A 66,395-nucleotide genomic window follows, 5' to 3' on the forward strand; every position below is an offset into this window, starting at 1 on the left:
AAATAGTCGTTTCCTGGTCTGTCCCAGACTGCGGCTTATCACCGATAAGGACCGCGTCTTCTACTACCGTGGATTTGGTCCGGAGCCTGATGGTCTCCCGCAAGTAAGTGCTTCGTTGGAGCTCTATATAATCTACTGATATATTGCCAGGGCATATTTCAAAGCTTTATTGTCTCGTATACCTTCGCTGCCCACATCTCGGCCACAACAATCGACAACACCTTGGGGCCTGTCGCCTTCAATGCAGATGATGCGTCAACCTATCCGATCGGAGCACTGACAATGTGCATTCAGGCGGTATGTTTATATCTAGACACGGAAACCTATTAACTGTGTCTAGCTCAAACGTGCTTTGAATCTCCACTCAACTGGGGTCTATGTCGCTGTTGCAGGTGGCCCGGGGAACTTTTCGAAAACCAATTATGGGCAGGGCCATCGCCTGATCAACGGTGTCAACAAGCTCGTCCGCCCATATGCGAAGATCGAGCAGCTGATCAAAAAGCTGAAGATGCACCATTGGTATCGGATTATCCAAAGGCTGCTACAACGCGCAACGAGGCGGTGTCCACCCCCATCGAGGTTTCCTCTGATGATGAGAGTGACTTTGATGTTGTAGACTACGACGCTGTTTCGGACTATTTTGAGTAGTTTATGAGTAGTTTTTTGTTTTCTTTATGCCAATTATGATTTATGCAGACAAAACAGAGATGGATTCAACTACCTTTAAGGTAACTTGGCTAGAACTTGAGAGTGAACTTACAGAAGCTTTACTAGCTTTATTACCTTAAAAAAGAAAGGAACATAACTTTCAAAAGATGCAAAAGAGCTTTTAAACTTTGCAGCTCTTTTTTGGCTTTTATGACTTTGAAAAGCTCAAAAAGTACAAAAAGCTTCAGTTGTCATTTTCCTGATGCTGACCGTACTCAAGCGGCAAATATGGATGATCTGCGAGGATCAATTAGCCCTTGGCCTTGAAATTTGGGCAGCTTTATGTATAGTGCAGCGACTGGTTTGTCTTTCCTCAAGTCCGTGATACGGTGCTCACTGGTGCTTCAGGTCATTGTCGTCCCCGTCGTCGCTTTTTACTGGTGGTGGCTCGTTGTGAGTCCAGGGTTCTGCTATGATGTCAAGTCTTATGTTTTGCACCAGGCACCGTTTTTGCGCGAAATCTGCGTGCTGGTTTCCAGTCGACGCCGTCGTCGAGAATGTATGAACGCTTGACATCCGTAATGCGCAACCGCTTATGAGTCTATAGACCTCGATAAATTCGTCGCCCTGCTCCGACATATCGATTAGCTGTTGAGGAGACACATTTTTCTACCACGGTTTGCACAAGCGACACGATGAAAATCGTCGGGAACGCCTGGGACACGAACGGGTTCAGAGCGAGGATCAGAAGTTATGTGCGTCTACGACTATACGCCAATCGAGAATCGGATACCGACCGTTAGAGGACGACACCAGTTTTTTTGGAGCGAGAATCGTGGATGACAGATTTGACCCTCGAAACCGAGCACCCAATCATCTCGGCAGTCCCACAATCGAGAATCGGGCCATCGATCGTTGGAGGAGTTCAAAGCCAAGCGTGAAGCAAGCGAGAATCGGCACACCGACCCTTGGGACGCGCGACAGCAGCAGCAAGTTTCGATTGAGAATCGACACGGCGACGAACGAAGGCGTATTCAAGCTACAAGCCCCGCGATCAGCTAACTCGACCGTCGACACTTGCGATGTACGAACTCCCCGATTGAGAATCGGTGGACCGACCGTTGTGGAAAAAGAGAAGAGTGGTCAAGTCGGATAGAAGAGCGACCGGAATTGGCTCGGGAAGAGACCCATTATTGAGAGTCGTAGAGTTACCAATGGTGATCTGCGACTGCGAAGATGTTTGTTGTTCGCTTGTGGTAGTATTAGTGCCCTCTTTCGCAATATACTTGTTTCAAATCACAACTTCGAGTCTTGGAATCAGTTGACAAACCAGCAAAAGCGTGTTCTCTTTCCCCAGCAAAAGAAGATCGTTTATATCACAACGCGGTTACAATGATGGGCTAACTGTAAGTTTGAGAGAGAGAGAGAGGTATGTCCATAATTAGAAAGGTTGGAGGGTTACTGAGCCATCATCCGACCGTATGACCTCCCAATGCTGCCAATAGACCGCCACATTGTCGCCGAGCTCCCGATACATCGACACCCGCTGCAAAGTCGGACACAAAGAGACGATTTCGATGACGAGGGCCGCAAGATGTTCAACATGAGCCTCGAGTTCAGGGTCGTCGAGACGGTAGAAAGGGCGGCGTCGAAATCGCTCTGGATGGTCAACATTGAGTGACAAGTGCTTAAGGTGACGTAACCTCGACAAGAGTCGACGGAACCGGGGCTGTCAGAAAGATTAGCGAAAAAGTGGGGGGCTTCGGAGCGGCGTGCATACGGCGGGGTCCCAACGATCTTTCAAGGCGAGTGACGTGTGGTGCCAGAGCCTGTTAACAACGAGGTTCTCGAGCAGCGGGAATTTCCGTGGTATGCTCTCGAGTAATGAATCCTCCGAGTAAAGATCGTCTTCCGTCGGGATCACATACCACACTGAGAAAGCTCGAAGCGATGGAAAGTCCGCTTCTGCCAGTAGCGCGTTTAGTTGAGAGCAAGAAACTATTGGTTGGTAAACGTCTCGACTCTGATTACTAAGCGGGTAACGCCTCAGCGAAAGAGACTCCAACCCGCTAGGAAGAAAGGAGAGCAGCTTTTCATTTGCCACCAATGAGGAGAATTCGAAGTGCTCGAGGTGGCGTAAGAATGGGCAGGGTCTGCCGGAGCTGGACTGTGCGGCGCCACGACGTAAGTAACGCCTCTTGGTCCCTGTTCTCGCAGGGACATATTCAACCGCACGGAGCGTAAGTTGGGCAATGCTTCTAGCAAATGAAGCAGTCGGGTTTGTGGCAGCAGCAAAGGGGGGTGGATAAAGACGCAATAATCTTGTGGCCAGAAACCTTGGAGTACAAGTTCTCGAAGGTGACTCCAGTCCAACGCCACGTCAATCGCCAGAATAAAAAGCTCCCCTGGGATCGTCAAATGCTCCAAGGTCGTATGGCATGCAGAAGTCAACCGCCTCAAGTTGGCGCCCTCTGTTTCGAGGACGATACGGGTTCGTCGAGACAAGGAAGCGTAGTTTCGTATCCCTGTGACGCAAGTGGGGAAGGGGTAGTTGATGGTTCGGAACGGTGGGGAGACGAAATTGTCGTCCAGGAGGTATGGAGGCAGTGTAGTCTTGCGCATTTCCCAACGAGAGAGAAAGTCGAGTGTGGTAATCATTGGTGCTGCAGATAGAGCATCCACCAATTCCGTCCAGAGGCCACCATACATATATTTGCCGAGGATGAAGGTGTGGAGGACAACGAAAGTAGGCAGTTGTTGGCGGAGAATCTCAACAATCCCGGGGTAATCCAACGGAAGGTGAGGCGCAAGAGCAATAGCATCCCCACATAAAGTGAAAACTCTGACACTAATAAGCAAAAGAAGAAAAAGTCGAGCAAACACGCACTGGATGAAGGGAATCAAGGAATCCGGTATAAATTCCAGCTGGCCTGGAAATGGTTGCCAACGCACGCGTCGGAAGAGGATAGGCCTCAAAACCTTGCGCGTCCGTCGGGAGACCATGGAAAAGTCAGCCCGATTTGGCGGGAAGGGCAGCAGAGCATTAATCTGGACCAAAATTTCATGGTCGAGGTCATTGAAACTAGTTCTCCGTCTCAATCTTGTTGAAAGACTCCCTAGAGTGGGGCGTAGGAGGTTGAATGCGAACCACGCGGCCAAACTAAATGGGATAAGCCAGGAATACATGCGGGTGAAGGGAAGGACCCACGTCTGTCATAGGTTGTGGGCGTGGATGTTTACAAACATGACCACTGGTCGAACGGTATATTCCAATAGCGGGTGCGGCCATCTTGGTCCTGAGAGTCGTTGGCGGTAAACAAGTGGGGATGAAGGGAGAGGAAGAGAATCGTGGAAAGCTTTGATTGCCGGTCAGCGAGTTACATTCAAGTTTTTACTTTTTGACTCTCAAGTCGTGGCAAGATGGTCTTCTCTCAAAAGCTTCGTTACAGCAAGAATACAAGCAAGCACATATCCTACGAGCCCTCCACAAGCCCAACATCCAACAAAGTCGAATGGCGGTGGCTCAAAGCTGACCGTGCCACGCATGACCGCATACAACACCTCCATCGATCCTCTCGTTCGTTGGCGTCTTCAGAGCAGTCGAGAGTTCGGTGTGGCTGAGCCATAACCCATCATTCTCCACACACTCTTCTGCCCGGGGAGCTTTTGTCTTGTCGCAGTCGCCCAGTCGTTTGGTAGCCAGTATCAACTCTGCTTGCCGGGACTCCGCCAACGGAGGCTTCCCGTAGCGCGGCCTCACCAGTACCGTACTTCCGTCTCTGCTCTCCCGCGGTGAATCGAAAGCGATTTTGGCGCTGGGGGTTAACAACACGCTGCTGGCCAGTTATCGCCGAATGTCGAGGGAGACCAAGTTCAGAGAGTCATTAACATAATCTGGGGAAAAGACTCGTAGAAGTTGAGTGCTAAAAAAAGACACACTAGCAAGCATAAGCCGTAGGAATCGTGCCACTGAGAGCAATCGTAGACATGACTAAAAAAGCCAGTGCCTAGCAGAAATATTGTGAGGTTGATCCGGGGTCGAAGAGACGTACATCATATACGAGAACAATCTGGATCGTCGCCGTCACTGCCAATAGTGACAAGATTATCGTTCTTGTTGAAGTTATCGTCAGTGGTACCGCAAAAGAGTATCCAGAGGAAGATAAAAAAGTAGGGTGCAGATGGCTGAGGTAGCTATACCAGAGGGCTTGGAGGGAAAATCCATCGACAGTAGAGGTCGATGGGGTTTGAGGTCAAGAAGTAGATGGAGTGTCACACCTCCATCACGCCTTCCTTAGCCACCGTGATCTGAGTCGTCGATTGCAGTCTGTGGATATCAATTTCGCTCAGATGAAAGCTTGCGAAAGGAAATGGCTTCTATTCCACATTCAGTAGCCTTGAAAAAGGTGTAATTATGGTCCCAAACTCGACAAACACCATGAAAAGCACCATCATTCACCTCTTTTGATCCCCTTTGTGTAAAAAATCAAAACAAGCCTTGCCAGGCTCCACCCCTAAAATTCCCTGCACCTCCACCAGCGTCATGTCACACAGAGCCCGTACACTCTGGATCTTACTGGCCACATACGCGACATTCTTTGCTGTGACTCCAGGCAGAGCCCGCAACAGCTCTTCTGCCGCTGCATTTACCCCCGCGCCGACATCCGGGTCGGCTTCTGCCCCGATCGCGATGGCCTCGTGTGGACTGGGTTCCGCGTTATTCGCTTTGAGGTCGGCGAAGATTTCAGCCGAGCTATGGGGTGACGAGGCCCAGATGATTCGCAAGCGCGGGAAGGAGAGTAAGAGCAGAACCAGTTTCGATTGGAGAAGCGGCTGAGCGTTGTCTTTATCCTTCGACCCACCCGCTTTGGGTGGGTATTTCCCAGTCGGCTTCGCATAGGATTTCATGTCTGAGACAACCTAGGCCAGTCAGCCATGAAAGTAAAGTCAATGAACCCAAGTACCTCCAACGAAAACGCCTTGTCCTCCTCGAATTCAATCAAGAGCACGGGGTGCTTGTAGTGTACCGACATCAGCTCACATTGGGTATACCTGTAGTAAGATAAGCCTTGTCCAAATGGAAAAGAAGAAGATGACATACAACCGCCCACTGTTGAAGCTGGACACCAAATCCGGTATACTCTTGCGTTCGACACAAATATCGGGCGTCAAGATATAGTCGCCGACTGTCAATGTCGCCGGGATGACCAACATACTCGCTGCATGTAAAAGTGACGGCAACGACGAGCGAAACTCTCGCATGTCGACGATGACTTGAGCAGGCTCTGCTCGAACCTCACGTCTCCCTCCCGCAATTCGCGTGCTAATGGTCTTGATCAACGCGTCGCTTCTCGCGTCCGCCTTGTCCTCGAATATCGGTAAGAGCATGGTCCCGCGCTCCTTGATCAGGCGCTGGAAGGCATCCTTCTCTTTACGCACACCGGCTAGATACCGATGTTCTTCGCTCGAGTTGCCATAGATCATGTGGTATACCCGGACGTTGAGGCCGGGACTGGAGCTACGGTAAACCTAAGGCTATTAGCTTTGTTACCGGAGGAGACAGAAAGTACCTCGATTCGTCGAACAAAGTCCATATTGGGTTCATACATCACGATAAACCTGGGCTGGAGCTCAGCTAGCATGCGGTCATCCGCGTCGCCTCCATAAGCTCGAACGACAACAGTCTGCTGCGGCGCCAACAGGCCATAATGCGTGTCGAACTCTTGCTCCAGTTCAGTAACATCGAATTGAAGCAGCTCGATGTTGACTTCGGGTTGTTCCACAGACTCGCCGTGGTTTTGCCAACTGTCAGCAGTCAATCATCATTCCTCAGCAAGAATGAAACCATACAAAGCAGCAATGTCGTCCGCTTCAGTGTTCATAGTCCCAATGGCTGCATCAGCACTGTCGCCTGGCAAATCTCGAGTGGTCGCAGAAGGAGTAGGTGCCCCACCACGCACTCTTCGCCTACGAGCATTGCGGTCAGCCATTTCCCGGTCTTTTTTCTTCAACGCTTCGCTTATTTGAGTGCCAACCCCACGCTCTTCAGTCGGATACCCCTGCTTGAACCCGCTTTCGCCAGGTATGATATCCGGCATCCCAAACCCAGGTTTTCCATCCGCTTTCCTCCGCGCCAATGTTGTCTTCCACCATAAGTAAACCCTCAGTCGCTTCATTAGCATCGCCCGGCCTTGGGCACCTCTTGGTAAGGAATCGTCTTTGGTGGACAGGAACTCGGAGATAACGCGACACGTTCGCGTTGAAGACGTCATGATCAAAACGACGTTTGAGCCGGGGAGGGGCGGCCCTTTGCGCGTCATGTCGGCAGTTTCGATGCGCAATATATCCCCCTCAATCTCCTGCAACGCTTCGGCCAATAAACCCCACTTAGGGAGTTCTTCGAGTACAGGTTCCAAGCCGTAGGGAAGCCATTGTGGTCTGACATCCGCTTTGGCTTGCACTTCGATACCGTCCAATTCATCCAGCGCTGCCCAACCATCGTCGTCATCGTTCTGCGCTGGGGGCGGTTTGGGTTTGAAATTTCCCAGGTAACATCTTCGTCTTGCCCCGTCAAAAATGAGATGGGCAACGTCGCTGATCATCCACGGACTCCTGTTTTCCTTCACACCCATGACGGTTACTGACCCCGTTGCCAGAAGGGTTTCGAGATATGCGTGGAATTGTAGAGGGTCGTAAGTGAGAAGATAGGTTAGCAGTCGCCGGAGGACGCCCAAGTCTGACACAAGTTGCTTCGTTTTTGGTCCCGTTTTGTGCCAGACGGAGTCGAGCTGCCGCCGGACGATGACATCAAAAGAGCGAAAATATGCGTTTTCGACTGTTAGCTCGTCAAGGTCGAGAGTCGAGTATGACCGCTTTAACTCGGCGAGCGTAGAGTTCATGCATTCGATTATTGCGTGGTGAATCCCAGCCATTGTCTCTGTCATGTGCTGCGAAAGCTCGACAACATCTGCTCGACGCCGTTCCAATGACTTTTTGATGTCTTCTTGGAATCTATGCAGGTAAGCAGGTCGGTGTGGTGAGAAAAATGGTCTCACCGCGGATAGATATGAACATTTCGGAGCTGCAGCTCTTTCATGATGTTCTTGAGGGGAGATATGCCGCTGCTGATGTGCTCTGCCTGGTCGGTGAAGCCCTTCAAGAACCCCGTCTTGTTCTTCTCGCGATACAGCCGGATGATAAACGCCTCTAGAGCGAGAGGAGTAACTCTACCATCGTTTAGTGCAATTAGTTTGTTTCAAACGACCTGACCTTTCCGCGTGGAGGACAAGCATCCCAGTGACCTTAGCGGTTGGTAAGTCCCCCTGCAACATATCGACCACGAGAATCCGCGAAGTGACTGAGAACAGGCCGCCAGAGAGGTAGAGAGCTTGCCTTTCGAGATTTCAGCTAGCATTGCAAAGCTCGAACAAACACATACCGGTCCTTGTTCTGCGTCTCGTAGCCAATTACACGCAGTCCTGGATTTCGACAGCCCATTATTCCCAGTTCCTCACCAATCTCCAGCTCCTCCTCTGGTGTAGCATTGACGAGGAGCACTGTGCTTCCAGGGGTGTCGTAAATTTTTAGAAGCGTGCAGATGATGCGCCGTAGGCCAAGCCCACGGGCAAGAACTAAGAGGTCGTTGTTCGTAGGGTCATGAATGCGCTCTAGTATGGTCTTATGAAAGGGCAGGAGGGTGGACATCTGGGGTATTGTTCATAGTTTGGAGTGAAATGAGTCGCGAGGTGTCACGTCACGCGATCAAAAAAACTTCACTTTGCACTCGTGTCCAAGGCCACCGATTCACAAGAGGCATATGCTCTTGGTAGATACTGTAGTCGCTAATGGACATGAATAGGTAAGTTTTCCTGATCACCAGCATGATAAAGAAGTATGAACATTATTTTTTCATCTACACCGTCATGCGCGACATGTCGGTACGAATACGGTTGTAATCTAAGAGACCGTCGATGTTTCCAATAGCAGCCATGGCAATCTAAGAAAACCGAAGTCAGTAAGAGTAAGAGACGACAAAGCGAAAAAAAGCACATCTTTGTCCCACAAGTATTTTTTGGCAACGCGGATGATGTCGTCAACGGTGACCGCATCCACAGCCTGTTCGGTTTGTTGGGGCGACATACGACGACCAGTAGTCACAATCTGGCGGCCAATATCTTCCGCAATTGCAGTCGTACCATCCAACCCAAGAAGCAGACCGGCCTTAAGCTGGCTCTTGGCGCGCTCAACCTCGACACTGGTGGGTGATATGCTCATCCGTGCCCATTCGCGGAGGGTGAAGTGGGAAAGATCGTCAAGGTTCATCAGGTTCTCACTGACAAGGTAGATTCCCCACAAGCCTGTGTCGGAGTAACTCGTGCTGAAGCTCATGAATGAGTTAGCGAGGTTGTTTGAAGAAATTATGCTTGAAAGTCGGGAAGAGAGATGAGGAGCAGAACCAAGAGAGCGATCCCAGTTGCCGAAGATGCTTTGGAGGACCATCATAGGGAAGTAGTCGGGTGATGACCAGCCCACACCCTCCACAGCAATGGCAATATGGGCAAGACCCAGCTCGTCATCTCGAAGACGGACTTCGGAACCAACAAATGACGGTTTTGGTTGCGAAGAAGTGCCGAGACGAATGGGAGTGGGGGAGGTAGGGAGTCCAGAAAAGTGCTTTTCAGCGAGCTTGACAAGTTCGCCATGGTCAACACCACCAGCGCCAACGAGAACCATGCGGTCGGCTGCGTAGTTGGTCTTGATGTAGGCATCCAGGTCGTCGCGTTTGATGGAAAGGATGTTAGCTGCAGTGTTCTAGTCAGCGCAGGAGCAGATTATTATCATTGCTGGACACACCTTTTGGCCCAAGAATAGTACGTCCAAGCGGTTGACCTATTCGAGGAATGAGTAAAAAAAGTCATCGACTGAGAATTACTACGAACGTTGGAAAGCAACGGAATGTAAATGATCGAAAACGACCTCTTCCATTTGTTTGTCGACCTCCTGTTGCTCCCGCAAGATGACATCCCGCTCGCGCTCAATAGCACCCGCCTCGAGCTTCGAGTTTTGGAGAATGTCGCTGATGATGTCGACAGCGACAGGTACGTCTTTGCGGAAGCTTTTGGCGTAGTAAACGGTCTGTTCGCGGGAGGTGTAGGCATTCAGGTGAGCGCCAATGTTCTCTACTTCGAGCTCGAGACCATGCTGTGTCCGTTTGCCGGTGCCCTTGAATGCCATGTGCTCCAAGAAGTGGGCGGTACCGTTGGTAGCGTCAGTCTCTGCCCGAGAGCCTGCATCTATCCAGACGCCAACGGTAGCTGTCTGGGCGTGAGGATGTGATTCGGTCGCAACCGTCAGGCCATTCGAAAGCCGCGAAATTTCAGTAAAAGGGCCAGGGTTGTGAACAGTCGCAAGGCCACGCAATGACTGAAAAGAGTGAGGAGACAAGACGAAAAGGCGTCTGAAGCGCACCGTGGGACGAGCAGACCGGAGGGCACGGTTGAGAATGGCCCGCGACACCACCATCGTCAGCGAGCGGAAGGGAAAGGAAATTGTCGGGAGGTGTGTCACAAGTCACGTTGTGTGACACATCAACTTGTTCCCGACTACGCCCAGGGTAAAAGCGAACCGCGTCGTTAGTCCCAGGTGTCATGGCTAGGTCTGCATTTAGCTTTATCTTGCTGGAGTTGACGCGTTTTCAGTACGCGTGTACAATATGATTCCGACGACGATACACTGCTTGTCAAATACTTGGCCAAGTATAATCCTGGCGTTCAAGGCCGTAAAGGCAACAAAGTCTATCAGACGCTGACTCTGAATGTACGCTGCTATTTCTCTCAGCTTTCCCATCCTCACAGAAGATTTCGATCTCCAGGCAGACAAGAAGTGGGCTTGGGCTAGTCGTCATCCATGGGGCGGTTGGCGCGAACGCTATATGAAGCACCAAGCCGAGTTTGACCAACGCATCAAGAAATATCAGATCCGCAAGAATCTCCCAACAGCGAATCCAGGGCATGTCAATGGGACGAAAAAGACTGTTGACTCTGAAATCGAAAGCGACACCAATGCAGGTCGCAAGCGGAAATATGTTCCGTCTACCATACCGAGGAAGAAAGCTAAAGCTGAGCAACGGGAGGAAGAAGAGGAGGATGAGCCCGCGCCAGAGATTCTTGAGGCAGTCGAAAGTTCGAGCGAGTCAAGGTGTGTTTCAAGCCCCTGTCAGATGCTTGGATTCTTATGAACAAATTCAGCGAGGCATCCCAAATTGTGCCCAATATTAATATATATCCGAGCCTCGATTCGGTTGCGAAACCCCATCCAGCTAAACCGAGACCCCTTATTCCTCGATCAACCATTGTCGACAACGATTTCGTCTCTTTGCCACCAACACCCGCAGACACCGTCTCCCGGCCTCCGACAACAGCATCTAATAAGAGCGAAGAAAGCTCATCCGAAGAGGATGATCCGCGGCCGCCAATGCCCCGCAGACTTGCTCGGATTGACGAGGGGCCTTTCCGTAGCAAGCTGGCTGTGGGGAAGCCCCATCGAAAGCTATTGGCGGAAGGCGACAGTGACAGTGACGACCAAGCGGGCCCATGGCCTCCGATTCGCAGCTCGCAACAAGCAGCGAAAGGAGCCCAGCTTTTGCCTGCCAAAGCCCATACGATCGTCAAGAAGCCCTTTCGAAAGTTATTACTGGATAGCGATAGCGATGACGACGCAACCCCAAATCGTAGCCAGCCGCCAAAACCATCACCTGCTAAACTCACACCATCCGCTAATAGAAAGCCGCGATCCCCCCGTCCAGGCCAGCCTGTTTTCCCGAAAGAACAAAAGCCTGCCCAAGTAGTGGTCGAAAAACGCAAGGTGGCCACCGGTCACATACCACAAGTCAATGCCATTGCATCTTCATCCAAAGTACACCTTACTCCCGCCAAACCCCCTCCGTTGGGAGTTCCTAATCCGCCGAAAGGACGAAAGGGTTTGCAACCCGTGGTCGGAATAACCAAGGTTGACACCAGTCGTATACAACGAGTCAATGCTGTTGCATCTTCGTCCAAAGTACAACTTACTCCCGCAAAACCTTTTCCGTTGGGAGTCTCTGCTTCGCCGAAAGAACGAAATGCGGCTCAAGCCGTCATCGAAAAACCCGATGTTGCCACCAGTCGCATACCCCAAGTCAATGCAATTACATCTTCTTCCAAAGTCACTCCTGCACAACCTCACCGCTCAACCAGCCCTCTTGACTGGGGATCACCGATTGGTGGCCATTCCCCCACGCCTCGCACTCCCACAAGCCCTTTCGATTTGACCACTTTGCTCACTCCTGAAGACGAAATCAGCTCGCATGACGCTGCCCCTGCCAAAAGACATCCTCTTCGCAATCTAGCCCAACCTAATCAACCACCACAGAAGCTGTTCTTCGCTGGCCGACGGTCACGCAACGAGGCGCCTCGCTCTGTCATCAGCGAGCATGAATCAACACGCCGTTCCCGTGCACCAAGTCCCAACACTGACGCGAATTCACAGCGATACCAGCTTCCTTCTCCCCCGCGCGCAAGCCTCTCCCGCCAACACCCCCGGTCCCCGCTTTCTGGACAAGGCAAGCGCACTTCCCAGTTCGAAAGCACGTTCAGTCGACGCATCAATAATAACCGTCTCTTGTCGGTGGTGGCCGACCACGACGTTGCTCGGAGACGCAGTCTTCCCGCTATCGATTTCCACAAAAAAACGATTGTGATGCCGCGCCAATCACTCCCGGCGCCGCAACACCGTCGCGTTAGCGCTCCCCAACCTCGCGGGCCACGAGAAAGCTCGATATTCCCCACCCGTGCCTCTCTTGGAAATTCCCCTGATGAGGACACAGCGGTGAATGCGGATCTTTCGGCGCAGGTGTTCGTGGCAATGGCGAAAAACCATGGGTTTGGGGTTGACGTGGTGAGGAACTTGTTTGCGCGGACGCGGAATTTGGAAAAGACGGACGCTTTGCTACTGAGATTGCGGGAGAAATCGGAGGCTGCTGTGGAAGCGATGCTTCAGGAAGAAGATGATCAGCCACCACCGCCAGTTTTGGCCCATCGACGAAACGTCTCGGGGAGCTCGTCAGTACGGACACCGCAATCCGGAGCCTTTTCTGTAAAATACCGCTCTTCCAGTCGACGACGCAGCTCCCGGTTGCCTGATGACGAGGTTTTTCGGCCCAAACGCGTCGACATCGACAGTGACGATGTTTTGGAGTATACGCCGCCTTCGGGCTCACGTGCCGCTGCTCTAGTAAGACCGATTCGGAAGAGCCGCGAATTTGCGGCCGGTCTATCAGCATCGATGCGTGAAGCGAAGATCGATAGGTCTGGTGGTAGTTCAAACTCTAGCCACCAGCCAAAGCCGCTTCCCGCAGTCGATATGGAGGATTTGTTGAAGGGGGACATTAGTACTTTGCGCGAGCTGGAGCAGCAGGATATGGATGTAGCTGTAGAAATGGCAGAGAAGTTTGCTAGGTATATCCTGGAGGCTAGCGAATAAGGATCATTTGCTTGCTTGCGTCATCATGTAACGTCTGTGACACTGCGTGTCGATGACCACGAACCCGTTACCAGTCGCGCTCTTCGACAGTCTCCTCCCCAAGCTGATCACGGTCCTCGAGCTCATACAAGGGCCGGATGGGACCGTAACTCCGCAGGCTAGACAGGCCGTGCTCAATGCTGTAAATTCCTGCTCCGCACCCTCAAATCCAAACGCTTCTATTTTCTACGCAGACAAACGAGTTCAAAAGCGCGTTGAACCAGGCAAAGGAGCTTGCAACTAACCTGCCCGGTGGTAACCTGCGGACTGAGGAGCAGGTCGAGGTCATTGCGATGCTTACTGAGTTGCGGGATCGGAAACGGTGCGCTATTGTGTGTTACTCGGACTGTGAATGACAGTTTTCTTAGGCGGCAGCTGGCTGAGTTTGCGACGCGGTCAGAGCCGATGAAGGTCGTTGCTGACACGGACATGGAAGTAGATTCGGAAGCATCGACGCCGTTTGTAGAAGAGGCATAACAATTCTCCCTTCTGGTCCTCTTAGCAACAAGTCTGGTGTACATTTTGTGGACCGCGCAGAGCGTAGGGTTTATGGGAGCCGCCACAAAACTGCTTGCCATGGCACCGATACTTCTTATGAACGGAATTTGTATGCTGTACGTGAAAGAAAATAAAGTCTGTTCAAAGCTCTTCAGTCCCCACTTCCTCTTCTTCCCGAGCTCTGAGTTGATATCCTCGATCAAGCCTAACCAAAGGAGCGTCAGACGAAATGCTAACCGCGAACCTGGAGTTGAAGTTGCCCAGGTTAAGAGTTCGTGAAAAGCGTAAAATCGGACCACGTTCGCCTAAGATCGTGTTAACTGGCCCACGCCAAATCGGATATAGAAGAATGCGGCTGGCAGAACGACGAGCTGCAACAGTTTTTAACCAGTCTTAAATCAAAAGAAAAAGAACGAACCAGGCGGCAGGCCACAGTCAACTCCTCCCATCCGAGATATGACTGCTTGAAGCCAGCGATGAACGCGGCTCGGCGTTCTGACAACAAGTGGTCAAACTCGATACGCTGAGTCAGTTGGAATGCCTCGAGATTTCCTATTATTGACTCCCAAATTTTTGTAGCCTGCTTGCGTGCGGATGCGGAGATGATAGCGCGGAGGAAAATGGATCTTCGCCTTGGTAGGGCACCCCAGAGGAGAAGTCCGAGCAACAACGCAAAATCGGCAGCCCAGATGAATGTGAAACATACACAATACAAGGTGAAAAGCAGTGGGCAATAAAGAAGCTGTTTTCGGAGACATTGGCCAATGAGAACCAGCTTGACTAGCCCGTAGGAGACGAAAAGTGTCACAGAATGCAGAATGATTGGTGCCATAATCATCTATAGCCGTTTCAGAAGGATGACTGACGAGCGAGAGCCACTTACCGGTTGATGGTATGCTTCGCTGGCCCATGAATCTGCAGCGTAGCAGTCCAGTCGTATCAGGTGCTCGCGGAGCTCGTTTACTGTGGGAAAGGCTCCCATTGCCGATGCGAGTTGGTATATCAACCAAGGTATCTTGTTGAGGCGGGGAGCGATGAAGTTGAAGGCAATGGGCAGGACAATGACGGCGAGGTAGATGAGCGTTCCCTCAGGTCGAGCGGGGTGGCGCCGACTCCACATGTGAGCACCGACTTTCACGAATAGCATGAACCCAATATGGCTGGCCACCACAAGGAGCAGCGGGCGAAAGCCGACCTCTATGAGTACTGCTTCGGTGATGGTGAACGCGGATTCGAGCGCAGCTGGGAGCGTCGGGAGGGTAAAGTCCAATGGGAAGCGTTTGACACAGGCAAATACAGCTACAACAGCACACAGAGACCAACCGCGTCGTTTCTCATCTGTTCTGGGAGACATGGACGAGACTATGGATTTGGTCAGTTCAGCTGCTTGCAAATAATGATGTCAGCCACGTACTTTCGCATTTCCTCCTGCTTCTGGGTCAAAAAGGTGGTAGGCGAGAGTTGCGTTCAAGCATTAAGCGATATTGTTGACGGGGAAAGAGAAGCTTTCGCTGATGTCATCAAGTTTGTCGGGCTAATCCAAGACTCCGAGTTTCTGTCTTTCGTAACAAGTATATTGCAAAAGAAGGGAACTCATACTACCACAAGCTAGCTACAAGCAACTTAGAGTACCATTGGTAACTCTACGACTCCTAATACCAACACCATAAGTGAATGAAGAGCATGTCTCCCCCATTGGACAGAGCCAAATCGTTGCTCTTCTTTCTAACCGCTTTTCTCTTCTCCCACAACGGTCGGTCCACCGATTCTCAATCGGGGAGTTCGTACATCGCAAGTATCGACGGTCGAGTTAGCTGATCGCGGGGCCTGAATAGCCTTCGTTCGTCGCCGTGTCGATTCTCAATCGATTCTTGCTGCTGCTGTCGCGCGTCCCAAGGGTCGGTTTTCCGATTCTCGCTTGCTCCGCGCTGAGCCTTGAACTCCTCCAACGGTCGATGGCCCGATTCTCGATTGTGGGACTGGTGAGATGAAAGGGTGTCGAGGGTGTCGTCCACGATTCTCGCTCCAACAGACTGGTGTCATCCTCCAACGGTCGGTATCCGATTCTCGATTGGTGTTAACTTGGAGGGTCGTAGACGCATATCGCTCCCAATTCTCGCTCGAAAATTCGTCCTCCACACTATACGGTTAGCGGGGGGGATGCTGATGGTCGAAGGAATTCAATTATCGATCAGCGCCCGCTATGAGGCTTCGAGGGTCGGTATTATTCTCGATTGGTAGGTTGACTTGGAGCTTCGTATCCATATAGCATTCCCGGTTCTCGCTCGAAATGATTCATGCCGGAAAACGGCAACGGTGAAAGCTCCCAAAAAGCAAAGGAGACCGATAGTCTAGTCCAGCGGGACCCGTAGTTGCTTTGCTGTGTCAACTTGATACTTTCGTCGAAAAATTTGAGGCAATGAACATGGTTGATTTGGGTGGAGTCGACTGGTGATGAGAGTCTCAGGCGTCCCCGACGACTCTCATCACGTTGCGCTCTTGCAAAGATTTTGATAGTGTTTTTTTTTGGTTGCGACTTTTCAGTGAATGCGTTGCAGTGGAAGGAGCAATACGTCGAATACTGTGACAATATAAGCATTTGACCATCAGAGAATCGGCTGCTCATACATTCTCGACGACGCCGGCGACTAGAAATGAGCCAGCGGAGTTGACACCACAGAGGCATCTAACGAATAGTTAGATTTGAATATCATAAACGCAGATATAGACTCACGAAGAGCCGCCCCCAATAAAACACAAGAACAGGAGCAACAACAATCTGGGAGATATTAATGACGAATTTAACAGGGGAGCGCGACTGAAAGCTGACCAGTTTTTGTGCCACACAAAGAGCCGACCAGATTTCCCACCCAACAACTAGATGGTCAATAACGGCTGCACGCATTTCTTGCTTGAGGGCAGCCAGTTCGACAGACTGGGAAGCTTTCCATGCATCTACGCCTCTCAACACGTAGAAGATGTCTCGGGGTGGTGGAACGACAGAGAAGCGCGACAAAAACACTTCCAACAGTCGGTCGAGAAATAGGCCAAGTGAGGGATTCGAAGCAAATCGAAGTGATGCGGCGACCAAGAGAGCGGAGTATATTAGCCTAAAACCTCCTACAAAAATCAAGAGGCCTGAGACGAGGTGGACAACATAGTTGTGCAGGTGGAGGAGAGCACCCAATGTGAAGCTCGGAATCCGGATCGCGACGAAGAAGGCGAAGGCCCCAGTGAGAATGAGGAGATGGAGTAGCGTGGGTCCAACAAGCATCTACTTCGAGTTGAGTACAACTAAAAGGAGCGGGAAAAGAAAGAAAAGTCTTACTACAAGATCGCTAGTTGACCACGTCAGGGGAAACACAACGTAGCCGCTCACTTGTTCCATGACACGGTCCCAGATTATGCGCACAGTTTGCACCTCCGAACCAGCCGTCCCATCCACAAAATATATGAGCCACATCGTGCGGCGATGGAGGGAGGCGTCAATAAAGAGAGGAAAAACAAAGGCAACGAGAATGGCAAGCACGTCTGAGGGTTGAATCTGGTTCAAAATGTATGGGGCACGAAGAAGGAGCCCAGCAACAATAAGCCAGCCAGCATGGCTCGAGGCTGCGAAACCCATCATGCGGACATAACCCGCACCGTGGAGAAGAAGATGGGCATGTAGTGAAGCAACACAACCCGAAACTGCTATCCAAGCACGAGTGACCACGATCTCAACTAGGGCAAAACAGGGAGGCACCAATGCGGAGGAAACACGAGATGACACGCTACTCCAAACCACAGTGGCCACAATTGTCATCCAGAAGATGCAGAACACTCTTCCCAGATCGCAACGCCTTCTCAGCGCCAATATCGGAATGAAAAGGACGGTGAGAAGAGGGAATAAATAGGCGAACAGACTGGGGAATGACGGAGTCTGGATGAAAAGGAAAGTGGCGGTTGGAGGGCAGACGACGGTTGTCGTGGGGGTGGGAGCAAGCTGATTCGAGCTGGAGGCAAAGAGGCTGATGTGCTTGGCACTAAGAGCAGCAAAGAACGCTGAAATGGTCTCGAAGATTGAGAACATGGTAGGCGAAGCAGTGAAGCTAAGACAGAAGTCACGCTAGTCACACATGTGGTCGTCACGAACGCGACTTCCACTTCGCCTTCATCCTGCGACACCCCATTACGCCCGTAATACCTAGACGTTCCTTTCATGGCTTATTCATATGCCCACACTTTTCACAGCAGCCAAACCGCGTATTTTAAAGTTTTTTCACCTGCTTCGGTTCAAATCTCGCTCAGGCTTCCCACACTGTTCTCACTGACTTCTTCTCCAGGAATGCCCTTGCCAGTAGTACTTGCCGCCTGGGCTGTATCAATTATGCTCTTCGCTGGCTTGGTGGTTACGCCCACTCTCCTCCTCATCGAGACTAGCACTGTCGGCTACCTCCTTCATTCTGTCCCGACCTTCTCCGCCCTAGACAGCGTCTACTATGCCCTCAGACTAATCTCGCCCAACGTTGTAACGTGCGAAGACCCTGAGAACGGCTCCGTTGTAGTTTTTCGACGGTTTCTTCGCCAAGTTCAGACTTTTCGGCCGACACTAGTCCTCAATCCTCGCCAACTCCTAATCCATGGATATCTTTGCGCCGGTCTCGTAGCTGCCATTGCCCTGGCCTTTGCTGTCTACACTTGCCGCATCGGTCTCTGGTCCACTGACTCTCTAATTCGACCCTGGTCGTTTGCCCGAAGGCTTAATGCTGAAGAGCAACAACACCAACCCGCTGTGGAAGAACCCGAGAATGTGGAAGAGAGAAAACAGAACGAAGAACAGCTATTCGGACTTGAACCAGCGCTGCCAAACCATCATGATAAAGCGGCGATGGCAGACCGGCCTCTCCGAGTCCTCAGCCCCCGTCTGGATCGCCTTCTCGTCCTCCTTGACACTCAGAATAACCGGAACGATAGGCGTGTCGCGCTCAAGGGCACAGGAGACGATGAGCCCGTGCCTCGCGTGGCCAAGGAGGACCATGGGGTTTTCGAAAATGTCAAGAGCAGGCCCCGACCTCCACCAATCGATCGACGGGAAGCGTTGAAGCGTCTTATCGAAGACAAGCGTCCGCCTCTGTCTCCCATGGCCCGTATGAAACTGTTGAAGAAGGACATTCTCGAGTTTCAAGTCAACATGGAAAAGCTGAAAGCCCGTCTTGACGAAAAGCCGGCCATCGCCAGGCTCAAACCTCCCCGTCGCAGGGTCCAGTTTTCGAAGGCAATCCGGCTGCGAATCATTACTCCATTTCCGGCCGAAGTAGAGACCAGTTAACTCTGGCACTGGGTGATTCCTCGACTTCCTTTTTTGGCGAAGTTTTTGTACGCTGTTCCTTTCCCACTCAATAATTTGGACATGACTATCATAATTGTGTAGCACCCACCTGTTGTATGGTCGTCTCGAATTTGTAGCTTTAAGTACCCTTTTGTTTCTGTACTACTTGACCGAGTACTACTTAGTTTGAACTGGAAGCATTGTTCGGCTGAGATGGGCCTCGGAGAGCTAATCGTAATCTTCTATGGGATTTTCGTGTAATCGGGTCTCCGTTCGCATCAAGGCCTGTTTTGACAAGGTAGGTGCTTCCCTTGCCGTCGTTAAACACCCCAAATACTTCTGGCACGCGGGGCGATGTTGCTGTCGTTTGCGCCGCAACGTCCTCTTGTGTTTGTTCTTGGCCGACGAGGTCTGGGTTCCCCCGCTTCACAAAAATGCGTTTGCCCAGCTGGCTGGGATGCGGAACAACGTGGGGCCCGAATCGCTCAGCGCAGTGGGCGACGATGTGCTGTGTAACATGTTCGTTGAGGACAAGCATGATTGATGCTGATCACGTGTGAAGATTAGTGCCTTAACCAATACAAGTATAACGTCCGTGCCTCTGGCATGGACAAAAATTAATTATTTTGCAGCGCCCACACGGCCGCTCGCCTGCGGCTCGCAGCCGGCGGGCGGTATCCGAGGGGTGGTCACATGAAATTCACGTGCCATCGATCAAAACGCATGACTTTTTGCGTGACTTTCTGTCAATGCCGGCACGGTAGTGTTTTCATATTATAGATGTTGCGATTGATCGTGATTCGTGAGCTCGTACAAACAGTGTGGAGAACATACTTAGAGTTACTTCAATACTTAGTCGATGAAATAGTCCGGAACACACACTCAAGCTGGCTCCATCCTCACCCACAAGCCATCCTAAAAAAATTAGCGTCGACCGCCGCAAATGAAGCCTAACAACACTCACCTTAGCATACATCGTCAGACTCGTCCCATAGGTGATCTTCTCCATCTTCTTCAACTCCGAGTGCTTCCAATGTGGCGGGGGCTTGCTCGACTCTGGTTGAACATCTGGCGCAAGATGGATCGCGCTGAACCGCTGCAGGAGACGGACGAGGAAGAAGGAGGATTCCTGGTAGGCGAACTAATAGAGCTTTCGTCAGTTCTGAACGAGTTGTCACAGGAATGTAGACGGACCTGTTGGCCGAGACAAATTCGCGGGCCGGCGTTGAAGGGGAGGAAGATGTAGGGATTCGGGGTGAGGTATTTGCCAAGCCGTTCGTCAATGAACCGGTCTGGATCAAACTCGAGAGCTAAGGGCACGATAAGCCGAGGGAATGATAATCAGGAGAAGCCAGCACCAGTGGGTCCCCATAGATCCTTGCGTCGATGCATTAAGAAAACAGTATATACTATCCTGAAAGTGTTTGTTGAGAATGACAAAGAATAGAGTCAAGGTTCACGTACTTCGTGTTACCGGGAACGTATAGTGGCGGACCTCCAGGAGTGGTTGAAGGCCAAGTGGTGGCGTTTATAGATGACCGAGCATCAATTGGTCTGTGTCACGTGAGTGCCGACTGACCTTGTGGCAAAAACTCACACAGGAGGGTACAATCGCAAGGTTTCGTTGATGAACGCTCTCAAGTAGGGCATGTTCTTGATGTCGTCATGCGTTGGCCGCCTCGTTGGACCTACTTGATTCAAGATTTCTTCACGCAAACGACGGGCCTTGTCCGGATGGTCGGCCAGCATGTAGATCGCGAATGTGATTGTGGCGGCGGTCGTATCTCTGCCCGCTACCAACATGTTCAAAATTTCGTCACGAATTATCGATTTGTCTGACTCGTTGTTGACTAGGCGGAGTTGCGATTGAGACGTGCTCACCTTCCGTTGACAGCAAGAGGTGACCCAATAGCGTCTCAGGTTCCTCTTTCTTATCTGCGATGCCTTGTGCCTTCTGACTCAGTGCGCGTTGGATAATCGGCTCGATGAACTGGTCCATGACCTACAGCGGGGTTATTAGAGTTCCGACAAGATGAAGAAGGGAAACAAACTTCGCGATGTGGCTGAATAAGATCCTTCCAAAATTCACCGAGTTGCCATTTGCTACCAAATCGCGAGCGGTCCACATGAAACCGCTGGCCTTCAATGAAGGCGGTGACGAATGAGTTGGACGGATGATTGAGGAACTCCGCGCTGTTGAGATGGGATGCAGACTGAGGGTAGGCCAGCCCAGCCGACGTGGAGTCTACAGATGCACCGAAAAGGAATGCAGTAGCCGAATCTAGAGTAAAGCGAGCGGCAACGTCCTACTGGAATGAGAAAAGTCAAGATGAAAATGATAGTCTGACCTGAATATCGACTGGGTAACCCTCGCGAAGCCGGTTGACGGCCAGGTTCAGAACATCGTTGGAGTACTTGTCAAAGGTATCAAAGTCGGTTATGCGGTCTGTGAAGAGAGTCTAAGGAAAATATGGGTTCAAAACATGTTGCATACCGCGAGAGAAATAAGGACGAGTCATTGAGCGATGGAACTTCCACATTTCGCCTGTAAACAGCGTATAAAGGCCCAAGGGTATCTTCAAGGGCAAATCTCGTACCGTCGACGTTGAAAACTCCGGTTCCCAATAGCGAAAGACCACGGTAGCCATCGACAGGACCTAAATGTGTTACTTGATGCAATCTCTTGTCGAGCAGAGGTCGCACCCTTCCAGTAGTTGTCGAACTCGGTGGCGAGGACAGCCTGGACAAGCTGAGCAACTTGAGACAGTTATGAACTGTCTATACCTTGACGTATTGTGGTTCCGACGTTATGATCTAGTTGTGTTGTTGAGGCGAAGTAAGACTCCAACAACGCGTTTCGCTTACTCTGTCTTCATAGAGCATCGTGACCATGACCGTGTTTCCGTACTGCTTGAACCATTTGTGGAAAGACTGCGCTAAGCACACTTAACACGGTAGTAGCTCGAAGAATCGACAACGCACCTGGGTAGCCAACCTTGATCGTCCTGCCCAACGTCGCCAATGTCTCGAGCCCCAATCTTCCATAACGGTCGGGAATTCGAGGAATGGAGACTGCCCCGCGACGGTTTATATCTCTCCATGCCGCAACACTGCTCCAGAGGCCTTTGACGGTGGAGAGAAGCGGCTGGGTAAGAGCAGCGCCGCTACGATTGGCAGCCACCGAAAGCGAGCGGCGACGATTTGCAGGTGGGGGATTCGCGTGAAGGCAAAGTACGTGCCAACCGATGGCAGAAACACCCCGGGAAGATTGCGAACGAGGTAGACGATGCCTGGAGGAACTGGCATGGTGGCCTAGGTTAAGATCTGCCTGACCACCTGTTTATCGCTAATACCATTTGGCGGCTGAGCTCTGCTTCCGTTTCCGAGCGTGACATATCGTGACAGTGATTCGCGGTCCGGGTTCTCTTCGAAAATATCCAGACAAGGACCAGCGCTGAGGGAGCGCTCCATGGTCGACGTAACTTGGTGGCGAATCAAATACCCTTGTTCTGTTCAGCTAGATTGAAAAGGTTCGCGCTCATCACAACTCAGCCAGTCACGTTCCCCTTCTCACCACCATGGATAACCACCGTTGGCAACGAACCTCGTTCTATTCAACTACTTCTCTGGCGAGCTCAGGTTTCCAGTAGTAACTTAACGTATCAGTAAGTAGCCATAATCACCGTGCGCCTACTTCCTCAGGCAGTACTTGACTGTACTTCAGAGAAGAAACGAAGCAAATTTACTTATCATAAAGCAGACAACAATGAGTCTACAAAGTGTCCATATGGCCCACAATCCCCTGCACATCCCCGACATCGAATAAACCACGCAAGGCCGCTCTCGGACACAGAGACAAATACTGGTGGATAACCTCCAGGAAGCAATGCGCAATCGCAAGAGAAAACCAGGTCCAGAACAAAACCAAGTTGATTTGGTGTAGGTTAGAAACCGGTCCGCAGCCACCGTAGAGGGCCCGACGCGTTCCTAGGCCGAAGGGAGCTGTTGTGCTAGCCTGCAGTCGCCCAGCCATGATCTGCCGAGCAAAACGGAACACCGCCATGGTGCCCCATTTCTCGGGGAGAGTATGTGGTGCAAGCGGTTGGTGGGCTCAGAACAGTGAGGAGGGAAATTACTTGTGTCGAGAAGGTCCTGGAGACAGGGTGGTCTTGCGCATTTCCCAGCGAGAGAGAGAAAATCGAGTGTGGTTATCATGGGTGCTGCAGATAGGACATTGGCATCTAAGAATTTCGGCCAGGAGCCGAGGATGAAGGTGTGGTGCTGGTCGCTTGACGTTTAGTCAGTCAACGGCGCATAACGAGGTCGAGCAAACACGCACTGCGGTATAAATTTTAGCCGGCCCGGATTTACTCTGGTAGTAGCCTATAGCTTCCCGCGAGCGCGCCGGAAGAGTAAAACTGTGCGTGTCCGTTGGGATACCATAGCGATTTGGTGGAAGGGCAGTGCCTCGACCTAGACCACGTTTCATCGTCGAGGTCATGCAAACTAATTTTCCGCCTCAATCTTGAGCGAAGCCGCAGAATGGGACGTGGGAGGTTGAATGCGAGCCATGCACTAGATGGGATAAGTCAGCAATCCATGTAGTTTGAGGAAACGACCCATGTCCGCGGAAGCCTGAGGTTGCGGGCGTGGATGCTGACCGGGACCAACATGGTCGCCAGTTGAGGATGTTCCGATAGCTGATATGGTCATCTTGGACCCGAAAGTTGTCGGCGGTAAGGAAGAAGTGGACGGAGGGAGAAAGAGAGAATCTTTGATGTGACTGCCACATTCCAGTTCTTGCTTTCTTAGCAGTCTCGCCGTTTGAGAGCTGACTAGTAAGTGCGGGCTTGAGTTCTTGTCATAAACAGATTGAACCTATGTTCAAGCAACGAATTATATTCAGAAACTAAGCACCACCGCTAACTACCAAGGTCAAAGAGCACCACTGGTGACTCTCCGCCCCAACTCTACGCGGACACAGATTTGACGGTCGTTGGCAACAGCATGCCCGATTCTCAATCAAGTCTAGCACAACGTCAAATCAATTCTCAGAGAAGTCGATGACGAACCTGTTCCTGATACCCCCCAACGGTCCGACTCGGTGACCGATTCTCAATCGCAACTCCCAACTCTGCAAGGCTGGACGGTCGACTAGCTGATCGCGGGGCTTGACTATGCCTTCGTTCGTCGCCGGTCGATTCTCAATCCAGACTTGCTGATGCGCTCCAAGGGTCGAATACTGAGATCCGATTCTCGCTTGTGTGTCGCTGTTGGCGTTGCTGACGGTCGGTCGCCCGATTCTCGATTGTGGGAGTATGACGCAAGTGCCGAGGGGAGATTCTTGACCAAAGTTGTACGTTGTCGACCTTGAATGTCGCTCCAGTGGATTTTCGGTGGCAAAAGGACAATGGAGGGCGAGAAAATATGCCCACGGAACACCCAGAAGGCCCAAAGAGAAAGAGAAGTGACAGAGACAGAATTCAAGAAGAGGCAAACACAACTTTCCAAGTCGGCGGTCGCATAGCAATCGCGGGGTTAAGAAGCGCAAATAGTGCGGGCCAGGATGCGGCTCTTGACGCCGGGGAAGTAGGGCGTCCCCTACCACCTCTCTGTCAAATGCTATCGAGTCCTTTCGTATTCCTGCGTGTTAACCGTCGTTCGTTGCATTGCGATTCTCAACCAACCAATGGCATCTCTAGAACGGAGTTAATATCGGATTTGATGAGACTGGCGGACTCACATTCTTCAAGTCGACGCTGCCGTTGCCGCCGTTGCCATCGTCTCCACCATTTAGTCCTCCGAATGGCAGGAATCTGCAAATCTGTAAGTGGGTATTCATGCAATCATGTCAGCGTCACCCACCAAGTAGTATTTTACGCGAAAGACTACTATGGGACCTAGCACGAGCTGAAACAAAACTAAGATCTGAAAAAAAGATCAACGTGGTTAGAGACTGACCATTTGGCGGCTCAGATCCAACGATGTCCACACCGACTTTGCTACATCCATGAAAAGTGCTCTGATTACGCCGATCTCGTCGTATTGGTTCGTTCTGAATGGCTCGAGGCGGTCGTGCATGAACGGAGCGATCACACGAAGGTCATTTGCAAGTGCGTCGAAGAAAGGACGCCTGTCGAGCGCGGGGTCGCTCTCGCGGATGATTATCGAGCAATGCCCCGCCAATAAGGCGAGGATCCAGAGAGTAAGTATGATGTGGATGAGCAGATAAGGACCCGGGAATTGAATAAGGGAGTACTTGAAGATGTTATATGACGGACGCAACAATCGAACGCTGCAGTGCAGGAGCGTAGGTAAGGCGAATGCCATGTGCAGCAGACCGATGACAAGCGATGTCTGGGTATTATGGTAAGAGAAATGTCTTGATGGGACAGGTTGTCTTACCTTTTGCGAGTCGGACTGGAGGATGGACATGACCAAGGGATTGCTGAGGAGCCAAGCAAGCAATTGCCGGAGGCGACTCATGGTCGGGGGTCCCCAGTAGCCTGGCATTGTTCCACAGAGGTAGACAGCCCATAACAAATCCTTGAATGGCGGTAATTTCGTCGCTAGCGACAGAAGGAACCCCAATAGACCAACGTCTGAAGCCATGACGCTTACGACGAGTGGAAAAGGGGGCGGTGTTGGTGTCTTGGTCGAGATAAGCATGCATATAGCATGGGTTCGGACAACGAGGGATATTTCATGTGCTATACCATAGCCGTGGTTTCGAATATAGGCCGTGAAAGTGGATTGCGGGAGACAATGGCCGAAGGCACGCCACAGCTGCAAGCTCTGGTTTTCGACGAGGAGAAACAACCAAGAGAAGCTGTGTTGGATGCTCGAAAGGACTAAATTATGGCCGACCAGGTTGAAACCAATCAACATGCAGGCGACACCAACAGTCCGCCACCATGGAAACCTTATTTGACCATGGAGGAGACTGATGCAGACGCAAATAGCGGCAAGTCCAGTGAGGAGGAGTGAGAGGACTGCTGGTATGGTCGCATCGGAAATATACGGAGCACAAGGAGTCGGAGGGAAGCCATGGGAAATGGTTTTGGTGGGCGTATGGAGAGTATGGGCGGGCATTGCTCTGAACCATTGTGGAATCAAGCATAAACTTGTCCCTAGAAGAAAAATGGAGACTGCTCGTCGAAGAGAGGCAGGGACAGAGGTCGGACTCAAAGGCATGGTGGTATTTAGGCAAGTGGCGACAAGGCTGTCACACTGCACCTGTGACCCTCGAGCTCCAAGATCACAATCATTTCTAATTCGTGACCCACTTTCTTTCCCCTTCTCCCTCCCCTCGGTTTGTATTTCTTTGCATGGTGTGGGCTGTTATCCTGCCATATATTCCCGAACTCAAACCCATACAGGTCTTAGTCTACCCAATGAAACTGCCCACGATTTGGAAAGTGGCCTTGTTCCTCGCGTTCAGCTTCCTCCTGGCTTCCCGTTTCCATGGGCGAGTTCGACCTAACGCAGATCCCGCCTTTCGGCCGTGCTTCGAATCATTCCGTCAAGGGTACACATGCGAAGCTATCCTCGAGGCCGAACTATCTCAAGGAAATCATATCCCCTTGCTGCGCCTCCTCGTCATCTGGCTGCATCTCGTTATATCAAGAATCCTCGACCTCGCCGACACCGTCTGTGCCGGTTTTACGGCCACTTTGATGGTCATTTCATTGGGCTTGATAGATTCGGAGAACGACTGGGCGGATGTGATCTGGAATTGGCTATGGGCGCAACTCGGCCACTGCCTCAAGAAACTTATGGAGAACTTTTGGCAACTGATTCCCCACATCTCCATCTTCCTTGGCGTTTTGTTTCTCTTATTGTTTCTCACGGTGGTGGCAGTATTTCGGGTGATTTCATGGCTTCCACGGCATCCCCATCTACCGACTCACAACCACCCATTGCCAATCATTGTGCTTGACCAAAACAGGATGGACCACTTTCAAGACAACGCCCGGATTGTGCCCGTTTTGCCAGATCGATCCCTTGGCGAGGCGAACACGATGCAGTTGGGGGTTAACGTCGGTCAAGCGGAGGGGAAGCCCAGACTTGTGGGGGACAAGACGAACCAGGAGCATGGGTCTCATGTCCACGACAAAATCGAAGGTGTTCTCGAGCAGTCGTCCAACCATGTCAAGACGGATAACGCTCTCCAGCCATCACCTCTTCGTGCATCGGAAGAATCTTTTGGCAACGCAGAATTCAAAGACACCATACCTGCGCCGGTTCAACCTCTCGATTTTGGCAATATAGTGCCTGCAAGCGATCTTGATCAAGCATTGGCTCGTTTACCAGCTACCCCAAGTCCAACGGAGCGCAAATCAAGAAGCAATGACACACTGGCACCCACTTCTCCTCTGATCTCCTGCGCGACTCCCAGTTCTACCCCAACCTCGACGCCTCTTGCCCAAGATCAAAGCATAATGAGTGTCACGGAACTCGAAAGACCAGGCAACTCGGTTATCATCATGGACTCGACGACTCATCGCGGTTTTCCTAGTCGTCACGAAATGAGTTTCAATAACTTTGCCTTGGCTATCGACCAGGAGTCCACTCCGTTCCACGCCCACGTTCTCGCTTCCTTATCGCAACCGCAGACGTTGATTCGGCTTCCTCTTGCTCCAGCGCTCCTATCTTCATCCCGTTTTAACCGCGCAATGCCATCGCCTCCCCGCCAAGCAAGGTTCTCCGTCCCAACGGGCATTCGAAGACGCTTGTTCTCTCCGGCCACCGCAGGCGAAATGTCAGTGGAACGACAATGGGATCAACAGCGGGTCATGCTGCAGCACACTCCCCTTCCGCCTCGCGTTACCGACTCTTCTTCTGGTTTGCGGCAAAGCACTAAGAGTGACGAGAACTCGGCGAGCTATTTGGCAGCACCGCCGCTCAACGAACAGTCGAATGGGAATGCTGTCGGCGACATTGAATCTGCGCTTCGTCGTCACCTGACGGACTTCCCCTTCGGCCCGATACCGGCGGCCGATATTAGCATCTTCGCTCATTTCCTGAAGGGTGACAGGGTTGCGCTTGCGCGTTCGTTGACAGAGCGGGGCCAATGAATGGGTTTCCTCCCAGTTAGTTTGTAAAATTAGACTTTAGGAATAAGTAGATATGTAGCTCTACACCTGTAGCTTTGTAACGTAGTGTAACTCCAAGACAGGGAATGTTCGACCAAGAAAGTTCATATCATACTGCAGCACGTTTGGATCTCCTGCGAATGTCCCGTCCAAAGCGGTAGAAAAGTAGTGGAATGGGGACCATAGCTAGCGAGACAAAGGCCAGGAGCGACGCGGCCCATCCATTGCCCAGTCCGTGGAACATCTGGACAATGAATAGCGGCATTGCGGCGCCCGCGCCTGAACGGATGACCTTCAAGTTGAATTTGTGTAAGCGGGGCAGGGAATGGGCGGGCCAGACATACCGTTTTGGCTGCAAGTGCTGACGCTACGAAGCCCGGGAAGGCGTCGATGAGGTACGCGTTGGCAGAGAAGTATATGATGACCACTGTAACAAGTCAAATCAACCCCGAAATATCAATAGGTGCACTTACTCCCGAAGCCAAATGGAATACCAGCACTAGCTGGACCAACCCAGTTGCCTCCGCCAGGTGCTACATATGGCGGACTTGTCCACCCAAAAATGAATAGCGCTGTTGTGGCAAGTCAAAAATGTGTTTTTTGTGAGGGACTAAAAACGCACATATTGGCACGAAAGGACTCCCGATCATCATGCCAATGAGCCGGTCTTCAGGATCGGCCCTACCGCCCTTGGCTGCCGCACGCCTCAAATAGTCTTTCTCGAGCCGGGGAGTGACAAGCAGCGCAATTCCGAGACCGATGAGCACAGAGCAGAAGGTGACTCCAACGATGCCGTCGCTGAAGTGGTAGTCCTCGCCAAATACGACTAGGATGAATCAGTTTAGGAAAATCATGTTGATCAGTGGAACATACCCGGGAAGCTGAAGAAGAACGCATAGAGCAAGCCGTAGATCAGAGCAACATAGAGCGACATAAGTAGAAGTATCGGCTCTGTCGCGATCATTTCTAGGACATATTAGAGGAAGAGGCTGATAGTTGGTGCACAAACACTCACGGAATGGTCGTACAAGAGTCTCTGTTAATATTTGAGAAAATGACGCTTTGAACAGTTCTTGCTCTGTGACGATGTTCTCGCGTCCAGTATCAGCACGCAGACGCGCAGCCCGTTTGCGTAAGATGACAGGTGCGAAGGTTTCAGGTATTGTCGCGCAAAGGAGAAGTCTAGAATACCATGAGCAATTAGATGGTGTGGACAACATTACACCAACATGAAGCCCGCGAAGATCATGTTAACCCAGATAATCCATCGCCAGCCGAGTTTCTCGCCGACAAATCCGCCAACAATGGGCCCCAAGACAGGACTATAACATAATAAGCCAAATGACAACTGGAAGGGTAGTACCAACCCGCCATAGGGTGCCGCCGCAAAGAGAGCGATGGCCAATCCACGTTCATTGTTGTCCCAAATGTCGGAGATGGTGCCCCCAGCAAGGGTGAGTGGTGCAGATGCAAAAAGACCACAGAGGAAGCGGCAGACAAGAAGTGTCCCGATGTTCGGCGCAACAGCACACGGAATATTGAAAACTTAAGCTCAATGGGTTGTTCGGAGACCAAGAGAGATGAACTTACTAACGTAGAGTAACGATGGGATGATCCAGAGAGGTTTGCGGCCATAAAGTTCGCTGAGTGGTGACCAAACCAACGGACCGATTCTTTCGAAATGCTCAGCGATAAAAATATGGAAAGTTGGCGAAACATACCCAAATCCGACAACCATAAGAGAGACAGTCAGCGCAGTGACCACCTCGCTGACCCCAAACTCATCCTGGATGTCCTTGAAGTCGCCAGTTATGACAGCGCTGGCGAATGCAACAGAGACCACAGCAAGCGCAACGACAAGGGTGATATCTGGCAGATGATAAGCAACAATAGCAGACACCAGGAGTAACTCACACCAGCGCCACACGGGAGACCAATTCCGCGGGTCGTCTTTGTCGTCCTCCTTCCAAGTAACTAGTAACACTCGTCCCAGCTGATCGGCCTTCTCTGGGTCCAAAAGGACGTGAGGAGGCGCCGCTCCTCGCGATGGAACAGGATGTAGCGCATGGCGCGCGTCGACAAAACCGGTCCGAGTGGAAGTTCTATATTCATCGGTGATACCGCCTTCAAATATGTTGGTGGTTTGGAACGGAAAGCTGAGGTCAGGAGCTCCATCGTCGTGGGTTTTGTTCCGCTGAAGGACGACAATGGTGCTGTTCGCCGAGTTATCTAGTTGAAATTCAGTCAGAGCACGGTGAAAATGTGAGGGAGAAGATGCACCTGAAGTCGACATAGTAGTTTGGGGGGTGGAAAATCATAGTCTGGAATGGACGCATTATATAGCGCGTCGGGAGAGTACTCTGCCCCCTCGGCAGCACGCTACAAAGAAATTACTCGTGCCGTCGCGACAAGCCGGGGGTTGAAGATAAAACCGGACCATGGTGATCGATATCTCCGAGCGGAAAGAGTCGGGTGGCAGTCGGGGGTTGCCGGAGCAGCAAAGCGGATACGCATATACTGTACTGCAGAGTTGACGGAGAGTCAGTGGTGGTGGATGGGAAGAGGAAGGTTCCGTACGGTTCCGTTATATAAGAAGAGTGATTGACAAGATTTGCCTCTGACGTTTATCTGTCTCCTCCTGTGTATATAGACCAAATATCGACGGCTGCTTCTTCACAAGTCCCAGTAGCACAGCTAGCAACCGAAAGCCTCGTAAGACGACCAGTTGTTACTTGGAAGTGTCACCCCTTTTGAAGAGTGTGACGGAGTGTGACGCCACTCCATCCCTCTTGTTTCAGCCCACCATGTACTCGCCCCCATCGTTCAGATCGCAACTCTTTGGTTGCCTCATAGGTCCAATTCACATGCTGCTCTACGGGGCAAGGGTTTCCTACATGTTGTCCGCTCGTCGCCGCTCCCGTGAACTGAACGATCTTGCTGCAGAAACGATTCTGGCCACTGAGATCACCATCGACCTCGAGCCAGTGCCAATCGTCGTCCCGTTCGAACCAATCCCTACGAAGACCGAGTTCTTTAGTCTTCCACCGACATTGTCCAATCATTGCCTGTTGCCAACGCCGGTTAATGTCTTGGCTTTGGCCCTACTCGTCTCTTTCCTCTTCGCGGCAGTCGGTGCATGGCTCACCATTCGCTCCACTCCAGGCTTCAGAACCCCACGATTCCTTCGTCTCTTTCTCATCGTGGCCGCTTGGCTCTTCTTTCCCTTGAGTGGCTCACAGTTGAAAGAAGTCATCATTGATGCCATGGTCTGGCCAATGCGTGAAGTGCCTGGTATTATCGCTTCTTGCGTCCAATATTTTGCTTCGATGTTGGTTTTCGTAACACGAAAGCTAGTATTCAGCGCCATAAGCCATTCGTTATGGGTCTCCGTCATCCTCTCCGTTAGAGCGCTGCATCCATATCTGCCCCCGCGAGATATACTTCCAGCATGGGAGGCATTGGTCGTGTTTACAACACTCTTGGCTTCGCCCTATCTTCTCTTGCTCCCCATTTTCTCTGTTTTGGGGTTGCAGTGGGCCGTTTACCAATGGGGTTCCACTCCAAACTGGCCGCTTTGGCTGTTGACCGTGGGCAAAATACGAGGCATCCTCCACTGGACTTTTGCCAATGTGGGCTTACCATCCAATTGGAATGCCGAGCTGAAACACGTACGTTCTGCACTTCTCATCTCATTCACTTTTCTGATCACCGTTTTCTTCAGGTCATCGCATTCACTACCGTGGTCTATCTCGCATTATCCTTCGTCTCTACAATGCGAAAAATTGTCAAGAACGCCCCTTCCTCGCTCAACAACTTGTGGAAAAGATGCACTCACGATCGTCCTTTGGTTTTGATCTTCGTTTTCTACCTTTGCCTGTCCGCATTTGCGGTGATCACTGCGCTGGACCAGGGTCTCGGAAATGCACGCGTTGGCGAAATGTGGGGGAACGCATCGCATGGATCATTCGGACTTGAACAACTTATGGTGCATCTTCGTGAGCAAGCAATTCCATTCAGAAGCCAACAATACGAAGACCTCGCGCTGCTTGCCTGTGATTTTATTCGCGTTTTGACGAAGAGCTGGATGGTCCTGGGAGTCGTTGGGAATGCGGTATGTTCTCCGACCCATCCTTTCAACAACAGATACTTACTGTTTCTCGACGCAGCTTGCCATCTTGCCCGCTTTTATTCTCGTTGACGGCGACTATGATATCGTAAGTCGCGTCATTTAGAGTGAAAATTCGATTTTACTCAAGGCTTTTAGGTTGGCCTGGCAAAGTTCTTGACTCCTCAAACATGGCATAGCGTGAAGCGGCAATTTCGCCGCCGCCGCCATGCCTGTGCGTCTTCTGAATGATTCTCTCTCCATCGCGCTTACCTTGATTTGCCAGTTCTCTAGAGAACAATAAGGAGCGGTTCGCAAAGTCGGTTGAGAATCGGAAAGCAACGAACGACGGCGAAGAGTAGTATGCAAGAATACGAAGAGACGAGGGACAACAACTTTCGACAGAGAAGCAGGGGACGCCTTCCTTTTCTTGCCTCGAAGAACCACCCCCCGATTTGGAGTATCTGCAACTACTTGACAACCCCGCGATTGCCATACGACCGCCGACTTGCGAACCCATAGAGTTGTGTTGCTGCATTTATTCTTCTTTTCCTCTCTCTCTCTCTTCACCTCTCTCTCTCTCTCCTCTTTTTCTGCCTGGGGTTTCGGCAATATTCCAATGGTTCCAGCACAGACATCGAAACTCAAAGCAAATAACAACTCCCACAACCGAGAATCGCGCGACCGACCATTGCCAGTGTTCCTGAATAGCGGCATTCAAGCGAGAATTGGATTTATCCGACCCTTGGGACCCGCACCAACTGCAAGTCTGGATTGAGAATCGACAAGCATGACGAACGAAGGCGCATTCAAGCCCCGCGATCAACGAGTCGACCGTCCAGCCTTGCGAGAAGGACACTGCAATTGAGAATCGGCAACCGACCGTTGTGGGAGTGGGAACAGGTTCGTCACCGACTTCGTCGAAACTTCATTGATTTCTGACCTGTTGCCAGACTTGATTGAGAATCGGCGAGTACTTTCTCACCACCGACCGTCGAGTTTGTTCACAAACGAAGACTCGATCGAAGGGATGCCAGTGGCGCTCTTTGATCGTCTTCAGTAGCTAGCGATAAATTCTGTCTTAGTAGTGTTGAATCCATTTGAATCAATCGTGCAAAAAGGTCGCACATGCGAGAAAACAGTCTAGAAAGAATTCCATTACTTCCAGCTTACACGCTTTGCGTTTTGGATTTTCGACGACGGGCATCGACACGCTGAACCAACAACTTTTGAAGCCAACTCACGCCGCACCTATGAGATGGACGAGAGCTACTTACGTCGCGGATTAACGAATGCCCAATGTCGCTCTCTGATCGGGGGGTCAAGAACAGTGACTACTAGAGCGAAAGAGAGTACCAATTGCATGATATTGGTCCTGTCCGCTGGCGGGAGCGCATTGACTTGCTCTGGCGTCATCGACAACACGTTGATTAGCATTTGCTGGAAGTGGAATTAGCGAGGGCCAACGGACAGCAAACGGCTTACCCGTTGCTCTTCAGACATGCCAGCTAGCATAGACTCAGGAATGGCAGGCGGGGGAGGAGCCCGAGTTGGTGGTGGCGTTGCCGCGGCAGGTTGTGGATACGCGTTATAGGCGGGGTAAGCACCAGCATTGGGAGGCGTTGGAGTGTGTGACGGGTAATGTTGAGGATATGGCGGTTGAACTGGAGGAGTATTGGTGCGCGAAGAGGGCTGCATGTGAGGGGGGATGGCAGAGAGTGGTACTGGGGCCGGTGGAGCGACGCTAGCCCCACTGTGTGAAGCTAGAGTTTTCTGTGTGAAATTTAGCACTGCAGAGAACTTCTTGGACAAGTTATATACTTGGAAAACGTCGATGTCAATTGCATTCATCGAGACCATGAGAGAGATAAGGGCATAAGCGATGGCTGGCTGGCTGTTGAGCAGTTGTTTCGCTGCTTGAGGTGTCGTTCTCTATTGCAAATTGTGGATAGTGGCACGGAATCCAGAGGATTGTAGCTACCTTGAGTTGGAGCAGCAAATCTAGCAGGTCGCCTTCTGCTTTCGACATCGTCAACAGCAGAGAATCTCTCCATCAAAAAAGTGACACGTCAAAGGTTCATTCACAACTCTCATGCTTGGTGAACGCGGTTTCGTGCAAATATCATGCACTTATGCATTTTACTTCCAGTCGTCGGACTTACGGGAGGTATCGCGACCGGCAAATCATCAGTATCAAACCTCCTCAAAGCGAAAGGCATTCCTCTCATCGACGCCGATGTTTTGGCGCGTCAAGTCGTTGCGCCAGGCACGACTGGGCTGCGGAAGATAGTGGCTTTCTTTGGACAAGATATTCTCTTCCCCGATGGCTCGTTAGACCGCAAGAAACTCGGCTCTATCATCTTCAATGACGAGGCCAAGCGACGCAAGCTGAATTCCATCGTTCACCCGGCTGTAAGACGCGCGATGTTGTGGGAGGTTGTGAAGAATTGGCTGTCAGGAAGGAGGTTCTGTGTGCTTGATGTGCCGCTGCTAATCGAGAGCGGGTTGTGGAGGTTCTATGGCAAAATCGTGGTTGTATTCTGGTGAGGAGTGTACCTCCAAATGTCATACCGCTAACTAAACGGTATGTAGCTCTCCGGAGGTGCAACTAGAGAGGCTGATGAAACGGGACAACTCTTCTGCGGAAGACGCATCCGCCCGACTCAACTCGCAACTTCCCATAACGGACAAGATATTGTATGCAGATCACGTTGTCGACAACTCTGGGTCACCTGAAGATCTTGAAGGACACGTTAATGAGCTGGTACGAGTGCTAAAACGTGACTCAGGCTGGTCGTGGCGTCTGAGCTGGCTATTTCCGCCATATGGAGTTCTGTCTGCCCTGTTAACGCTCGTGTGGAGAGCGGCTTTCCACAAGAGCTTGGAGAAGCGAAAGAACTCGTAGCTTAGAGTCGTAGGTGTCAATGGTGGCTCTCAAAGCTCCTTGGCTCACTGGAAGCCTCGAAGGCCTCTCTAACAATAAAATAATACTTGATAAAGCCAAGGAGGCATCAAAACTGAGTGCAGAACGGCTCAACTGGGGTAGGTCGTTTCTCATCATCGATTATTGCACACACACAAAGCTGACTAGTACAAGTGCATATGAAGTTTTTGAACCTATTCGAGTCTCGAGACTGCATTCGACACCCATCAGGCGGCTGACGTAAGCGTCAAATTCTTTCCTTCAGACCACCATGGCCTCGGGCCAGGAGCATGATGCGAAATTTGCAGCGATTCTAGAAAGATCATATCGCCAGACGGCCGAATTCGAACAACCCATTGTCAAGCCGAGCTGGACTTTTCCGCTCCCCTTTGTTGCCTTTGGAACCTCGGAAGAGTCATCTCGCGGAGAAACCTGCTGGGGTCCTCCTCCACGTACAGTATGTGCCTTGACGTTTCCACTACAAGTTCTCTGATTGAAACTTTTTTGTTTTAAGCTGGCAGAACTCCGAATGTACGCACTTTCTTGGGCGATTCGAAGCAAACCCGACTGGCGTCGAAAGGCCAAGGACGCGACGATAATGGAGAAATGGCGTGAAGAAGCGACGGAGCAACAAATAACTCTTCCTAAATACGAAAAATTGACGAAAAATATGGTGAAACCCGGTCTGTTCTCGTCGTTTGGGGCTTGAACAAATTTCAAGATCAACTTCACCTTGACGGAGTTGGCTGCGTACTCTGAGCTAGCAAATAATCCACTCGGGCTCGAGGTATGTCTTTGTCTTCTTTCTGGGTATCCTTTAATCCCACTAGGCTGGTCCGTTTGACGCAATATGGTATTCTGACAAGCTCATCACCGATGACCTTGCTCAACTGTTGCGAACTGAAGTTGCCAAACTCGAAGATATTCCTGACAGTGAAAAAGACTGGCATCCGGGGTCCCACGACCAAGTTCTTGATCTTGTTCACCCCTCTCTCTATCCCATCATGTACGGCCGAACCATTGCTTCAACAACAAACACGACAGTGGCCGTTCCTTACGAAAAATCGTGGAAAATATGGCTCTCGGACGACATTAATGCGCACTGCTTGTCGGAAAAGTACTCTTGGCTCCCATCCGACTTTGCCATTTCGTCAAATAAGCCTGATGGCGTTGCTGAAGCCCGTCTTGTTTCTCCGTACATCAACAACCTGCACCCGACAACCCATCAACAGCTTTACTGCGTAATTGAGCAGGCCATCGGGGCATTCGTTCCCCTTTTCGAGCGGGTATTGAGTCAAATAAACGGCTCCGAACAAGACTTGCTGCGCGAATGGCAAAAAGACGAGGTCCCTGGTGGTTCGGGCCGTATCAAGGTGAAATATGGCTTTGGGACTTTCATCGGGTTTGACCGCAAGTACGTTGGACTGCGGGTGCCGTGCATTTGGGCCAGCGGAATGCGTGACCGCGGAGAATTTGAGACCAACGACCAATATCTTGATGCTATAGAGATACTTCCCGAGGCACATGAGGAAGATAACGGCGCGTTGAAGAGGACTTTTGTTCCTTACTCGCTGCGGGGCAAGACTATTCAGTGCATTGTCAAACTTGCAAACATCCATTTGACGCCAGAGAACAAGGAGTATGCGGGTGGTAGCTGGCATGTCGAAGGCCAGACATTTTTTTATTCCGTCGTACATATATTTGCTAACGGCATCCAGGCATGCTAAATGAACGCATCGTGGCTTCAGCAATATATGTCAGTCACCTACATGACGGAGTTTCACGAGACTCATTGCCCTGTAGTATTATGACGAGGACAACATCACTGAATCAAGACTGGAATTCCGGGTTACGACTAGTCCTCCTGTTTATCACGAGCAAGACGACGAATTATGTTCAAAAGTTCTGTATGGTATGGAGCGGTCAGTTGGATGTTCTTTGACTCGCTGTCTCTTGCGCTCAACCATTAACAGGGAGACACATTGTCTTCAAAGTTTGGGTTCAATCGTGCGTCTGCTTTCTCATTACTCCGCAAATTAGTCATTGGTCTTGATGTAGGAGACGAAATCTGGGCGTGTGTTAGCATGGCCCAACATCTACCAACACAAGGTTGCACCGTTCAGTCTCAAAGACCCTACCCGCCCTGGTCATCGAAAAATTCTTGCAGTATTTCTTGTCGATCCTTCCATCAAACCGGTCCCATCGGCCACAACCGTGCCTCCCCAACAAAGCGAATGGGCGCTGCGCGCGCTGTTGGAAGCACAACAAGATCCGCGCTCTTTAGTGTCGCGCCTGCCGCTTGAGCTCATCCAAGCAATTTCCGCTGAACTAGAGCAGGTTGAGGGAGGACGGTATTTGGGCCGTCGTGAGGCGCATGAGGTAAGAACCAGACTCATGGCCGAGCGGAAGGTGTTCCTAAAAGCAAGGGAGGGCACAGTCGCGTTGAGTTTTAACATGTGTGAGCACTAAAGTAACTTGTAGCACCTTGATCATCTTGTAAGTACCACTTCTTGTTGTAAATGCCTTGCGCGCGAACTTTTCGGAATGCAAACCTATTGCCTATCCGCGGTCGCTGATCATGACGACATAGAAATTGCCATCCAAGAAGACCAACTTCAGCTTTTTTAACACTCGAAAAACTTGAATGGCTGGCGTTCGTATTCGACTAGACTTCAACAAGACTCGGACGAGTACTCTACTACTACTCACGGTCTATGCCGGTAAGAAGCCGCGTAACTTGATGTGGGTCACACATGTCGACCTCTCGATTTGTCCAAGACCCCATCTATCTCTCGTCCCTCTATGAGCTATGCCGAAGCAACTTGTCTCCCCCAGAAAGTCTCTCCGACGATCTTGAAGCAATCACCACTGAAATGAGGACATACGACGATGAGATAACACAATGCCAGAGACGGCTGGTCGACCTCGGAGCCGGCGAGATGAGGAGGCTGGAGAGTCGAATTAAACAGCTTAATGCTCTTCGTTATTGGTTGGAGCCGATCCATGACGCTGCAAAGAGTCTATACTCCCCCATCCACCAATTGCCTACGGAGATTCTGGTCAACATCTTCCGTTGCGTTTGGACAACCTTTGCCGACGTTCCAGTTACCCTCGAGCGCAACCTGATACCATGTGTCGAGCCACGGTTCAAAGCCTGCTCTCCTATGCTCCTGCGACTTGCATTCGCCCCGCTGCTTACTCTCTCGCAAGTCTGCTTTCGATGGCACCACGTTGTCATGGATACTGCCGAGTTGTGGACAGAATTCTCCATCGTCTGCTCAGAATGGGGTGCAAAGGATCCCCGAGGAAGCCAACAGGCCCTCGAATTGCTCAAACTCGGGCTCGAACGGTCGCAAGAATCGTTACTCCATGTCAAGATTGTGCATTATGTGTCGCCCACCCTGGCGGAGGAGGCTGCTCAGGCACTTTCCATGCTCGGTGCCACGTGTCATCGCTGGAGGACTGCCTCTCTCACCTGTCCCGGACCAACTATGCTTGCTTTCGGCTTTCACAAACAAATGGCTAGCCTCAAAAGTCTCGAAATCAAAGACCGCCGTCACGGCAAAGACCGGTGGACAATCGACACTTTTTCTGTTTTTCGAGATGCTCAAAAGTTGAGGGCGGTAGCTTTTTCCGGAGAGACGTCCTTGCAACAGCTCCCGCTGGAGCAACTCGAACACGTCCTATATAAAAATGTTGTTCCAAGCACGCTTCATCTTGCTTTGGATTGTCTGCCCAGACTTTCGGGTGCGGCCTATATTTCCCTCGCAGCAGATTTCGATCGCCACGCAAACATAAACTTCCATTCCTCATCCGAGATCACAAAGCTTTGGGCCTCCGTTGATACTCATTGCTTCGAGTCCGACGAACTATATGCTTGTGTGAAGCTTCTCAATGTATTGCTCTCCTCTATCACCTTGCGGTCTCTCCGCGAGTTAGTGCTCAAGTGCACTGGCTATCCCACTGCTGTTGTACCATGGCCTGATGCCACCATTCGCGCGCTAGCTGGACGATCGCATTTCAACGCACATCTCCATACTCTTGACGTTCGCCATATGTTCCTCAGTGAGCTGGAGCTGCTTTCCGCACTAACCGAACTTCCTCGCCTGCAAACGCTCGCATTCTCTGATCAGCTTGCCCTGAGGGACTCCGAGCCTACCACGACAATTCTCACCAATGAGCTCATGAGCCGACTCACGGAAACAGTCTTTCCCAAAGAACTTCCCACAGACACACAGACCTCAAATCGGGTCACACATATCCTTGTCCCAGACCTCCATACGTTCAGCTGCGCTACTCAATTGTCATTCGACCACCAGAAGTTTTTCGAGTTCGTGGAATCTCGGAGTGGGCGGGAGCGAGTGGAGTGTTTCGAAGTGCAGCTTTCATGGTGGCCGAAGCAGGATGGCTCACAGCCGTGTCTGGAGCCCCAAGTTGAATTGAAGCTATGGCAACTCCACAAGCAGCACAGATCGAACTTGAAGTTGCGCATTGAAAGAGACCCAGGCTCGTTTCGGAACAGATATGGTCAGTGGGAGCCTGTGGGCTCAATGCATATATAGTGCTGAAGCAAAGGATGAAGATGTCAAATTAGTAATGTACACGTGTCTTAAGGAACTTGAATGCATATGGTGGTGGGCTGCGTCTCATGCAATTTCCGAGTTGGTCTCTGGGGCAAGTCTGTCCATCCGTACCCACAAGCCACCCTAGCGAAAAATAAGTCAGGCTGATATAAGTCGAATAGCCACAGGGCGGAAGCGCACCTTGGAATACATCGTCAGGTGCAGACCAAGCTGGATTTTCTCGTTCGCTTGCGTGCCCGGGCGCATTTTCCAGCTCTCTGGCGGCTTGGATTCCTCGGGTTGAGCGTCCGGTGCAAGACTGATGTTGGTGAAGCTCTGCAGAAGGCGGACGAGGAAGAACGACGCTTCGTGGTAGGCAAACTGGTTGATATGGTCAACAACCAATAATACCGGTCTCGATGGAGCCTCACCTGTTGACCAAGGCATATTCGAGGACCTGTCGGCTTACTGTCAGTATATTGGAGATGGGTGTTATCGGGACATACCGCCATTGAACGGAAGGAAAATGAATGGGTTTGGCGTCAAGTATTTCCTCACTCGTTCGTCCAAGAACCGATCAGGGTCAAATTGAAGCGCTAATCAAACGGTCAAGAACAATCCGAGACTAGATTATCTGGGAACACACCATCTGGTCCCCAGAGGTCGGTGCGGCGGTGCATCACAAAAACACTATAGCGGACTCTGTGGGCGAGTGAATCTTGATTGATCGTGCGTTGGCAATGCTTACCTAGTTTTTGCTGGCACAAAGAGTGTCTTTTCCCCAGGTCGTGTAGCATTGAACACCGTCGCTTGCTTCGATGCGCTGTGAGTGGCTCATAAGAAATTCCGTTCTAAATCTAGAAGGTGGGACAAACCGCGAATCAAACGGACTGTTAGAAGTCGTTATGAACCCTGCAATTTGGGAGAGTAGACAACGTACACCGGGGGATATAGGCGTAAAGTCTCGTTCAAGAATGCCCGCAAATATTTCATGTGGCGGAAATCTTCGTATGTCGGCATTCGGGAGCTTCCGATGACCTCAGTGATCTCGGCTCGGAGTTTGGCGAGAATCTCCGGGTGTTCGGCAAGCATATAGATGGCAAACGTTAGCGTTGCGGCCGTCTGTTCGAGCTTCAGTGTTGGTCCAATGTGATCGAATGCTCCGCTTACCGTGTCTCTGCCGGCGATTAAAATGTTGAAAATCGAGTCACGAATGATCTCTTTATCTATAAAAGCTGTGAGGAATCAAACTGACTAACGCAATGAAAGACGCACTGTCCGTTGCTTCAACCAAATGGCTCAAAAATGTTTCCTCCTCCCCACTCTCTTCAACTGTCTTTCCATTTGCGGCCGTCTCTTTCCTCCGTCGCTTCTTTTCTAATGCCTCGTTCAAAATAGGCTCAATGAACTCGTCAACGACCTTCCGATGAGGCTTGATGCGGTCCTTCCAGAATTCAAACAACGGCCATCGCTTTTGCAGCGCCGCACGCTCCAGTGTCATCAGCTGGCTCTGTACGAAAGAGCGGACGTAAGTCGTGGAAGGGTGGTTAACAAAAGCTCCCGAGTCGGCAAGTGGGGACGAGAACGGGTACGGTAAGCCAGCGGACATGGAGTCGATGGATTTGCCGAATAGGTAGGAGGTGGCGGAGTCGAGGGTAAATCGGGAGACGAGATCCTGAAAGTCGACTGCATAGCCGTTGGCCAAACGGGTCTTGAGGAGTTCAAGCGCAGCGAGGGAGTGGTGGTTAAAAATGTCGAAATCGCTGATTCGTTCTTGTGAGGAGCGTGTTAGAACACGACAAAATGGGGGACATGCGCTACTCACCTCGACTGAAAAAAGGGCGAGTAATGCTCCGATGGAATTTCCACAGCTCGTCTTGTGGGTGTCAGACTCCAGACATGAGGCCAAGCCGGTAACATACCATCGGTATTGAAAATACCTGGTGGAGTTTCAGCACCGGCATTAGTTGGTCCATAATCGCGTACCATAGCCAAGAAGCGACTGGCTCATCTGCGCTTCCTGCGGTCCCTTCCAAAAGTTGTCGAAATCTGTGGCCAAAATAGCTTTGACATGACCCGGCTCAGTGGTAGTTATCTGCCGCAAACTAAGCCACTTGAAGACCCAGAATCTATTGCCCTCAACGTACCACTCGATCGAAGAAGATTTTGGTCATGAATGTATGACCATATTCTTCACGCCAACCCTCTATGAAATCGCCTTCCGATACGTGGCCTTAGTTAAGAATCGGGCGGCTCGGGCGACATACCAGGATACCCTGACCTAAAGCTTTCCCTCAGCTTCGCCAACGTGCCCAGTCCGAATGGACGAGAGTCGCGGACGACCGGAATCAGCTCTGCCCCACGAGAGCTTGCATGCCGGGCTTCATGAAATTGCTGATACCAATCGGAGACGAATAGGCTGAGCGGGTTGGCGAGGAGGGAGAGGAGAATGCGAGCCCCGAGAGGTAAGTCGACACGCAAAAGACTGGCAAATGCGAGAGCGCAAGGCAAAAGCGCAACCGGTAATGCTCTTGCGAGATACTTGATGCCAGGGGGCACTTCCATCGACGGCCACCGGCAAGTCGGCTTTGAGCAGCATGGAAGCTGAGCGAGGTATATATACCTGAGCGAGTCTTCCGCGCGACGACGACGTGTGATATACAGGTGGGAGCCCGTGCAGTTACGGTTAGACCAATGACGATCAGCAAGATGGTCAACTAGTCGGCCCGAAACCTGACAATCAACACATGATCAAGAAGGGACAAAAATTCAAACGGCGAAAGGTTCACAAGTCATTGCGCGGGCAGCCCAGCCATATTCTCGAACCATGTAACCACCGCAGCGACTTTTCGCACACAAGCGTCACTCGCGCCCAATCGCAGATCTGGCCGAAGTCGGTGGTCTTCATGCAAATAGGGCATGGTCCGATAACAAATCTCAAGCTTTGGTTTATGCCATGGAGAGGCTGTCAGCGTAACAGCAGTGGCGGGCTCGTGGCCAGCCATAACATCTTCGGAAAGCAATGAACGTTCCCCGAGATGAACGGGAAAAAAAACAGGACTGACCAGTCAGCAGAAGAACGTCTCCTCGTTTCGCACCGATGTCAGAACCACACCCACCCCAGTCTTCTGCTACCTCCCTCCATGCCGTCAGCTTGCAGACATTTCCCTCCTCATCACCCAAGATCATCTTCAGCACAAATGACTCCTTGCCTGCATCCTTTCCCTTCTTGAAGCGAAACGTATCTGGTCCGTCAACCTCCAAAACCGCCAATAACATCGACACCTTGACGTTGCTCCCTTTGCCGTTTGCCTTTGCCAGCGCAGACAAAGAAGTGAGTGCATTGAGCGAAAAGTGGAACTCGGGGAAACGCGCGATTGACTCTCCCCCAGAGTTGTCATACGACTGGGATTCTTCCATCTGTGTCTCAAACTGGGATTCCAAGACCGGCGCTATCGACTTGGACACATCCAAAAACGAAGGTATCTGGCCTGGGGCATGAGTTTCGTCTCCGCTCTGGCTTTGAGACCCATAAGGGGCCGTTGGTGGCCATGTTATGAATGTCTCTGCAGTGCTTCAGTCGCGGCACTCAGTACGCTCAACAGAAGAACACGAACCTGATTTGTCCTCTTCACCGTCATCCTCGTCTGCATCATTGAATATAACATTCTGATATACTAGAGAAATTCTCCTGCTGACAGCTTCGAGTGTCGCAGGAGGAAGCTCATCGAGTTGTTGCGCCGTCAGATACATAGAGTGTTGTCGAGTCACTGTCGACTTTGAGGGGTTTACAACAGTAGACGATGCAGTTCGCCATTCATAATCCCCCAACGGTCGGTGGACATCTGACGCAGGTGGTGCTCCCAGAAAGACGATCGTGCTCATGGTTACTGGTAGTCGTGGTTGTAGACACGTGATCACATGCACGTTCGTTAACGCCTCTTGAACGCATCTCAGATGTCCATCATGGCCATGCATAGGCAGTTGAACCAAGGTTTAACGCTTAAAAGTTGAGGCCAACTCAGCGCTGACGAAGTATGCTCACAATTGATGGGAAATCAGATGTCACTACTCTCTCTCTCTCTTCATGCGTTCAAGTTTCAGATAAGTTGGGCAAGCGTGCCTTTGCTTTGAGCGGAGGTACTGGCACAGCTTGACAGGCAGGGTTAGAAGATTCCGGTGCGTCAATGCTGTGACAGGTTAACTGCTCTTCTAAGACGAGTTTAGCTAGGCTCCTCCACTATGAGCCTGCCACACACTCCCCAGGAGGAGTTCACCCTGCAGGATACTAAACCGATTCCTGAAGGCTCAATGGCCGTCAACGACTTCTGCGCTTGGAGTCAGGCGGCTAGCATATGGGTACAAAACGCGGTTGTCACCGATATGGCTTGGTGGGCAGAAAACGACACATTGCTGAAGCACCAGTTCATCATCCTCCGTCTCGCATATAACCCGCTCAACGCCAGTCCCAATGCCATGCCTCTATTCTACGACATCAAAATTGAGCGGCTCGGGAAACACTTTCCGAGTTTTTCGATGCGGGCGTCGGATGTTGTGACCATTCAGCGCACTCGACATCCATGGGACTCCAAATTCCTCCCCGACCACACACTATTCTTTGCGCTTGGATCACATCTGAGCTTCGTGTTCCCAACCACTCGACATTCGGAAGACCAATGTGAGTTATCAATCAGGTCTCCCAATTTACTCGTAGCTGATTTTTTTTTCACAGCATTGCATCCAGCAACTGCTTCTGGTATGCGCGACTTCTTTTCCATGTCGTCTCTCTCCGACACTACTCTTTTCCCCTCCTCGCAACATCTTTTCCGCTCGCAGACTATTTGCTGCCGTTGACCCAAGGCATCTCCGTGAAGCAGCGGCAAGAGATGGTGGAAGAAAAGACGTGGAGCAAGCATGACCCGTCTTCTACCGGGCACGTATTTCGTTTCCTTCACCATGAAGAAAGGCGGAATGGCATTCTTATGTACCTCCGTCTTATCCGCATTATAGCAACAGTAATGGTCTGCGCTATAACGGCCGCCCTGGCCTATGCGTTCTTTCGCTTGGCTCGGATTCCTGCTGCTCACAATAAGCTGGGTACCGTTGTCGCCATGACTGTTCTATGGCCGCTGCTGGCTCTCTGCTTTCTCGTTCCCTTGGTTGTTTTTGCGGCTCGGAACGCTGTCACCATTCTCACGCAATGGCAAATTCGGAGGAAGATGGAGTCTCTTATAAAGGATCTCGGTGCGTTTTAGAGCAGTATACGGGTGATTTCGCTGACCTTCATACTTTTAGGCAGCACAGACTACATACCACCGCTACTCCCAATCAAGCTCAAATACCGACAAATGAAAGGCTTCCCTGCGAGTCGAAAATACCGCGTAGCAGTTTACTTCATTTCCGAGAAAGTAAATCGGCCATCGTTATATCTGATCTGTAACTAACGTAGGTTGGCAGAAGCCATGGTCATCGTTCTCAGCCCTCCGCGCCAAAATCGAGCAACTGGCGGCCGTCGCCAACCTCGACGATTTGACACCAGGTGATGTCTTGCGGGAGGGTCTGTGCTCGCAACTCGTTCATGGCTGGTCTGTTCATCCGCCTTCCGCTACGATTGTTTTGCTTATTCTTCTCCAGTGTCACAAGTGGGAGACTTGTGAACGTCACTCGCTACCTTCGTCTTTTGATCTCAGTTGTGGAGTACTCTCCCGATGGCGCGAATGCTGTCGTCGACGCTGGGATTCTCCTGTTTGTCGGTCCCTTGATGCGGTCTCTCGGACCCGAAGTTAGGGTTTTGACGGATTGCCTTCTGGACAAGCTGGCTGGTTATCCTGAGACGGCCTCGTCAACTGAGTCAAGTCGCCGATGTGCGGCTTTGGTGGGAGGGATTGCGATTCCTGAGATTTGACAGACGGAGCAAGTGGCAAAGAGACTTGATGATGCTTGATCAGTGCGGAAGGATGGACCTAGAGTTGTCGCTGGGCTATCTTGTTGACATTGCCATTACTTATGAGCTCTTGTCGGGTTACATACGAGGCTTCAGATCCTGAAACTTGAACCAGAGCATCTTGGCAATCGTACATGACGCCATCGGCGAAATGTTTTTCGAATTCTTGCGTCTGAGTCAGCCACTTGGACGCCGCGGCGAAGTTTTTGCGGAAGCTTAAGCCGGGTTCCGGTGGTCGCTTGCCTCCTCCCTTCATGGCCGTCGATGCGGCTGACCAAGAGACGCCCGTCTCTGCGCCAGACAGGAAGACGAAACAATCCAAAGAGGACGATGAACAGCACCTCCCGCATAACAACCTCCCCCTTGTCTTCATCGCGCTCATGATGACAGCATTCTTGGTGTGTTTAGGCTATCTTTTTGTGACTCGTATGTCTGCTGATGTCGACCGCTCAAGGCTGCGCTAGACCAGACGATGTAGGCTTCCCTTGTCAGTCAGCGCGTAGTAACAAACGAAAACAAAGCGTTGCGACGGCACTACCGACTATCGTCGCGCAACTGGGCGGCGGAAAATCGTATTCTTGGGTGGGGAGGTGCGTTTTCGCCTCGACGAGGCTCAAACTTCGATGGAATGTCGTTGCAGTGCCTACTTGATTGCTGCAGCAGCATTCAGCCCCGCTTACGGTAAACTGAGTGACTTGTTCTCGAGGTGCGTCCAGGTCGATGCGATTAGTCTCCAGTTAAAAACCATAAACCAGGAAGAAAGTTTTATATCCTTCAATTGTCATATTCCTTGTGCGCAACTGTATCTCCGTTCACCAGCTCAGCTCATATCGATTCAGGTTGGCTCGGCCCTGTGTGGGGCGGCGAAGACGATGACCTGGCTAATAATAGCTCGGGCGGTTCAAGGAATCGGAGGGGGAGGTATGGGAATCATTTGTCATCAGGTCGTCGATGACTCGAATCCTTGCCTAGGTATCCAACAGATGGTACAAATCGTCATCGGAGATATTGTCAGCCTTGAGGAGTATGCGCCCGGACCATAGCCTTCCCATCCCGCCCTTACAATATTAACAGCCGCGGCAAATATGGCTCATTTATCGGCGCCATGTGGGGCATAGCGGGGTAATCTTCCTTCATTTTTCCTTTCCTCACCATTTATCTGAGAAAATAGTGTCATTGGACCACTGGTCGGCGGAGTGCGCGTCCTAAACAAGATACCGCGCCTGTTTAATATTTCTTCCAGGCTCTCACGGACCATGTCTCATGGCGCTGGGCCTTCTGGATCAATCTGTACTCCATCTTATCGCAAATTTCGCGACCTGATACTGATTCACGCCAAGACCAACAGGCGGCGTCGCCGGGCTCTTGCTATTCTTTTTTCTCAATCTCAACCCACACCACGGTCGCTCCTTCCATGAGCATGTACGGCAATTCGACTTTGGCGGGCTATTCTTCTTTGTCGGGGGAGTCGTCTGTTTGCTCCTTGGGTTCAGCCAGAGCGAAGATGGATGTCAGACTTTCGTTCTCCGTCTTCAAATTTCGCTGACGTCTACTACAGGGGACCGCGCACCCACAATTGCGCTGCTTGTTGTGGGCTTTGTGCTAATAATAACGGGTGTGTGGTTCGAGAGCTGGACCAGCAGGTCGCCTATAATACCGCCGCGGTTATTCCAGGTGCGATCTTCCAATGATCGTCCTCTTTCGCGCTGACTCATTTCCTTAGACAAGAACAACGGGGATTATATTCTTCAGCGTTTTCTTCCACTCGTTCTGCTTTTTCTGTGGTATTTTGCCCTGCTCCTCTCCTCCGAGTGAGCCTGAGCCTAATGATCATGCAGCGGCATACTACCTTCCATTATATTTCCAAATTCTAGGTGCATCGGCCACAAAATCTGGTGTTTTGTACGTGACGCTGCCCCTTCGCTCCACACTCTCAGTTTTTGTCATAGAATCATCCCCTTCTCGCTGCTTTCTTCTGTAACTTCCGCGCTGGGCGGATTCGTTGTGAGTTGGATGGGCGACTATCGGTAGGCGCAGACCGCTCCATTGAAACTAATCTGAATAAACCTAGACCCATTATGTGGTTTGGCTACGTGTGTTTCCCAACATTGAACAGAGAATACTCCTGACCTGACCGGTCATTACTTTAGGGCATCATGGCCGTAGGATATGGCCTGATGATAATGCTTGACGAGCGCTCGTCGCTGTTCGTTGCCAATCATCATACCGGCCCGCGCTCATCATTCTTTGCAGTGCGCTGCAAATAGTATACCCCACCATCGCCGGGTTCGGCCTGGGCTTTCTCTTCCTCCCGCCCCTCATCGGGATGCAGGCGGCCATGCCCGTCAAGGACATGGCCACCAGCTCAACGACGTTTGGGCTGTTTCGGTAACTCTTCCTAGCTCGGATCAGCACTTATTCTGATCCGAAATGTAGGATTCTCGGCTCGACGGTCGGAATTTCGATCGGCCAGACGGTCTGGTCGAGCGTAGCGCAAAAGGAGCTGAAGAAAATAGAGGGCCTGAGCGTCGACTTTACCGGCGCAGCCCTGGCGGACAGCGTCAGGGCAATCCAGCATCTACAGGCAGGCAGCAGTGATCGTTTTGATTTCGGCGTCTGATTTGGATGAGCGTAGCCTGAATCTGTACGGCAGCGGGTGCTGCGTGCCTACACCAAGGGCGTCTCCGCGATCTGGATAATGGACACGCCTATCGTGGTGGTTTGTTTCGTCGCGAGTAAGTCGTTCGTAGTCATCCAGGCGTTGTTCTGATGAGTAATGCAGTCTTCTTCCTCAAGAAATACAGCCTCAAGCGCAAGGTGATACGCGCTGGGAAGGATGGGAAGCCGGAAGTCGAGAACGCGGTGGCAGACGTGGTCGCGACGGGTACTGTGACCACCGTTACCGCAGAGGGGAACATCGACGAGAAAGAGGCGGCTGATGAAGCTGATGGAACGACGGTGGAGGCCAACAGTAATGTTTCCCAGACACTCAAGTCAACCGAAAAACAGTAGTACGCATGTATAATAATTTTCTTGAAAAAGCTGAACGGACTCGGTCCGATTTTACCCGCCCCAGATCACGTCATCACGATTTCACAACCTGTTCCCGACTTCCATCTGAGATCTCTCTCTCGGTAGTTGGCCGCTCACCCCCAATCCAACCGCTGCCGACCCTGTATCTAATAATGGCACAGAGATTCTCTCTGACTGCACATGGCGGCCGACGAAACCCAAGACACGAAACGCGAAGCTAGTTCTCCCTCTGCTGAAAAGCATGAAGAAGAGCCGTTCAGCATCTACACCGGGCGCGAGAAATGGCTCATAGTGTCCTTGGTGGCATCTGGCACGCTATTCAGGCCCGTCTTTGTCCTGCCCTCCCGTATATCCCACACTAATGAGAGCATTCCAGCCCTCTTTCAGCCAATCTATACTTCCCCGCCATCCTGACCATTGCTGTTGCGTTCCACAAGTCTACGGAGCTCATAAACTCGACCGTAAGAGCGGCCTACGCTCCGACCTGGACCATCATCTGACGATTTTGCAGGTTACGCTGAACATGGTCTTTCAAGGCATCTGTGAGTTGCATCTCAGGCTGTTCACGAGCGCATTGCAACGACTCACGACTACTCAGCACCCATGTTTTGGGGCCCACTCGCTGACACATATGGGCGTCGTCTCATGTTCATAAGCTGCCTCGTGGTCCTCGCACTCTCTTGTGTCGGCCTGGCGATGACACCGACTTCCGACTATTGGGTGCTCCTCTTCTTGCGGTGTTTCCAGGCCGCAGGGTCCGCCAGCACCGTGGCAATCGGTGCTGGCGTCATAACGGACATCTCTACGAGAGCAGAGCGCGGTGGTTTCTATGGTGTTTACTCCCTTGGACCTTTGGTGAGTTTAACCTGAGTTTCGTGTATCTTTTCAGTCGAGCCGCGTCCAGATGGGACCAGCAGTTTGGCCGGTGATTGGAGGCGCTCTTTCGGATAAACTCGGATGGAGGTCCGTTTTGTGTGCTTTTGACCTGCTTTTTTGTTGACTGAGTATCTCCGGAGGGCTATATTCTGGTTTTTGTGCATTGCAGCAGGCGTCTGTGCCATGGTTCTAGCCCTGTATGACATCACCTTTCGACCCAACTTGAACTTCAAGTCTGAACAAACACGCAGATTCCTTCCCGAGACTTTAATGGCCGTTGTGGGCAACGGAAGCGTCCCCGGTAATCGCCTACTGCACACCCCAATTATTGGCCTGGGCCGTCGAAACCCGGCTTCTCACGCACTGGCAGCTCACACGCAACCGGGGCCGCGAGGGTACCAAAACCCACTCCCTCTCTTTCTCGAGCCCGATATTGACCTAATCCTTTTCGTCACCGCTGTCGTGTATGCTGTTTTCCATGCCGTGCTTGCAAGCATTTCGAGTGTCTTCCACGAAACCTCCCCGCTCCGCAACCAGACCAAACTCGGACTGTGCTTCCTCGGTATGTCCGTTTCCTCCCTCGCTTCAAGTTCTGGGGCTTATGCGTTGTGGAGCCCTTGGATTGGGCATGGCCGCTGGCTCGGGGATTGCGGGGGAGGCTGCTTGACCGGGATTATCGGCGTGTGCGGCGACAGACGTCGATTCGAGGGTGGATGCGGACTTGCCGATAGAGAAGGTCAACACTTCGTCCTGTCAACAACCGGTCCTCATTATGCCTCAGGCCCGACTCCGTCTACTCGAGTCGGAGGGCGGAATCGAAGCTGAGGAGATAGGGATAGGGATTGCGATTGAGAGAATGTACTTATCCGACTCGAGGCAAAAATTTCATTAAAGCACGCCACAGCAACTCCATCGCCTTATGCAACGCAGGTCTTGCTCAGTTCACTTCAGGTCGTTGTGACAAAATAATGAGTTTTTGCAACGTCTACCATACTAAGTAATAACTAGCCGCCAAGAGCCAACCTCCCACCCACCGCCCATGCCCATGCCCGCCCGTCTTACGCTCTCCGACTCGGGTACCGCGTCAACTCGACAGCCGCCGCCGGGGGGCGCGCATGACGTCTTGCAAAAGGGACAGAGCACCAGGCGTCCAACCAACTGTGGGCGAGAACTCGACCGGGCGTCGTCCCCCGGCCGCGCCGGAATTGGTCCGGCTTACGTACGGTCTTGCCCGAGATCTTTCTTGCGGATAAGACGCGCTTGAGGGCAGCGCCGAGCGGGGGGAAGGTCGCGAGCGGCGAGCGAAAGCGGTGTGGTGGATCTGTGAGTAGGTCAGCCAGCATCCCATAACTCATGATAGAGAGAGAAGAGAGAGAGAGAAAAAGAATAGTAGGCGGTTACCCTCCCACGTCCGTTGTTTTTTTTGTTGTTTTTTGGTAGCCTTTTTTCGTTGTGTTCTGATTTGGGAAAAGAGCCCCCCGCCCGCACGTAGCATTGGAATCTCACACGGTCGCTGCGCACAGTGCCGATCCGATCCCGCCGCGGTCCGCGCTAAGGCAGTCGGGCCTTGTCGATTCGGGACCCCGGGCCGGACCGCTTTCACACGCGGCTGGAGTTTAAAGGCACGTTGAAGACCGAAAAACCGCCTTCCGCGGGTTTGACGCGCGGATGAGGCGGCCGGTCTTCGTGTTTACTCCAGAGCCATGGTGCGCGCTACTGACGGCCGGTCACGGGTTGGTGGGTCTTGCTGCACACGTGTTGATGGTGTGGGCGTGGGAGGGTGGTTCGTGTGTGGGGGGAGAAATGGGTAGATAGCTGGCCGCCTACTCACAGTAGAGGGAGCAACACAGCCTATGAGTGGGCGTCAGTGTCGGCGGAGTTGATGGCCAGAGGACATACCAGACATACCAGACGAGGGCAGCACGCGCCCATCAAACTTGAAGCATCTACAAACTAGTGAGGTCGTGATCGACGTCGACGGCGAGCAAAAGGACATACGATGAGGCAGGCCGCAAGACGAGCCAGGCTCAAGTCGAAGGCAAGAGTGGAAAGGTCTGTGAGTAGGTCAGCCAGCATCCATTGACTCGTGATAGAGAGAAGATAGAAATAGAATTAGTAGGTGTTACCCTCCCACGTCCGTTGTTCGTTTTTTGTTGCTTTTTTGCTTTGGGAAAAAAGCCCCCGCCCGCACGTAGCATTGGAATCTCACACGGTCGCTGCACACAGCGCCGATCCGATCCCGCCGCGGTCCGCGCTAAGGCAGTCGGGCCTTGTCGATTCGGGTGCCCGGGCCGGACCGTTTTCGCGACGCGGCTGGAGTTTAAAGACACCTTGAAGACCAAGAACCGCCTTCCGTGGGGCGGATAAGGCGGCCGGTCCTCGTGTTTACTCCAAGCCATGGTGCGCGCTACTGACGGCCGGCCGCGGGTTGGCGGGACGTGTTGATGGTGTGGACGTGGGGAGGGGAGTTTGTGGGTACGTGTGTGTGGTTGTGAAGAAATGGGTGGATAGCTGGCCGCCTACTCACAGTATAGAGGGAGCAACACAGCCTGTGAGTGGGCGTCAGTGTCGGCGGGGGTCCATAGCTAGAGGACACGCACCATACGCATGCTCCAAGGCAGTGGTCGATGAGAGCCTAAGGCGATCGGCGAAGGCAAGAGCGCTGAAGCGAAGAAGGCAGTGATCAAAACATCTACAAGCTGGTTAGGTCGTGATCAACGTCGACAACGACAACAAGACATACGATGAGAGCGACAACGACAGAGGTCGTGGTCAGGCCAAAAGACGAGCCAGGCTCAAGTCAGAGGCCAGAGCAGCAGCATGACTCCAGTCGGAGCAGCGAGGTAGAGCCAGGAGATGAGGGGCGAAGGCAAGAGTGCTGGAGCGAAGAGTCGCCCCGGGCCAGCTTATATAGACCACACAAGCGCCCGCCGTCCCGATATGGCAACATGCGCAAACAAACAGACGAACCGAGGAGAACAAGGGCAGCTGCTCATGTGGCCTGTTGCCTGCACTTCTGTGTGTACGGGCGCTGATGGGCCGTGTTGAAGGTGCCCTAAATCGAGCGCGAAGCGTGTCACTCGCCTCCACAGATTCATCGATAAGCGGCTTGTTTGAGGAATAACCTTCCCCCAGACGGCGTCTAGCTGTCCGTCGCCACAAATGGGGGTCCATTAATCTCGAGCCGTCGACTAGGAAAGGCCAAGGGCGGAAAAGCGGACGAGGAAGTTCGATGGCAAAATTCAAGGCCCGCCAATGAACTCGTCATCATGCCCCAGATCCGCTTCTGCGATACTCTATGGATTTTTGGACGGTGCTCCTATACTGCTCGATGGCCACTATTAGCATTACACCGTGACCCAAACAAAAGAGAGAACACACCAATACGGATTACGGAGAGAATGGATAACTCATAAGGAAAGCACAAGGGCGGAAAAGCGGACGAGGAAGACCGATGGCAAAATTCAAGGCCCGCCTTGGGGTGCCAATAAACGCGTCATCATGCCCCAGATCGGCTTCTCTGAGGTACGAAAACTGGGCTTAAATTTTTGGACGGCGCTCCTATACTTACTGCTCGAGCATTAGCATTGTACCCAGGGTACAAAAGAGAGAGCGCACCAATACGCCGGCGGATCACTGAGAGAATGCACAACTGCGACGAGTCGGTCGACTCATAAGGAAAGGAAGGAGCAAGTTCGATACTTGTAAATTCGAGGCCCGCTTTGGGGTGAACGCGTCATCATATGTACCCCAGATCAGCTTCTCTGAGGTACGAAAACTGAGCTTAAACTTTTGGACGGCGCTCCTATACTTACTGCTCGAGCATTAGCATCGTACCCAGGGTACAAAAGAGAGAACGCACCAACTAAGAGGATGCACAACGGCGACGAGTCGGTCGACTAAGGAATGGCCAAGGGTGGAAAAGCGGACGAGGAAGTGCGATGGCAAAATTCAAGGCCCGCTGTGGGGTGTCAATAAACGCGTCATGACGCCCCAGATCGGCTTCTCTGAGCGAAAACTGAGCTTGAATCAACTTTTGAACGGCGCTCCTCAGGCTATATTGCTCTATGGCCAGTATTAGCATTACACCGTGACCCAAACAAAAAAAAAAGAGAACGCACCAATACGAATTACTATTGTGTCTTGATGTTGGGTATGACTGCGTTAATCTAAATAAATAATCATGACACGTCCACCAGCTTTCCCTCGCTCGTCCCTCCATTTGGCTGAGCCTCAGCTTCAGCTTCAGCCTCAGTCTCCGTGTCGTCCTCCTCATCAGGCATCTCCCCGTTCTCGTCGACCGAGTCCGAAAGGCTCGCCAGCGACGCACGGTACATATTCCCGCCATAAGCAGTGGCCAACGTCGACACCGAGCCTTCCGCCGGCGGGTGCGCATCAGGCGGGGAAAGCAAGCCCTCAGTATTTGGCTGGATGATGTTCGCTGTGGGCGGGAACCACGCGTTCAGACACCGGGCCTGCTTCAGACAGAGTATGTCCTGCCGGATGATGTCGCGGCAGAACATGTCGAGGTCGAGGTCGTTGTCGTCGTACCCAAACGGCTGCTCGATCTCTTCACCAGCAGCAACAAATCCGAGGTAGACAAAACTGCCGACCATGACCTGGGAGAAATTGAGCTCAACATTTGGGTTTGAGGAAGAGAACTGACGGCGGGAACAGTGTGCCATTGGAACATGCCAACGAGCTGGAAAGGCAGGAGGAAGAGGTAGATCCAAACGACGTGTCGGATGTGGACAGAGTAGACACTAAAAGTTGTTAGGGTCGTAAAATTGGTGCTTGAAACGCATACAAAGGCAGTGGGGTGGTCAAAATATGCTCCAGTGCTGAACGCAATGAGCATTTGCCAAAAATCACTGTGATTTCACTCACTTGTCAAGCTCACTTCAAACGCCTGTATTCCGCCCAAAATACTCCCCAGACTCGCGCCAGGGACGGTCCCGCGCTCCTCCAGCACACTGATCCATTCGGACAGACATCTCAGCACTTCCTCTGGCAAATTCTCCCCCTTCTGGAACTCTTCCAACTCTGCAAGCCCATGGGGGTGAATCGGCCCACTCCAAGTACGCATCCGACTGGAGCGGTCGCGCTGGCGGTGACCGTCCATGTCCGCCTTGTTTTCCTTCCAGAACCCACGGAACCAGCCAGTGACGGCGGAAATAACACCCGCGAACGGCACAATATCAGGGTTGACGCGCCGCATAACGCTGTCTTGGTGGGCGATGCGGTGGTCTTGCGCGGGGAGGAGTGGTTGGTGGATGGAGACTTGAGAAGGATTGGGAGGCCGCTTTGTGAGCTTGTTTGGCTTGGAGGGCTGTGCAGTCGATGCCGAAATCGCAGAACTTGAGGCTGATTCAGCAGCAGGCGGGGGTGTCGGGATGGAGAGGGGCGGAGGGGCAGCTGGCGGAGGTGTGGGTGGAACAGCTGATGCTATTGTTGGACGGGGAACATTTGGGTCGGTAAACTAACGAGACGTTAGAGAGAGATCACAGCGGGAAAGGAATATGGACGGACATCATGCAGTGGTCTGACGAGGTTGTACAAATCGTCGTAGTAGATTCCTAACTCTCCGCGAAGATGATGTTTCAGAGAAACGGCGTAACTGGGGACTGCAGTCAGTCTAGCCAAATGGAGAGTAGGACCACATACGCCTCGATGAGATCTAACGCCATGCGTTTCTCAGCCATGACTTTTGCATACTCGTGGGCGCTGCGTTCACCCGGCCCAGGGGTCAAACGAGGCGGGATATGGTACCAAATCAGCCGCCCCATCGTGCGTGAGTTGCGAATCACGTCTGACCACGCTGAGCGCCCCATCCAATAGCGATCATAGCCACTGCTTGCGCGGTAGGAGATGACGAAACCAATGACCACCCCGAGGACAGTTAGCATTGCGTTCTGACGAGTGTTAGCCAGAGTAGTGCGACAAATAATGCACCACGCACCGGAATCTCAATGGTCTCCCCCGTGGCATACCATGTGTAGACTATCGTGGCCGCGAATGCGGTGTGTAGAAGAACTGCAGGCCAGATTTTCCATATCTAATTCAGTTTGAGAAGAGAGAAAGAAGAGCACGGCAAAAACGACGTACTACACTCCCCCTCCCAAATGTCCACTTGAGAAAAGTATATGTGGGGAGTCGCGGGGCGAACGGTGTCGGCGCTGGACCGGCAGCTGGGAGTAACGAGTGGTTTCCTGTGAAAGAGCGCTTGCCAAGCTTTCTCCGTGTGCTCATAGTGGCAAGACTGGGCACAATGTAAGACACGGAGTGTGGATATCCAGAGCCTTTTCCGCGTCAGAACACACTGGAGCGCGTCGATTTGAGTTGGCTTGTCGATGGAGGGGCGCTGGAAGGAATGTGGGCGGTGATGCGGCAAAAACGTCACGATCAGGTGACGAGAGGAAGAACTCCAAAAAATCGCCACCCCGCGAAACGATTTGCACTACTTTTATCGTCGAGCAATACCATGTCATAGCCTAACCGAAAGTTTTAATTAGGTACAAATCCAACTAGTCCCCATCCCAGCCCAAACGCGCACATGCGAGTCAAAGGAGCACAGTTTTTGAGGAAGTCGCACATCTTCTGTGGCACCAGTTCCGATATTCCCGTGTTCGTTCCAGCCCCACCCCCACACTTCAAACTGGCCGTCTTTTCCCCGCAGAACGGCAAGCACGTGCTCGCTTCCACACGCGATTTGGACCAGCCCGTGGCCAGGTAGCTGGACACGAGTGTGTCCCTCAAGTTCACGCCCGAGTTGGCCGTGAATGCTGTTGCCGGTGGAATGGATGTACCCATCGCTCGTTACCACATAGCTTCCGTTCCAGGTACAATGTACTCCTCCCGCGTTACGAATGGCGCTTAGACAGTTAAGTTGATGCTTTCGATTCGATCCCCAGCCAGTAACTTCGCCAGATTGGTGCAGAAAAACCGTGTGATGGTGGCCAGCAGCGATAGATACGACCCCTGTTCCAACTGGGATATTCGTAGGTAGATTGACGCATGGTTTTTCGACTGTGTTGCCGAGTTGGCCATGCCTCGACGCACCCCAACCGATGACCTCACCGCTTTCCAGCAAGACGAGAACATGGCGCTGGCCAGCCACGATGGAGCGTACGACCAAAGCATCCATCTGGACGACATGAAAGTCTTTCGGAGGCACCTTTCCTTGCACCCCGATGCCAAGGTCTCCAAAGTCGTTAGAGCCCATTGAGATGACGATATCTGGCTTGTCTCGGGCCGAAATAACAACGTAGCTTGTCTCCCATGCCGCTGCTATCAAGCGTGGAGTGTACCCCGCTGGTATATCGAACTCGAGTCGAGTAAGGACCGTAGTTGCTGCATATGCAAGCCCGAGCTGGCCCGCTTTCCCGTCTCCGCAGCCCCACAGCTCGTTTTCTTGACTTTCTGCCACTTGGGCGAGCGCAAGAGTGTGGTTAGCGCCGAATGCAAGGTCGAGTAATCGATAACCGGAAGGGATGTGATCTGGCTCTTCTGTGTTGAAGGAACAAGGTGAAAAGTGATGAGAGTCATCGGTAGTGCCGTTGGATAATTGTCCCTGGGCATTGGAGCCCGCAGAAAGAAGCAGCATTGTTGAGGAACATGAAGGTTGGGGACAAGTGTTGCGATCAACTCCCGGTCTTTTCCCCGCCACCACCATATGCGGAGGCGAGATGGTCGGCGCTTGGACTTCCTGTCTTCGGCTTCCCATCTAATCCCTCCACGGTTTCTACGACTCCTTTGGCCCGTTTACAATCTCCTCATCCGCACGGCATTCATTTCCCTTCCCGCCTACCTTCTATGGCGCATGTACGGCTACTCTTGGGGGTACTGGCTGCGAGAGTACGAAGCAGACATCTTCTGGCCGGCGTTTCCCATTCCTAGGATCCGCCTCGTGCTGCTCATGTTTGTGGTCCCAAGTTGGGGTGCAGCCATGGTGCTTGGCGTGTTGTTGTGGGCGGCATTGCAACGCTTCACTCAGAGGAAACGCCAATACGACTCGTTAATACCTTTAGAGCGTCGGGAAAGGCCGCGCAAATCAACGCAGACCACGTTCCTCTCCCCATTGTCGAAAAAATTCCTCATGCTCTATGTGGGCCTTGCGCTCAGCGGAGCCTTCCTCTACTTGACCCACGAATACTCCTCGGACTATCGGTATAGGTCGGTGGTGGAGGCAGCGAACCGCGTGAAGAGGCCAAAGGGTTACGGCGACGGCAGTGAGTTCCGCGTGCTTTTCTGTGCCCCACTTACGGACTTGAAGCCAAGGTGTTTATCGCAGCCATGTTCAACAACAACATCGCCATTATGCCTTACTGGATTCGGGAGTTTACAAAAGTTATCCATTATCTGGGTACTGTGAGTACTGGTCGTGGTAGCTGTGGAGATGCTCATGAATATAGGACAATGTGTTCGTTTCCATTGTCGAATCCAACAGCTGGGATGGGACAGCAGAAATCCTAGACGAGTGGAAGGGAACCCTTGATGAACTTGGTGTCAAGCACTTGATTCGCACTCGGGACAAAACGATAGAGCGACCAGCCGACATGTCGACTGCAAATCCACGAATAGAGTTTCTTGCAGCAACGCGCAATCTTGCCTTGGCCCCGCTTGTCGAGACCGGAGGCTATGATCTCGTTTTGTTCAGCAACGACGTTTTTGTCGAGGCCGACGCGGTTGTGGAGTTGCTGAAGACAAACCACGGCAAATGGGACATGGTCTGTGGAATTGACCTACATCGTTGGGGGTGAGTTTTCTTATGCCCTTTGGATGCTATTCACCAATTTCTAGGATGTATGACGCTTGGGTTTTGCGGGACCGCGTGGGCAACTTGGTTTCTTCTCTATGGCCATATTTCCTCGACAAGGAGGATCAGCAGGCCGTGATCAAGGACGAGCCAGCTCCGGTCTTTGCTTGCTGGAACGGGATTGTCGCGTTTACTCCGGAACCTTTCCTTCCCATTTCCTTACGGACCCCGGGTCGGCTTTCCACAGTGCCTCTGTCGACACCTCTTCCCTCCACCCATCCCAGCTATCCACAGTCACCGGCTCTTACCCCCCGCTTAAAACGCCCCCGCTCCAGTTCCGGCGGTCAACAGACAAAGAGTGTTTTTCTGCCGAAGCGTTCAACCTTCCCTACGATCTCAGACGGCAATTCGACTTGCAGAGAATATACCTCAACCCACGTGTCATCAACAGCTACGAAGCCAAATGGTATCGCTGGTACAAGCGCATTACGCGACACTGGCTGGTGCGGTGGTGGATGATCCACGTTGAGAGGGCTCGGGGAATCGAGGACGCGAAGATGATCATTGGCAATAAGGAAAATGTGTGGACATGGGATGGGCGAGTGTCAACCGGTGAGTGTACTTCTCCGTCGTAGCGTCAGCTAACCGAATGATTCAGTGGCGATAAATAATGTTGTCTGTACCTCTAAAAGCCATATGAGTTGGCAGCGTTTCGGTCGATTCTGGTCTTTGTTTTACTATCTACATCAAGCCTTAGTCCTCTCTACCCAAATCCCAGTCTTCGTGAATCTGTTTGATGGTCGTTTCCTTCGTGGTTGTGCGACCTTCGCCGCACGCGCGTTCTCGATCGGCATACACGCGCGTCTCGATCAGCATTCACCGGCACACCGGCACACACGGTCACGTGATCGGAAATAACAGGACTTTGCATGTTTTTCGTCTCTCATTGCTGGACCGCTTGGCTGGGGGAACACCGAGGTGTCCTCAAAAACGCGTTAATTAAGACATGGCGACGCGTCCTCCGAATAGCTGGCTCAAAAGTAGAGTTTTCAGCCATACAGGGTTTCCCCTCCCGAAGGTAGCAGGACAACGCTGCTGCAAAGGACGGATGGGGGATGGGAGAGAGAGAGAGAGAGAGAGAGAGAGAGAGAAAAAAAAAAGTGGTGCGACTGATAAAAGTCAATTTCTCATAATGTTAGCAAATCTTTGACCCGTGCAAATCATTCCCATGCTCGGAGTATTGCCTGCTCTGTAAACTTCTGTTACTGATGTTGACAATAAAATAATTAAATCTAACAAACTGCAACCAAAGCAAACACTTTCCTGCAGTGGAGGACAGTGGGGGATGGAGGAGAGAAGGAGAAAAAGAAAATGGTGTGACTGATAAAAGTTATGTTCCTATGTCCGGAGTAGCTGCGGCATGCCAAGAGTCCATCATTGTTAGGGAATCTTTGATGATGGCGGACATTGCAGACTCATGAGAACCTCACATTCAACCTCACAATCTCAAAGATATTTTCATAATCATAAAAAATTGAATCTAACCAATGTTGAAAAAACACAAGTGTAGGTCCAAATCACACTAGATGAAGGCTCTAAACAAAAGTACAATTCTAGTAAAAATAAAAATCAAGTCCCAATTTATCGCAGTATTGGTCTTTCCGTCACAATAAAGCACTTGGACTGAAAGTAAAAGTGTGGTAAAAATGAAATTTCCACAAATCAGGTCTACATTATACTAGGATAATCCCAATATGACCGGAATTTGTCTATAAATACAACTCTGACCAAAAAGTAAAAAGCACTTGGACTAAACGTAAAAGTATGGTAAAAAAATGAAATTTCCACAAATTGGGTCTAAATCACACTAGGATAATCCCAATATGACTGGAATTTGTCTATAAATACAACTCTGCCCAAAAGTAAAAGTGTGCTAAAAATCAAATTTGTAATCATAATAGGAGCATCCCAATAAGGCAATTTGTCTAGAATCAAGGCTCTAAACAAAAGTAAAAGTGTGGTAAAAAAATTCAAAATTTGACAAATGGAGTATTGATCTCAAATCACAATAAAGCTATACAGTTGCAGCAAGATTAAATGTCCTTTCCCATCTGCCATTTTGACAGGTTGGAGCGTGTGGGAGAGGTCATTTGATCTTGCCACAACTGTAGTTAGGGCTCAGACTAAAAGTAAAAGTGTGGTAAAAATCAAATTTGTACAAACAAGGTCTAAATCATACTAGAATCACCCAAATAAGGCAATTTATGACAGGAATTTATACAGAAATACAACTCTGCCCAAAAGTAAAAGTGTGCTAAAAAATGAAATTTGCAATATCACATCCAAATCACAATAGGAGCATCCTGATAAGGCAATTTGTCTAGAATCAAAGCTGTAAACAAAAGTAAAAGTATAGTAAAAATCAAATTTGCATAACTCATACCAGGAGCATTCCAAAAAAAGTAAAAGTGGGGTAAAAACCAAATTTCCAGCAATCTGATCCAAAAAACACACACACACACTGGAAACAAAAGTAAAAGTGTGGTAAAAAAATCAAATTTGTGCAAATCAAGTCTAAATTGCACTCAGAGTCTCTCAATAAGGCAATATGTCACGCAAAAACTAATATAGCTCTGAACAAAAAAGTAAAACTGTGGCAAAAATCAAATTTGCACAAATCAGGTCTAAATCACACTAGGAGCATCCTAACAAGGGGGTGTTTGTAATACACCTCAAACCAAAAAAGTAAAAGTATGGTAAAAATCAAGTTTGTGCAAATCAGGTCTAAATCACAGTAGAAGCATCCCAATAAGGTAATTTTCACAGGGAAATGTGGGAATTTGTTTAAAAATTCCACATCTATTGCAATAATAGAGCACAAAGTAAGAGTGTGGTAAAAATCAGGTTTACAAAAATCAGATCCAAAATAACAAGGGAAACAACAATAAGTTATAGAAGTTTTTGTAATAACATAAAGTTAGAGTGCAATTTGCCTACACCCAGGTAAATCTTCTTTTTCTGATTTTGGGTGAGTTCTGATTCCATCGAAAAGTGGTGATCCAGCCGAATTAAAGCAAATACTACAGTAATATGCTTATATTTTTAAGTTCCAGCTAAAGCAAAATATCAACCTAACTTCTGATAAGAGCTAAGAAGAAAAATACAAGTCAAAACTAACACTCTAGATGGCCTGGAAGCTGGTCACGTGACCAGCCTGAGTTGCCTAAGTTTAATTCCTTTTGATAGTAGCTATTCAAATAATATGTGTCACAACTAGTTATCTCGATCGCACGAAAATCAGTCATGTGACTCCAGCACCATGCTGGCTCATGACTCAAGATGGAAAACTTGAGCCTCCATCAACAGCTTAAGTAAAAAAGCTTTAGCTGAAGCAAGAGTTAGAGAGATTCTGACTATGTGCCAGAAAGCCGGTCACGTGATCAACATCCGGCATGGAACTGGCTTCCAGCATGGCAAGGGAAAGCCTGAGTTTCAGGCTCCCAGCCACTGCCAACTGCTCAAATGGGAAATTTTGAGTCAAAGCTAAATCCAAGCCCAACTAGCAAACTGATTACGAGAGATTCTGAGTCAATACCTACCTTCCGGATGCACCGGAAGCAGGTCACGTGACCGATATGCGCCGACAACGCCAATGGCCTAAAACGGAAATTTCGAGTTCTGGGCTGCGCTGCCGCCAAATGTTGGCCGATTTCGCTGAAATTTTGAAGGGAGCCTCTCACGTCATGTCCACGTCGGCTAGGATCATCAAACGCGTGAAAATCGCGTGGAAAATGGGAACCTTCAAGGAGGCCCCGTTTGAGCGAATTTTGCGATTATGTTGTACGCAGCTGTCCGATTGAGCTGAGATTTTGGGAATATCACGTGACATAGCATACCCGCTGGTCTAGCTACTCATATGGGTCATATTCTCAGGCAATACTGCCCCACCCTTGCGGGATGTGTTGTTGTGCTACTCACTGCTACGTCGCACGATCACGGAGCGGCGACATGAGACACAGCGCCCGTGCCGTCACCATCATCCCTTGTGTCACTCGCGTAGGTACCTGGGCGCTCCGTCGTGCGAGAATATCGCACTTTTGCATTTTGTCCCCGGAGCACATTTTGTGCTGCGGGCATGGTGGAGTGTCGCAGTTTCGGCCAAAGCCTTCTGCAAACACTGTGAAGGCATTCAACTAAACTCCCTGTGCATTTTTGCCCCAGCAGACATCCAGATGGTAGAGGAAACCATGCAAATCCGGTTTTTGGGCCTTCTCGGGTATTCTGACAAGTGGCGCGTTCGCCGGGTTGTGCGGGGAGCCATCCGTGCATCCGGTGGATGCCTGTCACTCGATTGCGCTGGGCGCCGCCGGGGCTTGGGTATAAAACCCAGGCCCATCCGTCCCGTCATCTCATTCCCCTCTTTCCCTCTCCCTCACTTTGCTCTTTCCTCATCCTCTCCGCGTTGTCGTCGACACTGCCGCCATCGTGCTCAGGGTCGTCATCGAGGCCATGCTCATCGCTGCTCATAGTTTGTTTCCCAACGTTGTTTTGCATTCTCATACTGTATCTGACAATCTTGTGATTAGATTACTATGCGACGACTGTTCGCGTCTGCCCCGGCCTTGAACACATCTCCACTCCACCTCCATCACCAATGCTAGCGCGTTGCCCTCATCGTCGTTGTCAGCGACCGTCTTGAAGCCTTTCAGGTAAGCATAGGCTATGAGGGCATAACAGCACTCACCTTTCACAGTCAGTGCCCACAACCCCGTTATTATCCCGCGCCATCTCAAGCTCCACCTCTGCGTCGTTGCGGGGCATCCCGGGCCGCACGTGCAACCTTCCCGCTGCGCTGACCCGACTTGTGCTTGTCGACGAGTAGCGGACCCATCCGTGTTGACAGCTGAGGTAAGTCGGCATCTTGATCCTCTTCTTGCCTTGCTGATTCGTCGTGTTGGCCAGCTCTGCCACGCTCGGCAACGCATTCAAGTCGGGGCCATATGTTACGCCGAATCGCCACGCGGGGAAGGCGATCTCTGTGCTGGCTTGTCCAGTTTGGGCCGAGTTGCCGTGGAGGAGAAGGGACATGGGTTTGTCTTGTCGTGCTTGGTGCTTGTGAGTCAGGAGTGCGTTTTGCGCCAAGTTACTGGTGCGTTCTTACACTGCCGAGCGCCGTTTCCGTTCTGACTTGCCCAGTCTGCGCCGAGTTGCCGCGCGAAGGGAGTTGGGCGTTGGAACGCTGGTTGTCGCTGACGTTGATCGGTGAATCGGTGTGAAGGGGGTGGTTATCGCCATCTCCATCGTCCGGGGCGAACCGGATCCTGCTACCGCTGCGTCTCCCGCCATCGTCGTTGGGAGTGCGGAATGGGCGAACATGATGGGAGTTTCACAAGAAGGGTGTGAGTTGCCGCTCCGGGTTACCCAAGCTTTTTGCTGATCAGTTGCAGCCCAGCCTTTCCGCGACATCGGCCCGGGCCCGGGAGACGCGTTCGCAGATCACACAAGTAAGGCGGCATGTTCGTCGTCTTGCCCATTTTCTGCGTCGACCAAGTCTGCCACGTTCGGAATGCAGAGGCTGGCAACGCGTGTGTGTTGGTGCCCGTTTATGAGCGGCCGTTGCTGTTGTTGGGGGGAATAGAGAGCCTGTTCTGGGTGAGCGTCAACTGGAATTCTATAGTAGACTGCACGCTTACCTTTTGACAGCCCCGTTCAGTGGCCCACGTCGGGCACTCGGGCAGCACGCCGCACAAGCCCCAGGTGACAGATAACGGACTGCCATCGTGCGCGCGGGGGGCGGGCCGTGTCGTGCAGAGGGGGTCGGTCGCGTTGAGGCGGGTGTTGGCGGGAATAACCAGCTTGTTGTCGCGGCGAGCCTAGACTCAAGTCAGAGCCTCCCTACAGCTTGACCTTCATTAATGTTGCTCGTTGTTGCCGCGCCAACTGGAACTGCAGGTTGGCCGTGTCGCTGACGGTCGTTCTCGGCGGGAAGTCGGTGTTGCGGGCCGTATTTGTTTGAGGGTATTGTTAGGGAGCGGAGAGAGGTGGCCGGCTGGTCATCGTAGTAGAAATGTTGTTCGGCAGCCTGGACTTGCATAGCCGGGCGCGGGGCTGTCGCGTTTTTGAAAGTGTAGTGCAGAAACGGCAATGTCAGAGTCGCGTGACATGCAGAGGGGTTGCCGTTGCTGTTGTCTCCTTTGATGTTTGCCTGTTGCTCGGCCGAATGATGCTTGCACGCAGCTCTTCTTCCGTATTAGACCCGAGCTGAGCTTAATCCACAGGACAAATCATCTATGATAGCGTGGGGTAAGTTTCTTGTTTCCGTATTTGACCTACACTGACCTTAATCTGAAGGTTGTGGTTGTGGTTGTCAAAAGAAAAGATGACGTGGTGTGACATAGTGCGAAGAAGATGGGTTGCGTTCGAGGAACTGCCGCCGGCGGACGCGAACTCGGACCCGTCGGAAGCCGACAGTCGCGTAGTGCCGTTGCGAAAGCGAGCGTGTTCTTGGTGAGACTCAAGTCAGAGCCTATATACAACCCGCTGACCTTTTCGCGCATGTCGTTGCAGCAATGGAGCGTGACGGTGGCGTCGCTGCCGGTCGTTCTCGGCAGGTGCAGAGGAGCGGAAAGAGGTGGCCGGCTGGCGATCATAAATGTACCGGTAGCCGGCGCAGGGCTGCCGCATGGAAGCTAAGACGGCAACACGCCGGTTGTCGCCTTAGTAGACCGCCGCAGAATGGTGCAGTGCCGTTGGATAAGTAATTGTCCCTGGGCATTGGAGCCTGCAGAAAGAACATGAACGTTGGGGACAAGTGTTGCGATCAACTCCCGCCGGTCTTCCACCATATGCGGAGGCGAGATGACCGGCGCTTCCTGTCTTCGGCTTCCCATCTAATCCCTCCACGGTTCCTACGACTCCTTTGGCCCGTTTACAATCTCCTCATCCGCACGGCATTCATTTCCCTTCCCGCCTACCTTCTATGGCGCATGTACGGCTACTCTTGGGGGTACTGGCTGCGAGAGTACGAAGCAGACATCTTCTGGCCGGCGTTTCCCATTCCTAGGATCCGCCTCGTGCTGCTCATGTTTGTGGTCCCAAGTTGGGGTGCAGCCATGGTGCTTGGCGTGTTGTTGTGGGCGGCATTGCAACGCTTCACTCAGAGGAAACGCCAATACGACTCGTTAATACCTCTAGAGCGTCGGGAAAGGCCGCGCAAATCAACGCAGACCACGTTCCTCTCCCCATTGTCGAAAAAATTCCTCATGCTCTATGTGGGCCTTGCGCTCAGCGGAGCCTTCCTCTACTTGACCCACGAATACTCCTCGGACTATCGGTATAGGTCGGTGGTGGAGGCAGCGAACCGCGTGAAGAGGCCAAAGGGTTACGGCGACGGCAGTGAGTTCCGCGTGCTTTTCTGTGCCCCACTTACGGACTTGAAGCCAAGGTGTTTATCGCAGCCATGTTCAACAACAACATCGCCATTATGCCTTACTGGATTCGGGAGTTTACAAAAGTTATCCATTATCTGGGCACTGTGAGTACTGGTCGTGGTAGCTGTGGAGATGCTCATGAATATAGGACAATGTGTTCGTTTCCGTCGTCGAATCCAACAGCTGGGATGGGACAGCAGAAATCCTAGACGAGTGGAAGGGAACCCTTGATGAACTTGGTGTCAAGCACTTGATTCGCACTCGGGACAAAACGATAGAGCGACCAGCCGACATGTCGACTGCAAATCCACGAATAGAGTTTCTTGCAGCAACGCGCAATCTTGCCTTGGCCCCGCTTGTCGAGACCGGAGGCTATGATCTCGTTTTGTTCAGCAACGACGTTTTTGTCGAGGCCGACGCGGTTGTGGAGTTGCTGAAGACAAACCACGGCAAATGGGACATGGTCTGTGGAATTGACCTACATCGTTGGGGGTGAGTTTTCTTATGCCCTTTGGATGCTATTCACCAATTTCTAGGATGTATGACGCTTGGGTTTTGCGGGACCGCGTGGGCAACTTGGTTTCTTCTCTATGGCCATATTTCCTCGACAAGGAGGATCAGCAGGCCGTGATCAAGGACGAGCCAGCTCCGGTCTTT

At 51.5% G+C, this 66,395-nt stretch overlaps 20 protein-coding genes across 20 annotated transcripts; 8 read left to right on the top strand and 12 right to left on the bottom strand.

Moving 5' to 3' along the window:
* Positions 1-2,089: 2,089 nt before the first annotated feature.
* Positions 2,090-3,651, bottom strand: MIND_00668700 (uncharacterized protein; the record flags this gene model as incomplete). Its single annotated transcript, XM_037363404.1, has 4 exons — positions 2,090-2,377; positions 2,429-2,613; positions 2,985-3,490; positions 3,536-3,651. 4 exons carry the CDS (start codon positions 3,649-3,651, stop codon positions 2,090-2,092), a joined length of 1,095 nt encoding a protein of 364 aa, XP_037219048.1.
* A 1,452-nt stretch (positions 3,652-5,103) lies between these two features.
* On the bottom strand, positions 5,104-8,352 carry MIND_00668800 (ERCC4 domain-containing protein; the record flags this gene model as incomplete). Its single annotated transcript, XM_037363405.1, has 8 exons — positions 5,104-5,568; positions 5,613-5,700; positions 5,750-6,177; positions 6,219-6,453; positions 6,499-7,659; positions 7,704-7,874; positions 7,918-8,040; positions 8,087-8,352. The coding sequence occupies 8 exons, from the start codon at positions 8,350-8,352 to the stop codon at positions 5,104-5,106; spliced, it is 2,937 nt and encodes a 978-aa protein (XP_037219049.1).
* Positions 8,353-8,560: 208 nt separating this feature from the next.
* On the bottom strand, positions 8,561-10,212 carry MIND_00668900 (uncharacterized protein; the record flags this gene model as incomplete). Its single annotated transcript, XM_037363406.1, has 5 exons — positions 10,117-10,212; positions 9,588-10,071; positions 9,502-9,537; positions 8,698-9,449; positions 8,561-8,644 (listed from the first exon to the last, which is right to left on the bottom strand). The coding sequence occupies exons 1-5, from the start codon at positions 10,168-10,170 to the stop codon at positions 8,561-8,563; spliced, it is 1,410 nt and encodes a 469-aa protein (XP_037219050.1). The 5' UTR covers positions 10,171-10,212.
* Positions 10,213-10,295: 83 nt separating this feature from the next.
* On the top strand, positions 10,296-13,167 carry MIND_00669000 (Myb-DNA-bind-2 domain-containing protein; the record flags this gene model as incomplete). Its single annotated transcript, XM_037363407.1, has 4 exons — positions 10,296-10,303; positions 10,347-10,464; positions 10,520-10,845; positions 10,896-13,167. The coding sequence occupies 4 exons, from the start codon at positions 10,296-10,298 to the stop codon at positions 13,165-13,167; spliced, it is 2,724 nt and encodes a 907-aa protein (XP_037219051.1).
* Positions 13,168-13,219: 52 nt separating this feature from the next.
* MIND_00669100 (Mediator of RNA polymerase II transcription subunit 9) lies at positions 13,220-13,683 on the top strand (the record flags this gene model as incomplete). The annotated part of the gene is made up of 3 exons (XM_037363408.1): positions 13,220-13,348; positions 13,401-13,528; positions 13,575-13,683. The coding sequence occupies 3 exons, from the start codon at positions 13,220-13,222 to the stop codon at positions 13,681-13,683; spliced, it is 366 nt and encodes a 121-aa protein (XP_037219052.1).
* A 326-nt stretch (positions 13,684-14,009) lies between these two features.
* Positions 14,010-15,058, bottom strand: MIND_00669200 (uncharacterized protein; the record flags this gene model as incomplete). Its single annotated transcript, XM_037363409.1, has 3 exons — positions 14,010-14,075; positions 14,123-14,542; positions 14,588-15,058. The coding sequence occupies 3 exons, from the start codon at positions 15,056-15,058 to the stop codon at positions 14,010-14,012; spliced, it is 957 nt and encodes a 318-aa protein (XP_037219053.1).
* Positions 15,059-18,031: 2,973 nt separating this feature from the next.
* Positions 18,032-19,015, top strand: MIND_00669300 (uncharacterized protein; the record flags this gene model as incomplete). The annotated part of the gene is made up of 1 exon (XM_037363410.1): positions 18,032-19,015. The coding sequence occupies one exon, from the start codon at positions 18,032-18,034 to the stop codon at positions 19,013-19,015; it is 984 nt and encodes a 327-aa protein (XP_037219054.1).
* An 882-nt stretch (positions 19,016-19,897) lies between these two features.
* Positions 19,898-22,486, bottom strand: MIND_00669400 (Glycosyltransferase family 39 protein; the record flags this gene model as incomplete). The annotated part of the gene is made up of 16 exons (XM_037363411.1): positions 19,898-19,930; positions 19,980-20,156; positions 20,210-20,325; positions 20,374-20,429; positions 20,480-20,569; positions 20,613-20,850; positions 20,897-21,017; positions 21,067-21,321; positions 21,364-21,461; positions 21,510-21,560; positions 21,613-21,672; positions 21,719-21,755; positions 21,800-21,829; positions 21,881-21,951; positions 21,998-22,327; positions 22,369-22,486. 16 exons carry the CDS (start codon positions 22,484-22,486, stop codon positions 19,898-19,900), a joined length of 1,881 nt encoding a protein of 626 aa, XP_037219055.1.
* Positions 22,487-23,147: 661 nt separating this feature from the next.
* Positions 23,148-23,516, bottom strand: MIND_00669500 (uncharacterized protein; the record flags this gene model as incomplete). The annotated part of the gene is made up of 2 exons (XM_037363412.1): positions 23,148-23,303; positions 23,355-23,516. The coding sequence occupies 2 exons, from the start codon at positions 23,514-23,516 to the stop codon at positions 23,148-23,150; spliced, it is 318 nt and encodes a 105-aa protein (XP_037219056.1).
* A 1,149-nt stretch (positions 23,517-24,665) lies between these two features.
* On the bottom strand, positions 24,666-26,107 carry MIND_00669600 (uncharacterized protein; the record flags this gene model as incomplete). Its single annotated transcript, XM_037363413.1, has 5 exons — positions 24,666-24,713; positions 24,759-24,839; positions 24,881-24,925; positions 24,977-25,372; positions 25,421-26,107. The coding sequence occupies 5 exons, from the start codon at positions 26,105-26,107 to the stop codon at positions 24,666-24,668; spliced, it is 1,257 nt and encodes a 418-aa protein (XP_037219057.1).
* Positions 26,108-28,219: 2,112 nt separating this feature from the next.
* On the bottom strand, positions 28,220-30,403 carry MIND_00669700 (MFS general substrate transporter; the record flags this gene model as incomplete). The annotated part of the gene is made up of 12 exons (XM_037363414.1): positions 28,220-28,402; positions 28,455-28,537; positions 28,584-28,682; positions 28,733-28,936; positions 28,984-29,076; positions 29,126-29,292; positions 29,340-29,432; positions 29,478-29,655; positions 29,701-29,783; positions 29,832-29,979; positions 30,025-30,339; positions 30,391-30,403. 12 exons carry the CDS (start codon positions 30,401-30,403, stop codon positions 28,220-28,222), a joined length of 1,659 nt encoding a protein of 552 aa, XP_037219058.1.
* Positions 30,404-33,500: 3,097 nt separating this feature from the next.
* On the bottom strand, positions 33,501-34,262 carry MIND_00669800 (uncharacterized protein; the record flags this gene model as incomplete). The annotated part of the gene is made up of 5 exons (XM_037363415.1): positions 34,197-34,262; positions 34,037-34,147; positions 33,701-33,988; positions 33,572-33,655; positions 33,501-33,524 (listed from the first exon to the last, which is right to left on the bottom strand). Exons 1-5 carry the CDS (start codon positions 34,242-34,244, stop codon positions 33,501-33,503), a joined length of 555 nt encoding a protein of 184 aa, XP_037219059.1. The 5' UTR covers positions 34,245-34,262.
* Positions 34,263-34,292: 30 nt separating this feature from the next.
* Positions 34,293-35,120, top strand: MIND_00669900 (CoaE-domain-containing protein; the record flags this gene model as incomplete). Its single annotated transcript, XM_037363416.1, has 3 exons — positions 34,293-34,314; positions 34,365-34,758; positions 34,808-35,120. Exons 1-3 carry the CDS (start codon positions 34,308-34,310, stop codon positions 35,118-35,120), a joined length of 714 nt encoding a protein of 237 aa, XP_037219060.1. The 5' UTR covers positions 34,293-34,307.
* Positions 35,121-35,409: 289 nt separating this feature from the next.
* On the top strand, positions 35,410-37,607 carry MIND_00670000 (uncharacterized protein; the record flags this gene model as incomplete). Its single annotated transcript, XM_037363417.1, has 8 exons — positions 35,410-35,595; positions 35,653-35,811; positions 35,860-35,925; positions 35,969-36,806; positions 36,857-36,894; positions 36,942-37,060; positions 37,112-37,145; positions 37,197-37,607. The coding sequence occupies 8 exons, from the start codon at positions 35,410-35,412 to the stop codon at positions 37,605-37,607; spliced, it is 1,851 nt and encodes a 616-aa protein (XP_037219061.1).
* A 2,177-nt stretch (positions 37,608-39,784) lies between these two features.
* On the bottom strand, positions 39,785-42,265 carry MIND_00670100 (uncharacterized protein; the record flags this gene model as incomplete). Its single annotated transcript, XM_037363418.1, has 15 exons — positions 39,785-39,844; positions 39,902-40,081; positions 40,132-40,157; positions 40,207-40,296; positions 40,347-40,402; positions 40,449-40,523; positions 40,576-40,590; positions 40,641-40,822; positions 40,871-40,926; positions 40,976-41,473; positions 41,526-41,576; positions 41,623-41,640; positions 41,687-41,795; positions 41,848-41,918; positions 41,968-42,265. 15 exons carry the CDS (start codon positions 42,263-42,265, stop codon positions 39,785-39,787), a joined length of 1,785 nt encoding a protein of 594 aa, XP_037219062.1.
* A 227-nt stretch (positions 42,266-42,492) lies between these two features.
* Positions 42,493-43,585, bottom strand: MIND_00670200 (uncharacterized protein; the record flags this gene model as incomplete). The annotated part of the gene is made up of 3 exons (XM_037363419.1): positions 42,493-42,710; positions 42,766-43,266; positions 43,318-43,585. The coding sequence occupies 3 exons, from the start codon at positions 43,583-43,585 to the stop codon at positions 42,493-42,495; spliced, it is 987 nt and encodes a 328-aa protein (XP_037219063.1).
* Positions 43,586-43,942: 357 nt separating this feature from the next.
* Positions 43,943-45,605, top strand: MIND_00670300 (uncharacterized protein; the record flags this gene model as incomplete). The annotated part of the gene is made up of 6 exons (XM_037363420.1): positions 43,943-44,378; positions 44,433-44,456; positions 44,537-44,944; positions 44,996-45,108; positions 45,158-45,285; positions 45,335-45,605. 6 exons carry the CDS (start codon positions 43,943-43,945, stop codon positions 45,603-45,605), a joined length of 1,380 nt encoding a protein of 459 aa, XP_037219064.1.
* Positions 45,606-45,883: 278 nt separating this feature from the next.
* On the top strand, positions 45,884-48,656 carry MIND_00670400 (Membrane transporter; the record flags this gene model as incomplete). The annotated part of the gene is made up of 20 exons (XM_037363421.1): positions 45,884-46,042; positions 46,099-46,118; positions 46,166-46,234; positions 46,285-46,350; positions 46,400-46,436; positions 46,484-46,565; positions 46,617-46,668; positions 46,719-46,766; positions 46,816-46,840; positions 46,888-46,934; positions 46,985-47,154; positions 47,203-47,318; positions 47,368-47,546; positions 47,594-47,671; positions 47,716-47,737; positions 47,795-47,850; positions 47,898-48,032; positions 48,081-48,258; positions 48,298-48,379; positions 48,427-48,656. Exons 1-20 carry the CDS (start codon positions 45,899-45,901, stop codon positions 48,654-48,656), a joined length of 1,836 nt encoding a protein of 611 aa, XP_037219065.1. The 5' UTR covers positions 45,884-45,898.
* A 201-nt stretch (positions 48,657-48,857) lies between these two features.
* On the top strand, positions 48,858-50,378 carry MIND_00670500 (MFS domain-containing protein; the record flags this gene model as incomplete). Its single annotated transcript, XM_037363422.1, has 6 exons — positions 48,858-49,004; positions 49,046-49,138; positions 49,189-49,219; positions 49,276-49,532; positions 49,582-49,640; positions 49,694-50,378. The coding sequence occupies 6 exons, from the start codon at positions 48,858-48,860 to the stop codon at positions 50,376-50,378; spliced, it is 1,272 nt and encodes a 423-aa protein (XP_037219066.1).
* A 3,356-nt stretch (positions 50,379-53,734) lies between these two features.
* MIND_00670600 (uncharacterized protein) lies at positions 53,735-56,775 on the bottom strand (the record flags this gene model as incomplete). Its single annotated transcript, XM_037363423.1, has 10 exons — positions 53,735-54,172; positions 54,220-54,316; positions 54,361-54,394; positions 54,441-55,032; positions 55,083-55,170; positions 55,218-55,465; positions 55,513-55,608; positions 55,659-55,812; positions 55,874-55,914; positions 56,107-56,775. The coding sequence occupies 10 exons, from the start codon at positions 56,773-56,775 to the stop codon at positions 53,735-53,737; spliced, it is 2,457 nt and encodes an 818-aa protein (XP_037219067.1).
* Positions 56,776-66,395: the final 9,620 nt, after the last annotated feature.

Source organism: Mycena indigotica (genome assembly GCF_014461135.1).
Source record: "Mycena indigotica strain 171206Taipei chromosome Unknown Mind.scaff0006, whole genome shotgun sequence".
In the NCBI taxonomy this organism is placed as follows: Eukaryota; Fungi; Basidiomycota; class Agaricomycetes; order Agaricales; family Mycenaceae; genus Mycena; species Mycena indigotica.